The following is a 72089-nucleotide window of genomic DNA, read 5'->3' on the forward strand; positions in this document are numbered from 1 at the left end:
GTAGTATGGGTTGTGATTGATAAGCTAATGAAGTCGGCTCATTTTATCCCAGTTTGTATGGATTATTCATTTGAAAAGTTGGCCGAGTTGTATATTTTAGAGATAGTCAGACTACATGGAGTACCGTTATCGATTATCTTAGATAGAGATTTGAGATTTACTTCACGGTTTTGGAAGAAATTGTAGGAAGCTTTGGGCACAAAGTTGAGTTTTAGTACAACTTTCCATCCTTAGACTGATGGTCAGCCAGAGAGAGTTATTCAAATACTTGAGGATATGCTTAGATGTTATGTTTTAGAATTTCAAGGTAGTTGGGAGAAATATTTGCCGTTGGTAGAGTTTACCTATAATAATAGTTATCAGTCGAGTTTGAAGATGACACCTTATGAAGCTTTGTCTGGACGTAAGTGTCGTACGTCTTTATATTGGACAGAGCTTAAAGAAAATTAGATTTACGGGGTTGATCTAGTCAAAGAAACATAAGACAAAGTAAAAGCCATTAGAGATTGCTTGGAAGCAGCTTCAGATAGACAGAAATCCTATGCAATTTTGAAAAGAAAAGAGATTGAGTTTCAGGTTGGTGAAAGGGTATTTTTGAAAGTATCCCCGTTGAAGAAAGTTCTCAGATTTGGCAAGAAAGGCAAACTAAGTCCACGTTTTATTGGACCGTTGGTGACTAAAAGAGTTGGACCCTTAGCATATCGATTAGCTTTGCCGACTAAGTTAGAAAAGATTCATGATGTATTCCATGTGTCTATGTTACGTCTTTATCGTTCAGATTCGTCACATGTGATTTCTTAGATAGAGGTTGAGATTCAACCATATATGACTTACGGTGAAGAATCGGTAAAGATTCTAGCTCGAGAGACCAAGAAACTAAGGAACAAAAGTATTGCACTTGTGAAAGTATTATAGAATAGGCATGGGGTAGACGAGGCTACATGGGAGCCAGAAGAGGCTATACGAAAACAGTACCCAAATCTCTTCACAGGTAAGATTTCCCTAAACCATGAATCCGAGATAGAAAAGTTTATTGTGAATAATTTTTATGATTTACCGATTGATTGGATGCATGTGTTAGAATATCGATAAGAAATTTCAGCGTTTGCATGTCTGAATTACACATTAGGATTTAGTTGCAAAAGTGGGTAAATAAGAGTTTTAAATGATAAATAATTTAATTGAAGTGCATAATTGAAGTAGAGGTCATTAATTGGTAATTAGACCATTATATTTTCATGGACAAAAATGGGCATGCATAGATAAAAATAACTAAAGTTTTAATAAAGGGTATTTTAGTAATTTGGTAATAAAAAGAATTAAAAGGGAAAAAGATGGCAAAATGTGCTCATCTCCTTCCATAGGACCTAAAATTCCAAGACACCATAGCTAGGGTTTCTTCACTTTCTCAAGCTCATAGTAAGTGCATCCAAGCCCCGTTTTTAATTTTTTTATGTTTTTGGAGTCCTCGTACCTCGATTTAGCTTATTCTACCATTAATTCATGTTAGGGTTCATATTTGGAAATATACCCATAGGTGAAATGTGTTTATTTTGATGTTTTGTGGTAGAATATAAAGTTTGAGATTATGTTAAACAACTTTTGCTAAGCGATTTTAAGTGAAAACGAGTAAAACGACATAATCGGTAAAAATACCTAATGTTCATAAGTAAATGTTAGGGTGGGAATTTGATGTTGCCATAGAAGGGAAAGATGTTCAGCATGTCATAAAACATAAGAATAAAGGATGAAGTTTAATTTTTGAGCTTTGGGGAAAAAGTGTAAATATGCAAAAGTTTAGAGGCAAAATCATAATTTTGCCAAAGTTCGAGTCAAGGACTGTTTTAATGAATGTGAGTATTAAATTATCAGTTGTGGCTTACCGTGAGAGAGGGTACTCAGGTTGACCGGTTAACATGGGATTTCTTTAAGGTGACATTCCAAGGAAAGTATGTGGCCGCAAGTTATGTGGATGCTCGAAGAAGGGAATTTCTGAGCTTGACCTAGGGGAATAAAATTGCGGCAGGATATGAGGCAGAGTTCTTGCGACTGAGTCGCTATGCTCGTGGGATAGTGGCGACTGAATATGAACGCTGTGTGCAATTTGAGGATGGTCTCCAAACTGAGTTACGAGTCTTGATAGCTCCGCAGAGGGAGAGAGATTTTGCTGCCCTAGTAGAAAAGGCGAAATTCACCGAGGACATAAAGCGCTCTGAGCACCAAAACTATGAGAAGGATAGAGGCAAATATAAGAGGGATTCAGAGCCCTCGAGTTCTTCTAGAAGGCCTAAAAAGAAGGCCAGATTTGATGGGCCAATTTGAGCTGCGGTTCCTGTTGCAAGACCACAGCCTTTTGTTGATTGTAAGAGACATCGCCTGGGTGAGTGCTATAAGAAGATTGGGGCATGTTTCAGATGTGGGTCTATGGAGCATCAAGTCAAGAATTGTCCTCAGAGGCCTGTTCAGATGCAAGCTGCAGGTTAGGGTTATGTTCAGCCGGCGAAAGGTGGTTAGCAGCCACCGAAAGGCTGTGGGTAGGCCAAATGTGGAAATGGTGTGGGACGAGGTCGTGGAGTGCCAGACAGAGGTGCTGGTAACATTGAGGTAAGGCAGCGAGGACTGGTCTATGCTGCTAATCGTTGGGAGGATGGTGACGCTCCAGATGTTATAATCGGTACGTTCCTAATTCACAATGTACCTTACACTGCTCTGATTGATATAAGGTCTACGTATTCATACATTGCATGCACTGTGTCTGGCACCTTGGGTATCATGTGTGAGAGTACTGATAATGAGATGATTGTGTTAAGTCCACTGGGACAGTCATTAAGGGGAGACAAGTTGTTCAGAGATGTGCCCCTAGAGGTTCAAGGAGTTATATTTCCAGTGGATTTGATGGAGCTACCGTTTGGTGAATTTGACCTAATCTTAGGGATGGATTTGTTGGTTAAACACTATGCAGGTTTGTATTGTGCTGCTAAGCGTATGTTGTTAAAGACTATTGAGGATGAGGAGGTGGATGTGATTGGAGAGCGAAGGGACTTTCTGTCTAATGTGATCTCTGCATTAAGGGCTAAAAAACTGGTTCGCAAGGGTTGTGATGCGTTTTTAGCCTATATTGGTGTATCTGATTTTGAGGGTCCTTCTGTTGGAGATATCAAAATAGTTAAGGATTTTTCTGATATATTTCCTGATGAGCTCCCTCGGTTGCCTCCGAGCCGCAAAGTTGAATTTGATATTGAGCTCCTGCCTGGAGCAACTCCATTGTTCATCGTTCCTTATAGGATGGCACTGAAGGAGCTGGTGGAGTTAAAAGCTCAAATCCAAGAACTATTGGATCAAGGATTCATTCGATCTAGCGTGTCTCCATGGTGAGCACCAGTGTTGTTCGTAAAAAAGAAGGATGTGTCCATGCGCATGTGCATCCACTATCGGCAATTGAATAAACTGACTATCAAGAATAAGTATCCTTTACTGGGGATAGATGATTTATTTGATCAACTGCAAGGAGCTTCGATTTTCTCTAAAATAGATATTTGTTTTGGGTACCATCAGCTGAGTGTTAAGGAGGCTGATGTGTATAAGACTGCGTTTAAGACTCGTTATGGTCATTACGAGTTCCTAGTGATGCCGTTTGGGCTGACGAATGCACTAGCTGCCTTCATGGACCTAATGAACCGAGTATTCTAGCCCTACCTAGATTGGTTTGTGGTGGTATTTATACACGATATCTTGGTGTATTCGAGAATCGAGGATGAACATGATGCACATCTCTGAATTGTTCTGCAGATTTTAAGGGAGAAATAACTGTACGCTAAGTTCAGCATGTGTGAGTTCTGGTAGTGAGAAGTGACATTTCTGGGTCACGTGGTATCTGCCGAAGGGATTAGAGTAGATCCTCGAAAAATTGAAGTTGTACTAGATTGGAAACCACCTAAGACTGTATTTGAGATTCGAAGCTTTCTGGGTCTGGCAGGCTATTACAGACATTTTGTTAAGGGGTTTTCCTTGATTGCTGCACCTCTGACTAAGTTGCTGCGTAAAGGGGTACCATTTAACTGGACTGATAAGCAGGAAGAAAGTTTTGAGAAATTGAAGTAAGTTCTAACTGAGGCCCCTATCTTGATACAGCCAGAGTCTGGGAAGGAATTCACTGTCTACAGTGATGCATCATACATTGGTTTGGGTTGTGAATTCACACTGAAAATTTGCAGGCACTATTTATACGGTGAGAAGTGTACTATCTACATAGATCACAAGAGCCTGAAGTACCTCCTCACTCAGAAGGAGTTGAATCTTAGGCAGCGAAGATGGATAAAGCTGCTTATGGATTATGATTGCTCAATTGAGTACCACCCTGGTAAGGCTAACGTGGTAGCTAATGCAATGAGCCACAGGGCTGTATCTGATTTGAGAGCAATGTTTGCTCGTCTCAGCTTGTTTGATAATGGTAGCTTGTTGGCTGGGCTGTAGGTTAGACCGACATGGACTGAACAGATTAAGGGTAAACAATTTGATACAGCCACGCCTCAAGTCCAACCTAGCTCGAGCAAGGAGCCTTTGGAGTCGCCTCAAGGTCCAATCACCCGATCACGAGCTAAACAATTCAAGGAGGTCATTTGACCTTAGTAGATCAAGTTTGAAGCGAGACTTTGGTTGGGCGCATTGATGAAGCTTGGACAAACTCGATGAGCCTTCCTTGCACTTTGTTACGAAATGAATTAAGCTCCACTTCACTCATTAAATTGAACCACTCAAAATTAGCTCAAAATAACTTAGTCAATAATATAGTAGTGAAATAATTAATTGAGTTAGTTAAATTAGTTATTTACAAGCTTAATTAATTTTCGTTATTAAATTGGTCTTAAATCTGGTCAAACTTAATTATGCATGATATTTTAGTTATTATGACTTGTTATTAATTTTGTCTTAATTTATACTGACTTATAAATATGTTTTAAGCTTGTTTTTAATATGTTAACTTTATTACTTGTTTTAATTATGTCCTAAGGTTGCATTTAATTTAATGTGCAGCATTTTAGTGTTAATTTAATGTGTCTAAACATGAATTTGAATTATTTGATGAATGTTGCTGCAGGTACATCATCCATGAACGTTTTTGGAGCATGAAAGGTATTAAAGAGGGTACATGAAGGGACGGCACATGCATGAATGGGAGAATGAAGTTGGTCTGCTTTGAAGTCTCCTAAGTGACCATTCAATGAATTTATTACTTACACAATGTTGAATACATCATGGCTGTTCGGATCAAGGTGTTCACATTCAAAGACTCTTCAAAACTTGGTTTTCACACTCAAAGTGACTACTCAACATCTTCTTAATTGCTGGTAATTTTTCAGCAATAGTTGCCAATTAAATGAGCTCCTTTAAGCACATCAACCGAATGTAGTCACGCCATTTACTCCCTCAAGCTCCAAGTTCAATTGTCCATCTAGAAGGTGACCATTGGAGCTCCAAGTTCAAATTAATCTAGCTAGCACATTTAAGTAATTCATTTGCTTAATTTTAAGGAATTTAAGTGACCATTCGGCTAGCCTAGTGGATTATTATAAATAGCTGAATTTTCACTTTGTAAGGATTTTTTGACATTTTAATTAGCTAATTGTCGCCAAATTTGTGAGGCATTTTCTCTCAAATTTCGTTCGAGACCCGTAAGACTTATCTAAGCTTTTAGTGGTGTCTTTCCAGTCTTTTTCGAACTTATCACTCCTTAAACCCGAGTGTATGCGTTCACCTTTGATACCTTTGTTCATACTTTCCTAAGTATCGGGTCAAGGTCCTTTTCAACCATTTCCAATTCATTTAGGTCCTATAAGTTTCGGTCAACACTCTTCTTTAGTGTTGGTTCACTCTTGACCTTTTGAACCATTAACATTTCGTACCAAATCGTATTACCATTTCAACCAAATCACCTTACCAATTAAGTACCAAATCGTATTACCATTTTGAACCAAATCACATTACCATTTCGTAACAAACCCAAAACTGAACTCGACCAAATTCAAACCAATTCTTTCTCATCTAAACCAAAAACCATACCAACTTTGTTCATCCGACTTGCTTTCTTTGAACCCAATTTCTCTTTACTTTCTCTTGAATCGATTTATTCAAACGTACTTCTTCGTTTACGATCGGGAACTAAACGACTTGGATTCAACTACTAAACCGAGATCGTATCACAATTGTTGGATGAGTCACTAGTTCCTCATTTCCGATAGGTTGAGCATGGGGAAACTTTAGAATTTCGGCTAAATGGTGAAAGAGTACTGTGTTTCCGTGGGAGAGTCTGTGTACTGAGGGATTTTGATCGGAGGCAGTCTATACTGCAGGACGTGCATAGTAGTTCATATGCTATGCATCCTGGCGGAAACAAGTTATATGGAGATATTCGTGAGCTATACTGGTGGCCAGGATTGTAACGTGAAGTTACTGATTTTGTGAGTAAGTGCTTGACGTGCCAGCAAGTTAAGGCTGAGCATGAGCTGTCTTCAAGGTTATTGCAACCAGATTCCACTTTAGAAGTGGGAGAGTGTAACCATGGATTTTGTGAGTAGACTACCCTTAATGCCTACTAAGAAGGATTCGATAAGGGTTATTGTAGATCGATTGAATAAATCTGTCCATTTTATACCAGTCCGTACTGATTACTCGTTGTAGAAGCTGGCAGAGTTGTATGTGGCGGAGATTGTGAGACTACATGGGGTACCGATTTCCATCATATCCGATAGAGAGCCCTGATTCACATCTCGGTTCTGGAAGAAATTACACGAGGCTTTGGGTACTAGGTTGGACTTAAGTACTACGTTCCATCCTCCAATAGATGGTCAGTTAGAGAGGATGATACAGATACTGGAAGACATGTTAAGAAGTTGCGTAATGGATTTCCGAGGTAGCTGGGAAGACTATTTGCCACTAGCAGAGATCGCATAGAATAATAACTACCAGTTTAGTATTCAAATGGCATCGTACGAGGCGTTATATGGCCGTAGGTGTTGTACTCCTACTTGTTGGACTAAGTTGGGCGAACAACGAGTTTTGAGGCCAGAGTTAGTTTTTGATATCGAAGAGAAGGTAAAACTGATTCGAGACCTATTGAAGGAAGCATCTGATAGGCAGAAGGCTTATGTGGATCTTAAATGTTGAGAGATTGAGTATTCTATGGGTGACTTCGTATTCCTCAAGGTCTTCCCATGGAAAAAGTTATTGAGGTTTGGGCAAAAGGGTAAGCTTAGCCCTAGGTTCATTGGGCCTTACTGTATAGTAAACCATGTGGGACCGATCACCTATCAACTTGAGTTGCCTCCAGAATTGGACCGGATTCACGATGTATTCCACATCTCCATGCTAAGGCATTATCACTCGATCCCACACATATAGTACCAGTCGAGGAGATCGAGGTACGGCCAGATCTAACCTTCAAGGAGAAGCCAGTACAGATATTGGACCGTGGGGTTAAAGTACTGAGGAAGAAATCTATTCCACTAGTCAAAGTGCTTTGGTGTAATCATAGTTCAGAAGAAGCCACATGAGAACCTGAGGAGGCAATTCATCAACAATACCCTCATCTATTCTAACCAGGTAAATTTTGAGGCTGAAATTTCGCTAAAGGTGGTAGAGTTACAATGACCCAAAAATTTAAGTCTTTATTTTTTTTGCATTTTATGACACAAATATTTTTTTGCTTCAGAGCTTAAGTGATTTGCGTGTGTTTGAGAGTGTTTGAAAAGCCTGGGATCAAGTGTTGGATTCTGCAAAATTTTTAGTTTTGCTCTTAAATGAATCTAGACACTGGCATATAGGCCTTATAAATAATAGTGCTTGTTTTACGTCACAAAAAAAGCTTGTGGTCTAGTGGCAAGGTGGTGTGTTGTTTAACTATGAGGACTGAGGTTCAAGTCCTGGGTTATGCAATGGAGTATTTATTTTGCTGCTTAAGCTGTGTAGGTAATGGAGTTGGACTGAAACACAGCTAAGGGGAGTATGAATAGAATTTGAATGGGGTAGTTGGGGGAATCGAGGAGAAATTGGTGGAGTAATTCAAGGAGAGATAAGGGGAGATATACTAGGAGAAAATCAAGAAGTTCGATTCAGAGGAAGTGTTATGCCGTTTGAGGGAACTCTAGCTTTGAGAATTCAGTTGGGGAAATGTTTTCCATTTTCAGCATTGGAGAAACATTTTGGTGTTAGAATCTGTCGAATTCTCCTTTTCTTTTCTTTCATTTATCGGCTTTTGGTTCATTCGGGTTTGTATTGGTTGCTGCGCATTATTCAACGAAAGTCCCTTTCTTTTCGGTCAATAGTTGTTAGTTGGTTTTGTGAGCAACTCTTCCATTCTTTTTCTCTCTTCTTCTCTTCCTCAACCTGTGCTCTCTTTTGGCCAAATATCACCCTTTTGTGTTATCACTCTCTGTGCTGATCTTCTCTTCACTATTTTTGTTGTTCCAGTGCTGCAAGTGTTTCTGATTATCGGTAAAGTGTTTAAACTCCTCACTTTTTGATTAAACTTGTTCTCTTCTATTCTTTTTCTTAAAGCCGAATACCCTCCTTTTTATCCTTCGATTATCGACTGTTGATTCTTTCCTCACGATGTGTTACTTGTTGCGGTTCTAGGGTTTTTCTTGAGGAGTGGTGGAGTGTAAGTGGTTTTGAAGTAGTCGCAACCCTTGTTCTCAACATTCAATCTAGGTAATACGTTACCTCACTTTTGGGGTTTAGGCCGTATACTGATTATGTTCTTATAGGATATCATTTGTTGATTGAGGTCACTTATGTGGCCTACCTTGGTTAATGAGATCGGTGGTTGTGGTACAGATAATCGATAAAAGCGTGTAATCACTTTTGGTAAGCGGTCTTGGAGGATTAAAGTCACCACCATTCAAACAAGGTAAAGATGGTGTTGTTGGATTAAGTGTCAATAAGAGGGTGATCTACCCTAATGATTAAAGGACTGACATTGGGTCATGTTTGAATTTAGGTTGGTGTACGTGGAGATTTGCGCTCTTCTCGTAAATAGGTGTGTAAACACCCCAATGTAACTGTCGAACGACAAAAGCTGAAAAGTTGAAAATATGACGTTTGAGACCACATGAGCGTGCAATCGCTCGTGTGATAAGCCAAACCCACGAACCATGGGCGATAGACTGTAGAGGTCTCCATGAGCTTTTTCTTGGGCTTAGGCCATAATGGGCCACGTTGGGTCAAAATGGGTCGTGTGGGCTTAATGGGCTTGTGGGCCCACACAAATGAAATCCATGATTTGTGGCAAATACTAAATTGGGCTATGTAGATCTCATAGCCGTGGCGAAATCTGGGCTGAATGGGTCGTACGAGCGTGTGGGCCCACTTGGGCCAAGTAATGGGCCTTGGGGCCATCTACACTGTTATGACCATTTAGGTTACCTAACTCGCTCGAGGTGAATGCGAACCTTTTGAGAGGTCGATATCCACACCGGGACCCCAAAATAGGTAAAATGACCATGACCAAAATACCCTTAAAGGGTAAAATGACTGTTTTACCCGTAATTGATGGAAATAACCATTATACCCCTAGAGGTAGGTTGATTGATGTGTTCATGATTTGTATATGACTGTTACTGAGTATGAAATTCTGCATACACGTATGATTTATGACACGACATGCCGCATAGGGTTGGGATACTGTTATAGAGGAAGTATACTGTATTGGCAGCTTTATTGCGATACTATTACTTGTAGCTTTGCTGCGATACTATTACTGGCAGCTTTGCTGCGATATTGGTGTGTTGGCTGGATGTGTCAATTTTATCCCCACATGGTGTGATGGTGGTACGGAGTGGTGTGTTGGCTGGATTGGGGTGAGTTGCATTATTGTACTGTACTAATACTGTATAGGGCTAAGCCCCACGCTGTACTATTTCTGAATAGGACTTAGGCCCAGACTATTACTGTAAGTTGCATACTGACTGACTGATAGGGGTTTACTCATTGAGTTTTGGTAAACTCACCCTTTCCTTTTAACTGTGCAGGTAATCATCAGCCATAGGCGACTTGGCGCTGCGAGGGACTTGGAGGTGGCCACACAACTGCAGCTGTTCTACACTTGCTTTTATTAAAATTTAAAGTTTGATTTGGATTTTTTTATGTAATAGGCCATTTATGTTTGTTTAAAGTTTTAATTGGGCTTTTGCTTATTTTAAACTGCTAGTTTAGGAGACGACGAATTTTCAAAATATTTACTGTTTTCAAAGACATGAAATTTAAACATTAGAGTTTTCAAAAGCTTTCGCGAATTTAGATCAACTTATTATAACAATACCAGAAAACAAGGCAAATGTTTAGACTAGTTGATTTGTTAAATAATAACAAAGGGGTTTTTTAAACTTAGAAACTAAATTTTTACTAACAAGTCTAATTTTCAAAAGACAGTTCAATGTGACACGCCAGATTTGACCGTAATGTCTAGGCCGGGTTTGGGGTGTTACAAGTATTGAAAGTTTTGTGATCATATTCTTGTTTCTCGATCGAGCAAAGTTTGTTGTTTCTACTTTCCCTATCTACCACCCTTAAAACGCCACACTTCAAACCACCTTTAATTTTTATTTTAGCCTACCCTATAACCCTCTACATTATTTCCCTTGTTAACCACTTTGAAACCGACCCCAAAGTAGCAAGTAAGTCTAAAGAGATGAAATACGAAATCATGAGAGAAATATCGAGTGGTAAAAGGCAAGAGCGTGTGAGCGCATTAGAGTGCTAGTAAAAGTCGTAAAAGAGTGCAAATAGAAGTGTGAGTGCCTTCTAATTTTCTTTATGAGTGAAATAGTGAGGTTTTTGGTGAGGATTATACATTTTCTTTGACAAAAGGCATGGAACGAAGCATGAGTGGGAAAGAGGCCGAAACAACATACCACGAAGAGGAGGAATCAATGCTCATATGTGTAAGAAAGCTCCTTGTTGTCAAAAGAAGTCTAAGTATTCAAAGTCTCAAAAACGAGCAGCAACGGGAAAACATTTTCCATTCCCAGTGTCGAGTTGAAGGAAAGGTTTGTAGCTTGATTATCAATGGTGGAAGTTGTACCAACATGGCAAGTACCATCATGGTGGAGAGACTAGGCCTAACGACCACCAAACATCCGAGCCCTTACAAACTCCAATGGCTCAACGACGATGGTGAAATCAAGGTAACCAAACAAGTGTGCGTTACTTTTTCAATTGGAAAGTACGAGGATGAAGTGCTTTGTGACATAGTTCCCATGCACGCAAGACACTTGTTACTTGGAAGACCATGGCAATATGATTGAAGAGTCATCCATGATGGGTATACCAATCGGTATACATTCAAGTATTTGGGAAAGAATTTTACTTTAGCCCCGTTGATACCAAAACAAGTTTTCGATGATCAAAAGAGAATGAAGTCTTCTGTAAATCAGTCAAAAGAAAAAGAAAAGAATCAAGTTGTAAAAGAAAGAAAAGAAAATGAAAAAGAAAGAGAGAATGAAAAAGAGCAAAAAGAGATTGAGAGCGAAAAAAGAATAAAGAAAGAAAATAAAATTGAAAGAGAAAGTGAGTTTGGAGAAAGAAAAGAAAATGAGCGAGAAGTGAATGTTATCGAGTTTTCAAAAATAAAAGACACTGTGGAAAAAGAACGAGAGTTTAAAATTGAGAGTGTAAAAGAAACAAGTGACCTTGAGTTTTCAAAAATAAAAAAGATTGAAAAAGAGAGAGAATTTCAACATGAGATTAAAAAAGAAATGAGTGGACAAGACGAGAGAGAACAAGAAAATGTGAGTGTTGTTTTAACTAACACAATTGTGAGTTGTCCTTATTCTGTTTCTTCTTTTCAAATTTTTAAATATCCATGTAACGAGCTGCAACTACAATATTTTCCTAATGAGAGGCGATTCAAGTTGATCGAGAAAGGTAAGATCATAGATGACCCTAGTCCGCTGGAGGTTAAAGGTAAGCAAGGTGAGGGTTCTATGACATTTTAGTCTCCACCATCCCACTTGAATGTTTGTGATAATATAGCTAATATGGTTAACTACCATTCTTTGTTTAATGTTCATGCGCCGGTTTTAAAAGATGGCAAGACGAGTTTCTCTAACGAAAATTACCGCGTTGACAAGTGTGTTGGTGAAGTAAGTATAAATCAGCACAAATAATTTTTGAACTTGTGTGTTAAAAAGTTACCATGTAAAACTTCTAGTTTGATTGTTTGTGATGGTTTGAAGAATTTTTCTCATGATTTGTATGGTGAGACGTTTCTACTTTATTGTGTAAATTTCGCATGTTTGTGTAAGTTTGATCGAATGAAACTTGAGATATATGGCTGTTTGAATGTTGGTATGTTCACATTTTCTTTGTTTAATACAACTGGTAAAAGGTTTCGTGTAAGACGATTAATCTATCCGATTGTGTTGTTCCTAAGACATCTTTAAATTCTTGTGCGAAATTCTCATGTCTTTACATGTCAGTTCGAAAGAGAATCAAGAAGTTTGATTGCTTGAATTTGTTTTTGCCTACATCTTCTTTATTTGGCATGTGTGGCTTCTTGATGAAAAAGGAAATTCTTACCGCATTTTGGAAAGATTGATCAAAATCATGTGTTTAATCCTAGAGTTTGTTATTATGAATCGTCCATGAGAGAAAGTAAGCATCGTAAATTTTGCTTGAATGAACGTGTAAACAATTTTTGCTTATATGATTCCTTGTCTTTAAGTCTAGAAATGAGACATGTGAATCGTGTTGGCTTGCCAAGTCAAAACCAAATCTTTGATTTTAGAGGTTGTTGTATATTATTGCTTAACAAATTCAAACATGTGTTGCATGATTTTAACTTTAATATGCTTCATGTTCTTCATAAGTTACTAGCCATGAATTTTTCTAGTCAATTCGAAATGGTGAACAAAAACTTTGTATTTGATCCTTGTGAATGTTGTTCCATATCATTGTTCAAGGGATTTGGACCATGGAATTTTGATTCCTGAAACTATAACCTTCAAATACTTTAGGAATCTGATTTGTTTCCATTGAAGAAAAAGGTAAGACTCAAATCTTATTTAGCATTCACCCATCCACCATCTGTTTCTGAATCGAAAAGGATTGGTTCATCTTTAGCTAATCAATTTCTTAATCCTTTATTCTTTGATGATAATGATTTTTTTCCTTTATTCTTAGACCATTCACCACATTCGTCCAAGAAAAGCAGCATAAGAAGAAATATTTTCTAGTGAACAAACGGCTCGACTTGAGGACAAGTAGTTTTGAAGAAGGGGGAATGATATAAGCATGGCTGGGAGCTCAATGAATTCGAGCCAAGACCCCATTGAGCTTCCGAAAGGCCTAATGACTCGAGCTCGAACTAAGCAATTCCAAGAAGTTGTTTCAGTCTAATCACTCAATTTTGGGAAGAGAACAAGCTCGATGTCAATGGAGAAGTTTGGGCTAGCTCCTTAAAGACCCCTTGCACGTTAGTGCAAGCTGAACTAAGCTTATTTCTAGCTTCTTGAGCTCCACTCAACTTGAATAAGCTTACTTGAGCTTATTTCAGCTCGTTTGACCTCAATTTAGTTTCATTCAGCTCATTTCTTTTATCATTATAATAAACTAAGTATTAGTTTTATTTTATTTAATTTGATACAGCTCAAGACGAAATTCCCTAGCTCAAATCAGTTCATTAATTGTTTTCACATGTTTGAGCTAGCCGAACTTAATATACTAGCTAGTCCATAATTAATTGTTCTTAATTTATCTTAGTATGTTAATTAATTTGTCTTGATATTATATGAATTAGGTTAAGCCAAATGTGAAGATGTATTTAATACAAGATTCATGTACGACTTGGTGTAAAGTATGGAAGGGTGCATGCACAATTGAGGTTCAATGATGATGTGATCCGAACCTCGTTGATGAATCCGAGTCGTTGTTGTGCCCGATCGTGAATTGGAGTAATTTGAAAGCTCTTATGGATGCTTGGGGAGCTCAAAGGCCAACTTGGGGAAGAGAAATGGGCTGCCAAATAAATGTGAGGAGTCATAGCTTTTTTAATCTCCACGAAGAGGCACATTCCTCACATGGACGGCACATTTATGGCATTTGAGAAGAACAAAAATGGCTCATGGAAAAGAGGAATCAGCAACTCTTCATGGGTCCTTTGCTGTGCACGAAAAAAATAAATCAGCAGCTCATTAAGTGGACGTTCCTTGCATGTGGAACATCTCATTTAATTCATGGCTTTGCTGCACATTAAATCAGCAAGCAGCTTCTTTAATTTCGTCCATTAAATGGCCACATGAAAAAGCACAAGCAGCTCCTTAAATGCTTCCAGCATCCATTGAATGGCCGTCCATAATTGCTTTTGCTGCACATTAATTCCAGCAATTTTAATTTCGGCAACAACCACTTCTTTTAATGCTGTCCTTGACTTGTACCTGCATGAATTGAATCAACAAATTAATTCCATTGTGAACTCATTAAATTCGGCAGCAAGAATTTAATTCCTGCAAATTAAGTGCTCTTTAAATTTCGGCTGGACAAAAATTCAAGAACAAGACACATTAAAATTCTGCAGCAGTTTAGGACACATTAAGTTAAAGAAGTAAAACACATTAATTAACATTTAGACACATTTATTTAAGTTAAGACACAATTAATTCAGCTAGACAAATTAAATAGCAGCTAATTAAACCAATGTCTAATTTCGGCTGGACATATTAAATATCAGTAGCTAATAAATTTGTCCAAGACTTAACATATTAAAATTAGCTAATAACTATGTATGAACTAAGACACATTTAAACTCAATTAATATGTCCAGAATTTGACTTATTAAAATGCAAGTTAATTTATGTTGAGCTGAACTTAATTAAATTAACTAACTTATTTAATTTATTTTAGCAAATGAAAATTTAAGAATTAAAATAAACTCAAATTGAGCAAAATGATCCCATTGAGCTGGAAACAAGCTAAATGAAGCTCAGCGAGATGCAATTGAGCTAATTTAGCTCGCATGGGTGTGCAAGAAATACTTATGGAGCTAATCGAAAAATGTGCTCGAGGCGTGGTCGTATCATCCCCTCCCTCTTTAAGGTGATTTGTCCTAAAATCGGGCCACTTGCTCGAGAAAGAATTTTCAAGATCTCGAACCCTTTTGTTCATGATCCGAATAGAATCATTTCCAAAACTTTGAAAATCACAAATGGTTCGATAAGAAATTGAATTATTTCCACGCCCTCCCTCTTTAAGAGGGAAACAATTTAGAGTGTCACCTACACGAGAATGAAAGGAATTAGAGACACTAAAAATTATAAACACAAATGATCTTTTTAGATGCTTATTCAAAATTGGGATGCTTAACCCAATGCCAGGATCAAAAATGAAATTCGGTCTTACCTTTCCAAAATGAATCAAAAAGTTCATGGATAGAAACAAATCCGAACCACAAAACAGTCGAAAGGCATAATCTCGAAAGTAAAAATTGAAAAATCCAAACCCTTTTAACAAGAACAAAAAATAATAATCTCCGGGGTCAAAACGAAGCTTCCTCTTGCTTGGCTTGACGTTAACTTAGGAATATATATCCGGGTTTAAAACGCGATTTTCATTGGTCGTTTCAAGAACGCAACAAAAATTTCTTCTTCACCAAGACTTCACACATGTCAAGCAAATAGGAGTTAGGCATACATACATTCGAGCAATCAAACCCTTCAAATTTCATTCGCTTTGCGTAAAAAGAAAAGTTCACACCACAATTTAGATAATTCACATGATCATCACAAGCAAACAGATTAGATGTCAACTTTTCATCACACAATCCTAAATTTTGTTTGGGCTTACCTGGACTTACTTCTTGATCAATCTTGACAATGATAGGCTCATGAGCAGAAAGATATTTCACATTACTATGTAAAACACATTTATCAACAATCAAATTATGATTTCCAATCAGATCAAGATGAAAAACTTTCTCACAAACTAAGTCTTTGCTAATCTCGTCATCAAGAATCAAGTAAGATTGAGAAGACTCAAATACAGTAAATCCCTTACATGGCTTACCTTTAAGCACTTGTGGACTAGGGTCATCTACGATCTTACCTTTCTCGACTAATCGAAATCGTTTCTCCTTAGAAAAGTATTGAAGTTGAAATTGATCGATGGGATTTGAGAAACCGAAAAGTAGAAACAAAACAAGGAAAATTCATAGGATGGTTAGTAACAACACTCCTTTCTTGTTCACTTTCATCCTTTTCGTTTATTTCTTTTTCCAACTCATTTTCAAATCCTCTTTCTTTTACCATATCACTCATTTCTTTTGCACTCTCGTTTCTTCCTTCAATCTCACTCTCTTTTTCGGTTTCCTTTTCTTTTTCGCACTCGTTTTGATTCTCAATCTCATTTTCAATTTTCTTTTCTATCTCCCACTCATCTTCTTTTTCTTTCATTTCTTTTTCATGTTCATTTTCTCGCTCGCGCTCTTTTTCTTTTTCTTTTTAACATGCTATTTCAATTCCATTACAAAAGTAGAAATCATTAAAATGAGAAGCCTTTCGTTGAGAATAAGAAAAGGATTCTTCATACAAATGGCAATATTCTCTTTGTGATAGATCTTCCGTAGCCAAGTACTTTGACACTCTTGAAACGCGTTCGCCTCTTCGTAAATAATCCTTTGTAGATGAATAAATTGATGCACTTGTAGAGACACGTTTACATTTTCGTTTATCATCTCGGAAGGATTCAAACTCGGAGTTTGCTTCTCTTGGTCTCGAACGCCTTGTTGAATAGAAGTCTTGATAAGAGTCTCTTGTCGAGTAGTGTCGTCGTGATGATCTTTTCTTCGTCTCTTGACTTGAAAAAATTCGCTCCCGTTGGAATCGTTCATCCAACTTCTTCAATCGTTCTTTAATTGGTTCCAATTTTCTTTGAAGCATTTGACCCACCTCGTGAATAATCGTTTGATATGTTGGGTCGATCAAAACATCGTCATATTCTTCATCATCAATCCCTTCAAAACTTCTTGACATCTTTTTTTTTTAATCACACAACAAAACTCACACTTCTCTCACAAAAAAAAATTCACACTATTTGGCTTTTACTTCTCTCGAATGGTCTCACCAATCGCTCTTGCCTTTTTCCACTCAATTTTCGCCTCTCGAAGTTCTCCGCAAACTAGATAGACGAATCAATACCGTTTAGGGTCGGCTTACAAAATTGATGTGGCTTTGGTGGGTAATGATGTCGGGATTAAAGGTAGGCTATCAAACAAAATAGAAAGGTTAAGTGTGGCTGGAAATGAATTTTTAGTACTTCGGCAGCAAACAAATCTTTACAAACTCAAAACGAATTTCAATCACTTTTTTTTTTAATTCCAAAACTTTTTTTTTTCGAATTTCCTCTTTTTTTTTAATACCGAATACAAAAGAAGACAAGGAAAAAAAATTGAATACAAATTTTATTTTTTTCGATTTTTTTTAAATTTTTTTGAATTTTTTTTGAATTTTTTTTTGAATTCTTTTCCCTTTTTTTACAATACCGAAATGCTGATAACTTTGATTCTTACTCCAATTCAGCTAGCTCTGATACCAAATGATGTGATCTGAACCTCGTTGATGAATCCGAGTCGTTGTTGTGCCCGATCGTGAATTGGAGTAATTTGAAAGCTCTTATGGATGCTTGGGGAGCTCAAAGGCCAACTTGGGGAAGAGAAATGGGCTGCCAAATAAATGTGAGGAGTCATAGCTTTTTTAATCTCCATGAAGAGTCACATTCCCTCACATGGACGGCACATTTATGGCATTTGAGAAGAACAAAAATGGCTCATGGAAAAGAGGAATCAGCAACTCTTCATGGGTCCTTTCTCAGCACTAAAAAATAAATCAAGACTCATTAAGTGGACGTTCCTTGCATGTGGAACATCTCATTTAATTCATGGCTTTGTTGCACATTAAATCGACAAGCGACTTCTTTAATTTCGTCCATTAAATGGCCACATGAAAAAGCACAAGCGACTCCTTAAATGCTTCCAAGATCCATTGAATGGCAGTCCATAATTGCTTTTCTTTGCACATTAATTCCAAAGAATTTTAATTTCGACAACAACCACTTCTTTTAATGTCTTGTCCTTGACTTGTACCGCATGAATTGAATCAACAAATTAATTCCATTGTGAACTCATTAAATTGGCAAGAAGAATTTAATTCACGCAAATTAAGTGCTCTTTAAATTTCTTTGGACAAAATTCAAGAACAAGACACATTAAAATTCGGAGCGATTTAGGACGCATTAAATTAAAGAAGTAAAACACATTAATTAACATTTAGACACATTTATTTAAGTTAAGACACAATTAATTCACTAGACAAATTAAATAGCGACTAATTAAACCAATGTCTAATTTAATTTGGACATATTAAATATCGTTAGCTAATAAATTTGTCCAATACTTAACATATTAAAATTAGCTAATAACTATGTATGAACTAAGACACATTTAAACTCAATTAATATGTCTAGAATTTGACTTATTAAAATGCAAGTTAATTTATGTTGAGCTGAACTTAATTAAATTAACTAACTTATTTAATTTATTTTAGCAAATGAAAATTTAAGAATTAAAATAAACTCAAATTGAGCAAAATGATCCCATTGAGCTGGAAACAAGCTAAACGAAGCTCAGCGAGATGCAATTGAGCTAATTTAGCTCGCATGGGTGTGCAAGAAATACTTATGGAGCTGATCGAAAAATGTGCCCGAGGCGTGGTCGTATTAAATGAATGGCATTTAAAGGAGCACATGTATTTGGGACGTTCATGCAAGAGGGATCTACTGAATGTTCATGCATTTGAAGATTCCTGGATCATATTTGTGGAGGAACATGCATTGGGATGTTTTCATGCATGCTTCTTGCATATCCAAATGATCATCAAGTATTAAAGGCACATTAAAGCTTCATTCGGCCAAGGGAGATGTAAGAGCATTAAAAGGGTGCACATTCATGGAATTATGGCTATTCTTCAAGGCTAAGTATGCATGAATGCATCAATTGAAACAACATGATGGTTTAGCCAATTCATGCACCATTTTCAAACATGAACCGAATTTTAATGTTTTAGTGTGAACATTTTTATTATTGTGTGAGCACAAAGATGCCAAATTTGAGTAGTCATCTTTGTTAATTTGTTAAATGAAACTTTGTTTCTATGAGGTTAACTTCCTCTCCAATTTCGTACGAGTCTCGAGTGACTTATCTAGTGTGCTAGTAGCGTCATCCCGAACTTGTTTCTGAACTTATCACCAATCATTGGTGTGGCGTTCTCCTATCCATCTACCAACCATATTCCACCTTAAGCCATATAATATTTGGGGTGATACTCGTTATAATATCAAATCTTTCTTGACGCTTAAGTTCTATCATTCATCTCCATCACTTACCTTATCTATCTTACTTCCTTGTTAAACCGAGCCTATCCAAATTTATCCCATCTAAAATCCATCTATCTTTTAGCCACCTCGAACCTATTTCAACTTTTATTTCCATACTTAACCAAATTCCTCCATTTTCAAAATCGAACGATACTTCTTCGACGATGATTGGGCAAATTAGATCAACTCAACAATTAACGTCGGGTCAGATCACATCACTTTTCCGGAGATAGTGGTAAACCCGATACGAAGTCCATCGTAACTCACTCCCATTTCCATTTCAGTATCATCATTGGCTGTAATAAACCAGAAGGTACCTGATGTTCAGCTTTAACTTACTGACATACTAAACATCTTGACACGAAATCATAAAACTCTCATTTCATTCCCAGCCACCAATACATATGTTTCAAATCTCTGTACATCTTAATACTTCTCGAATGAACGGACAAGCTACCACTATAAGCTTCTTGTAAAATCTTCCAAATTAGATTTAGATTCTTTGGTACACAAATCCTACCTCTGAAAAATAAACAATCATTGGATCCAATATGGAATTCTGAATTAGGAGTTAACTCACTCTATGTTCGTTTAGCTAGCAACTCGTCATCACATGTTTGAGCCTCGCAAATTTGCTGTAAAAACATCAGTCTAGCTTTCAACTCAGCTAAAATTGAACCATCATTAGAAAACATCAGCCGTGTATTCATCGCTTGCAAAGCAAATAAAGACTTTGTACTCAGAGAATCAACAGCTACATTCGCTTTACCCGGATGGTAATCAATAATCAAATCATAGACTTTTAATAGCTCAAGCCACCAACACCGTACAAATGGTGTCTCCAAATCTTCAACACGAACACCATAGTTGCCAATTCTAAATCATGAGTCAGATACTTCTTTTCGCGCAGCTTTAACTGTCTAAAAGCATAAGCTATCACTTTACCTTCATGCATCAAAACACAACCTAAACCATTCAAAGATGCATCGCTGAAAACCACAAATTCTTTACCTGATTGATCGGCTGTTTAACATCACAGCAATAATGTGCAAGTGTACGCTATCGATGCAAGTATAGTAGACAGGTGTGAGCCTGTCGGATATTGATCCCACAGGGATGGGTGTCTTTTGTCTATTAATGTCAGTTCAATAACTTGATAATAATGAGATAAATTGTGAGGATAGTTGTCGGTGCAATAATTTGAGAAAAATAAAATAAAATATGATAATGATAAACTGGGATCCCCAACATGAATTTTCAACAGAATACTAAGTGCTCACAAGGTATAAAAGTATAGGTAATTGTTGATGCAATAAAATTCAATGTATATCTTACTAAGCGTTACTCATCTGTTTAATGTCAGACTTAACCATGCATATCAACCTCACCTTTCGATGATGGCACTATTAAGAACAAGTGGACTAAATTCCTCTAATCCTCACTCAACTTCCATTGTAATGCTTGTTGGCTCAAACTGTCACTGCACTTTCCAGTGTCAGTTACTGCAATAACACTTTCGTGTTAAAAACATTCAAACCCTAAGATTAAATAATAAAAGCAAGATTAGATAAGATAACAATTCACAAAGAATTCATCAGTACTTCTATACAATTAGAAATCAAAGAGTAATCACCAGCATTTAGAAAGAATGGAATAGAGAATACTATCCCTAGATAACTTGACTAAATCTCTCTATTCCCTCTTGTCGCACACTTAGGTCTCCTCGTCAGGAGCTAGTCTGCATCTAGTTTTCACGTTGGCTCACTTGTGAGAAGTTTAAGCTGCCATGGCCGCAAGCTCCAATGTCAATGATGAAGATAATGATGGGGAGAAAAACACTCAAAAAGGCTCTATTTTCTTCTCATGTCCACCTTTTATGCCCTCCTCTATAGCATGGGTGTCCTTTCCCTAAAATCATTCTACCATTATTTGTACAGGTTGATTATAATAGACTGGATAGCTGTCAGGTGCGACGACAATTCTAAACACTATCTGAAATTAACTCATGCAGCGACATTAATGCAATAAGATAGCAAAATTAAGGATAAAATAGGCTAGGATTCACTGAGTTATAAAATGCAATTTACTAAACTGAAAATGCTAAAATGTATGCTAAGGATAACTAGATGGGAACAATTTAACCAATAAGTAGCGGGAAATCCTATGTTCTTTCTAGTGCTATGACACCCCCAAACTTGATTTTTACTTGTCCTTAAGTAAAACAGAAACTAGCAAGGCTACAAAACAATTTACTAAGGCAAATGATCATTTTAGCAACTTGAACCCTCTAAATTCCCAATGGATGAATCACATTCAGGTGAAAGAATATTGCATCAACAATTCAAAAGCATGAATGAATAAGGTTGCAACTTCATTAATGCTAGCACCATGCTTCAAACCCTAAGTTCTATCTACCATTACATCATTTATTGTATAATACTAAGTATATATATATTTTTTGGAATAAGGGATATTGTTGCATTACTGTACCCTTGTTCCTGAGAAGTAACGATGGGGTGTAACAAACCCCTAGGGAGTACGTAATTGCAGTGACACACACTCATGCAGTGACAGCCATTGGCCAAATTGATTTTTCTAACGCTTGTATTGGAGTGTTCCCTTTTTAACATTCCGTACTACACCCACTTTGGACTGTCTGTACTTTATAACTATATATACATATATACGCAGCTGTACAAAGTAGATTCATTCAAGTTTTAAAGAATGATAGTAGTCATCCATTATAAATGCAACCTAATCCATTCATCAAAGAATTGAAGCTACAACCTTCTGTCAAATTATCCAACTCATTTATTGCTAATTTACATTATTCAAGAATTAAGCATCAAATGTAACAAAAATTTTGAAAAATTTTCAGTAACTATAATTAAACCTTGCATGCTTCATTTCCGAAAACAAAAATTTTGAAATGTGGGTGCATTTCCAAGCTCCATGTGCATTCCCCCAAACTTAAAGTATGCATTGTCCCCAATGCACTAACACTAAAATGTAATGCCAATGAAAATGTAGTGATAATGAATACTTATCAAAATAAAATCTACAGCTACATGCAATGCATGAATACTATAACTAAAGCTTAAAACAAACTAACTCAGTTATCCGCAGCCATCAATGTGGCTACATGATGTTTCTTTCTCTTCCTTCCTTCGTTTTTTATCCTTGGAGCACTTCCTTTTATTTTCTTTAGGCTTTTTGTAGTCGTCGGATTACTCCTTAGTTCTTGGCTCAGTCTCGACATCATCTACCATTATTTGTGTAGGAGAGGCCACTTGGAGTGGTCCAGTGTAAACCATTATTGCCCATGAATTGCATTGCTCCTCATTGGTGACCTCAGCAACTTTCGCTGGTCTCACTCCAGTTCTCTCCAAATTATCAATATTTTCAGCAACTTTCTCTTCTTCAACAACAACTTCCTCTTCTGCAACAACTTCTTCTTCTGCAGCATCAACTTCCTTCTCAACAACAGTGTCTTCTTATCAGCAAAAATACCATCCTCAAACAAGCTATCAATCTTTCGCAAGCATTCTTCAATGCCCCTGGATTCCTCTTCTGTCTCATTATCAGAGACCTATACAATAGGTGGGGATGCCACCAGTCTATCTCGGTGTCTTCTAAGTCGTCATCTGAGGAAGACATGTCATAATTGTGAATGATTGGTGGAAACATAGGGAATTTCGGTAGTGGGATGGGCTCAGTTGGCCGAATGTGGCTACAATAGAATTGTTCTAGGCTCTAGTTTAAGCATAAAATAAATTCTGGGATCTCTCCATATCTTCTACTATAGCGACAAGCTTGATCTGCCTGTTGTTGATGGAATTTACCATTTTTTTGACATCCTTCAGTTTACGCCATAAAGATGTCTTTGCATTCAGGTTAGGTCTTTTGTTGTTGGCTTTGGCTTTACTTTTTCTTGTCTTGCTGATCTCTGCCTCCTTCAGTATTGTCGTGTCCTTGCCTCAAGTTATTCTTTCTACAGAGGCTTCATTGATTGGGCCTTATTTTCCAAGATTTCCTCACCAGCACGGGGTACGATTCCTCTTTGCTAGCACAATAACATCACCAGTGATGGGAAAAATAAAATCCCAATCTACCTTGCGGCACAGTCAGCTATTTTTTCGTGAAGTATTGCACCCACATCAATTTTTCGGCCCTTAATGATAAAATGTATCAGAAACATTCTGTCTAGGGTGTCTGTGGTGTTGTGAGTGGAGGGTTTTAGTCTACAGTTGACAAAGTGAAACCAAATTTTACCTTGCAACATGAAGAAGCGACAGTGCATTGTATAGTTTTTTTTATGGGAACCCGTCCAAACTGCTCCCTCGACACACAAGTCTCTCCCCAACAGGTATTGTTTTTCATCTATGATGTCATCTATGAACTTAGAGGGTTCATCGACATTAACCTTGGTGTTGTACAACTCGTTGATGTTTGCAGCGTCCCATGGTATTAAACCTTCTCGAACAAAAATAAACTCTAACTCATGACCGTAGAGATCGGCATAGAACTCACGTACCAGTGAAGGCCAGTAGCTTATAGGATGGTTGTAAAAAGTTTCCTACTTTAATTTTGAGATGGTTTTGGAGACTTGTTTACCCAAATCTTATTTGGCAAAAAATAAATGCCCTGCTCGAGATGAAAGTTGGAATTCAATATGTTTTTGTGAAATCATTCTTTTTCCGCTTTATTCAAAAAGACTACTTGCTCATTTGTTTGCACTGGCCTAGAGGATTCCGATTCATGGACTATGGTAGCAAAGGATGCATGTTACCCAGTAGATTTGGTGGCTTTCTTTATTGAGCCTCTTGTTTTTGCTATCTTTTATTGGGGGAAAATTATTTAAAGGTAAAAAGATAGGATTTTTATAAGATAAAAGAAATAAAAATGGTTGATTGAATGCATTATAGTCAGTACAATGAGGGAGAATTTATAGTGAGTGAAAGAGGAAGATGGAGAGGCGTGTTGTTTTGTGGAGAGATAAAGAGCTGGCGAGAAGAGTTGTGTCCAATAGAAATTGTGCCCGCTTATAAGGATCCAATGGCTGAATGAGTTTCGATCCAACGGTGGAATCTGACTTTTTCTAAATTCTGAAGAGCTATAAATGGTAGTTCAGACGTATGGAATGCGTTGACAGTAAGACTTCAATGCGTTGAAAATGGTACCTAATTATTCTGCAAAAAAAGAAGGAAAAGAAACTTTAACAAAACATAAATAAAATAAAATAAAATAAAATCACAGAGTACTGATTAACAATTAAAACTTTTCGACCAATTTAATGGTCTCTGTCTACTTTTGATCATTGTTGCCAAAATAATGTTTCAGCCTCTGTCCATTTACTTTGAACTTGTGTCCATCACGTAAATTTTGAATTATGACTACACCATGAGTAAATACGGTGACAACTTCAAAAGGTCCAGACCAATATGAACGCAATTTGCCTGGGTGCAATTTGAGTCGAGAATTGAATAATAAAACCTATTTACCCGCGATAAATTGTCGCTGTAAAATAATCTTGTCATGTCATCGTTTGGTCTTTTCCTTGTAAATTGCAACATTTTCATAAGCATTTCTCCTAATATCCTCTAGTTTGGTGATATCCAACAATCTTTTCTTTCTAGCCGATTCATAATCCATGTTCACTTGTTTAATTGCCCACATTGATTTATGTTCCAGTTCGACTGAAAAGGGACATGCTTTCTGATGCAACCTTAGCCCGGGAAATTACTACCGAATCCATTGAGCTGCCACGAGGACCAATAACTCGATCACGAGCTAAGAGATTTCGAAATGTAATAGCAAGCTATGTGGAACGAGCTTGGGAAGAGGGAGTGGCCGAATTTGATAGTCGTGCTTCAAACCGTTCAAAAGGCGTTACTTGCAATTTATTGCAAGCTGAATTTGTTTCTTTTAATTAACTTGTTTTAGTTTAATAAATAAGTTACTGATCAATTAATTTAACTTATCTTAAAGTTTTAATACATGAGTTAGTTATTGAACTTTATTAAATAAGATGCTTCTTAATTGATCTAGTTCTTAGGATTATTTATTGATGCATAAATTAAGTTATTTAAATTATGCTTCTTTAATTAAACTAGTTGTTTGGAATAATTATTGCATATATGTTTTAGTTCATTTATTTAAGTAAGTTTAATATGTGTTATGATTAATAAGTGTTTTAATGTGTTTAATAAACTCATTTTAATGTGTTTATTGCGGTGACTTTTAGCTTATAGTGGTTACAATTCAAGGTCATTACACATTTAATAAGTGGTCGTTCAAGTTCTTTTGAGTTACAATTAAAGGGCTGTTAAAAAATGAGCTTAAAGATCATTAAAGGAGTTTTAAAGAGCATTTTATGCCCTTTAAAATTCAGCAACAACTCTTCCACTTCCAAATTGCTTTTGGAGCTTTCAAGAGAAATTAATCAAACCTTTGAATGTCATTAAGGAGCAGGTTAAAAGATGGTGTCTATTCAGCTAGCCAATGACAACTCAAGAGACATTTTTAAGACATTAAAGACATTCAAATCAGCTGAATTGAAATGATTTTATGGAAGGAGTTATTTGGTTCAAAGCATAAGAAAAGACATCAGTTTTTATGGCACATTAAGTGGATGTTTTTTTTGACCACTTGGTTACCTTGTTCTAGCATTATAAATAGTTGTAATCAACCTTAGAGAGGAAACTTTTGCTGAATATAGATGAAATATTTGAATTGTGAGCTATCCAATTCTCTTTGTTCTTTCGGAATTGATTTGACTTATCAAGCATTGCTTGTGGCGTCCATCTATTCTTTGTTGCTGAACTTATCACCTTTGGTGTGGCGTTCAATATACCTTTGGTTCCTATCATAGTTGATAGTGGGTCAAGGTTCCTTTCCTGTTTCCTTTAACCGAAAAACAACTAAAGACCATTTTGAGATTCGGGTCAACAATTCGTTATTGTTGGTTCATTTTCGGTCTTAGCCAATTAATTTGTTATTGTTTCCTCTTTATTTTGTTTATTACCTTTTTTTGAAGCCATTATCTCTATTTTGTTTCATTTTAAAACCGAAACGAATCCATCCTTACTCAATTCACGATTGGGCAACACATACGACTCAAAACATCACGAGACGAGTTCGTATCAAATTGGTTTCAGAGCTAGCAAATTTGGAGTAAGAATCGACGTTGTCGGCATTACGGTATAGTAGTTTCTCAAAAAAAAACTCGAAAAAAAATTCAAAAAAAAAATTTCGTGAAAAAAAGAAGAAGAAGCTAGTTTTGAAATTTTGTTGTTGTTTGCTGCCCAAATTATAGTTATTACTACCTTCTACTATTTCGCCACATCCAACCTTTTCATTTCTTGTTTCAAGCCTACTTTCCTTTGTCCTACAATATTCTTACCAAGCCCAAACATCAAGGTTGTAAGCCGACCCACAACAACTGCTTTTGAAGTTTAAATAATTCCTAAGAACTTAGAGAGGAGGAGTGAGTGGAAAGAGGCAAGAGAGTGGTGAGTTTATTTGAGAGTATAAAAGCCAAGGAAGTGAGATTTCTTTGCGAGTGGATAGTGAGATTCTTTGTTGTGAGTTCATTTAAAAAAAATATGTCACGAAGTCCGGAAAGAAATCAAAATGTGGAAGGAGGGTTACGTCCCGTAAGAAATGTTGGAAAAGGAGTGCCAGATCTTACCCTTCAAGCAATTATGCGAGAGATGGAGCAATTATTTGATAGAAAACTTGAACTGATTGAAGATCGATTATATCGAGTCGAGACACGAGAACCACGTGAGATGACTCCGGAAGGTGCAACATGAGAGCGAGAACGTCCAATCCAAGATCCTTATGAAGCAAGTGAACAAGAAAGTGATCATTTATCTGCCCGAAGTGTACGACGTCGAGGCCGTCAACGACAACGAGGTCCTAGAGATCGTGATCAACCCGATAACAATCTTAAGAATATCAAGATGACAATTCCACCATTCCAAGGTAAGAATGACCCTGAAGCTTATTTGGAGTGGGAAAAGAAGATTGAGCTTGTTTTTTATTGCCACAACTATTCAGAGAGTAAAAAGGTAAAACTCGCGGCAATTGAGTTTTCTGATTATGCCATAGTGTGGTGGGACCAGCTTGTAACAAGTCGACGACGAAATGGTGAAAGACCTATCTCTACTTGGGGAGAAATGAAATCAGTCATGCGGAAAAGATTTATTCCATCATACTACCATCGAGATCTTTATCAACGACTTCAAAACCTTACTCAAGGAAATAGAAGTGTTGAAGATTATTATAAAGAGATGGAGATAGCGATGATTCGAGCTGATATCGAGGAGGATCGAGAGGCAACCATGGCTAGGTTCCTTGCGGGTTTAAATCGTGACATTGCCAACATAGTTGAACTACAACACTATGTTGAAGTGATGGACATGGTTCACATGGTGATTAAGGTTGAAAAGCAACTTAAGCGAAAAGGAGTTAGTAGACCCTATGCCAATTCTTCAACCAACAAATGGAATCAAGGAGTCAACAAAACCCCAGTTAGAACAAAGGAGCCGACTGTAGTAGTTAAATCAAATCAACCTGTTGGAGAGACAAGTCGAAATAAAAATGAGCAAGCGCCAAATCGCACGAGAGACATAAGATGTTTCAAGTGTCAAGGCCGTGGGCACATAGCTAGTCAATGTCCCAATCGACGTATTATGGTGATAAGAGCTGATGGAGAAGTTGAGTCAGAGGAAGAGGATGAAAATAAACCTGAAATGCCATCCGATGATGAAGATTTAGAGTTACCCGTTGAAGGAGAAATTCTTGTGGTGAAGCGTAGCCTCAGTATTCAAAGTGTTGAAACTGATCAACAAAGGGAGAATATTTTTCACACTCGATGCCACATTCAAGGCAAGGTATGTAGTATGATCATTGATGGTGGTAGCTGTACTAATGTAGCTAGTATTATGTTGGTGGAAAAGCTAGGTTTGGCTACAACTAAACATCCAACTCCATACAAGTTGCAATGGCTAAATGATGGAGGTGAGCTGAAAGTAACAAAACAAGCTGTGGTGGCATTTTCTATTGGAAAGTACCAAGATGAAGTGGTGTGCGATGTAGTTCCTATGCATGCGGGACATCTACTTTTGGGACGTCCATGGCAGTTTGATAGGCACGTGATCTATGATGGTTATACAAATCGCTATACATTCAAGCATCGAGGCAAGAATGTAACTTTAGCGCCATTGACTCCAAAGCAAGTATACCAAGATCAATTGAAGTTGAAGGAAAAGATTGAAAAAGAGAGAGACAAGAAAAATGAAAAAAAGAAAGAAAAAATTGAGGGAGTGGAGGTAAAAGTACGAGAGGAACAAGAAAGTCAAAAAGAAATTGAGAGTGGTAAAATGAGCGTATTTGCGAGAGAAAAAGAGATAAGAAAATCATTGTTGTTGCATCAACCCGTACTTGTACTTATGTACAAGCAATGCTTATTTGATGCTAACGAACTTGATAATTCTTTACCTTTGTCTATTGTTTCATTGCTTCAGGAATTCAAAGACGTTTTCCCGGAAGATGTGCCAAGTGGATTGCCTCCTTTTCGAGGTATTGAACACCAAATAGACTTTATTCCCGGAGCTACAATTCCAAATCGACCAGCTTATCGAAGCAACCCAGAGGAAACTAAAGAGTTGCAACGACAAGTAGCGGAATTAATGGAAAAAGGCTATATACGGGAGAGTTTAAGTCCATGTGCGGTTCCCGTTCTGTTGGTGCCTAAAAAAGATGGTTCATGGAGGATGTGCGTAGATTGCCGAGCTATCAACAAAATTACCGTCAAATACCGACATCCCATTCCTAGACTTGATGATATGTTGGACGAGCTTAGTGGTGCAAAATTGTTCTCCAAGATTGATCTGAAAAGTGGCTATCATCAAATTCGTATGCGGGAGGGGAACGAGTGGAAGACTGCATTTAAGACTAAATACGGTTTGTATGAGTGGTTAGTGATGCCTTTTGGCCTCACCAATGCACTGAGTACTTTCATGAGGTTGATGAACCACGTTTTGAGGTCTTTCATTGGTCGATTTTGCGTAGTTTATTTTGACGATATTTTAATTTACAGCAAATCATTAACTGAACATCTTGAACATTTGCATGCTATTTTGAAGGTTTTTACGAAAGGAAGTATTATATGCAAACCTTAAGAAATGTAACTTTTGTACTGACAAAGTTGTTTTTCTAGGTTTTGTTGTAAGTACGAATGGACTAGAGGTGGACCAAGAGAAGATTAAAGCAATACAAAAATGGCCATGACCGAATAACATCAGCCAAGTTAGAAGTTTTCATGGCCTTGCAAGCTTCTATAGGAGGTTTGTACCGAATTTTAGCACTCTTGTTGCCCCATTAACCGGTATTATAAAAAAAAATTCACCTTTTATTTGTCTGATGAACAAGAATCTGCTTTTGTTAAAATCAAAGATTGCTTGACTAATGCTCCACTTTTATGTTTGCCGAATTTTAACAAAATTTTCGAGGTAGAATGTGATGCTTCTGGAATAGGAATAGGTGCGGTTTTAACGCAAGATGGGCGACCGGTGGCTTATTTTAGCGAGAAACTTAATGGAGCTACGCTCAATTATCCCACCTATGACAAAGAAATGTACGCATTGATACGTGCATTAGAAACATGGCAGCATTACCTTTGGCCTAAGGAGTTCGTTATACACACGGACCATGAGGCTTTGAAGCATTTGAGAGGGCAAACTAAGCTTAACAAACGACATGCAAAATGGGTAGAATTCTTAGAATCCTTTCCATATGTGATTAAGTATAAGCAAGGTAAGGAAAATATCGTTGCAGATGCTTTATCGCGAAGGTATGCTCTTTTAAATTATTTGGATGTTAAGTTACTTGGTTTTGCTTATTTAAAGGAATTATATGCTGATGATTCTGATTTTGGAGAAGTTTACAAGTTATGTGTGCAAGGTGCGTATGACAGGTACTATCAGCAAGATGGATTCCTATTTCGAGAAAATAAGTTGTGCATACCCCAAGGATCAACTAGAAATTTGCTGGTTCATGAAGCACATAGTGGGGGTTTAATAGGACATTTTGGTATTGCCAAAACTTTGGCCGTTCTTCAAGAACACTTTTATTGGCCAAAGTTGAAACGAGATGTGGCTAAAGTGTGCAATCGCTGTATTGTTTGCAAGAAGGCGAAATCAAGGGTCCAGCCACATGGACTCTATACTCCATTACCGATCCCAGAAATTCCATGGATGGATATTTCTATGGACTTTGTTTTGGGTCTTCCTAGAACAAAGAATGGCAAAGATTCTGTGTTTGTTGTAGTTGATCAGTTTTCAAAAATGGCTCATTTCATTGCATGTAACAAAACTGATGATGCTTTAAATGTTGCCAATCTATTTTTTAGGGAGATTGTACGGTTGCATGGAATTCCAAGAACCATTGTTTCGGATCGAGACACTAAATTTCTCAGCCACTTTTGGAGGACTTTATGGGGAAAGATTGGAACTAAGCTATTATTTTCCACAACAAGTCATCCCCAAACTGATGGCCAAACAGAGGTCGTTAATAGAGTTTTGTCAACACTACTGCGGGCCATTATACGTAAGAATTTAAAAACTTGGGAGGAGTGTCTACCTCACATTGAATTTGCATACAATCGATCGGTACATTCAACTACCAAGTTTTCACCATTTGAGGTAGTGTATGGATTTAATCCCTTAACTCCATTGGATTTATTGCCTTTACCTTTTGATAAATTGGTGCATGTAGATGGAAAGAAAAAGGCAGATTTTGTGAAACAATTACATCAGCGAGTTAGGGATAATATTGAACGAAGAACGGAGCAATATGCACATCAAGTTAACAAGGGCCGTAAACGAGTAATATTTGAACCTGGTGATTGGGTTTGGATTCACATGCACAAGGAGAGATTTCCCGTTCAAAGACGATCCAAACTATTACCACGAGGAGATGGACCTTTTCAAGTCTTGGAGAGAATTAATGATAACTTTTATAAGTTAGATTTACCTGGTGAGTATGGGGTTAGTGCTACTTTTAATGTTGCTGATTTATCTCTTTTTGATGTAGGTGACGATTTGGGAGCAAATCGCCTCGAAGAGGGGAGGAATGATGCAACCTTAGCCCGGGAAATTACTACTGAATCCATTGAGCTGCCACGAGGACCAATAACTCGATCACGAGCTAAGAGATTTTGAAATGTAATAGCAAGCTATGTGGAATGAGCTTGGGAAGAGGGAGTGGCCGAATTTGATAGTCGTGCTTCAAACCGAATTTGATAGCAAGCTATGTAATAGCAAGCTATGTGGAATGAGCTAGCCAATGACAACTCAAGAGACATTTTTAAGACATTAAAGACATTCAAATCAGCTGAATTGAAATGATTTTATGGAAGGAGTTATTTGGTTCAAAGCATAAGAAAAGACATCAGTTTTTATGGCACATTAAGTAGATGTTTTTTTTGACCATTCAGTTACCTTGTTCTAGCATTATAAATAGTTGTAATCAGCCTTAGAGAGGAAACTTTTGCTGAATATAGATGAATTATTTGAATTGTGAGCTATCCAATTCTCTTTGTTCTTTCGGAATTGATTTGACTTATCAAGCATAGCTTGTGGCGTCCATCTATTCTTTGTTGCTGAACTTATCACCTTTGGTGTGGCGTTCAATATACCTTGGTTCCTATCATAGTTGATAGTGGGTCAAGGTTCCTTTCCTGTTTCCTTTAACCGAAAAACACCTAAAGACCATTTTGAGATTCGGGTCAACAATTCGTTATTGTTGGTTCATTTTCGGTCTTAGCCAATTAATTTGTTATTGTTTCCTCTTTATTTTGTTTATTACCTTTGTTTGAAGCCATTATCTCTATTTTGTTTCATTTTAAAATCAAAACGAATCAATCCTTACTCAATTCACGATTGGGCAACACATACGACTCAAAACATCACGAGACGAGTTCGTATCACTTTCCCAAAAACCAATTGATACGGTTGTAAGAGTATGCCCAAAGATCAATCATGAGATGGTTGTAATAACATACTTGATTGATCATGTTTATTAATATAATGCATTACCATTATTATTTCATTTTCTTTTCTGTGTGTATAAATAAACTATTTTTATAATAATGTCCTAAGAATAATATGATTATTCTTAAAAGGTCCTTAGTCAAGTATTATTGTTGGCTAGGACAACAATAATGCATTAGGGCTAACATGTAGTCTATTGATGATAAAGAGTTGTCATTGATATGTAGTGTCAAAATCAATGCATGAATATGTGTGTTAGAGAACAACATATTGGACTGACCTGCTATGAGTATGTTTCTTGGATTATTATGTAATTGTCACAACACTACTCATAGTGATTAATATGTATATGATCCTCGGACTTGAGATCATCATTATCCCAACATCATGAGTTGCATATTTTGATACAGTAAAACGTACATTGTAACTGGTTGTTCTATAAAGGCTGATGTTGGATATACCACAATCTATGTAGAGGGATATGGTTGATCAATATAAAATAAGTCCCTCCTACATAATGAAAGTAATATCTTAGCCCACTTGATTGAGTGAGACTAGAAATGCATGGCCATGCTCTAATAAGTTGATATGAGATGTCATACTTATTTGTATATCATAGTCTACTCAAGATATCATGGAACATGGAATGGACTATGCAAGTGTGACTATTCCATGACTTGTGTCCATTCCAGAGATAAAAGGACTTAAGGATTAATGCATGAAAGGTTAATCACAAAAGGTTATGTTGAATCAGGACTTCTTGTACTTAGGTAGCAATGATGCATTGCTAGATGCCACTCATTGTTTGTAACATTAGAATCGTTCTAGTATTACTACTAACATTACAAGAACTTACAGGGTCATACCCTATGGTTGAAATGAACGGAATAAAACATAGTTGGTATTGCGTTTGGTTGTCACATGAATTAAATTAATTATAGAATTAATTTAATTGGGCAATCAAATATCGAACATATTATATGTGCAAGAATGTTGTACACATAATGAGAACGCAGTTCTATTAATATATATGAATTTGGTTTGTATATAAATTTAAATAAATATAGTTTACCGAAATCTTTGTAATAATTAATGTAGTTATAATTTTAGGTTAAAAAACATTATTATATTTATTTTAATTATGATTAGTATGTTCGAATAAATATATATATACCAATTAAAAAACCCTAAAAAAGAGATTTCGTATTTTTGCTTATGAGGTCTAGCAGCTGTCGAGCAAAGTTTTCTCCAAAATAGGTTTGAAGATTTTCTTCCGTTCATTGTCAAACTGGGTGGATTACATAGAGATCGAAATCATAAAAGGTTACAGCTTGGTTCGATAGTAGATCAGAGTTCTCATTGCCAAGGCGTTGTTGTCTACTCAGATTGAAATTACGGTAATTTTGAAACCATTATTTCACCCCGATTCGTTTTTCGCACATGGATCCATGGGTTGCATCACCGAAATTATTTTTTTGTTATTAATTTTCGCTGCGCCATGGGGGTACCAGCTTTCCAATAGTGGTATCAGAGCCACTTGTGTGATATGGACTCGAGTTTAAATACTTGGGTGATGCAATTGTATAAGATGCATGCTTTAATTTTATTATGTTTTCGTTTGTTTAAATCGTTTAATCATAACCTGATAACCGTTCCTTTCGATAATTGATTAGAAGTTAATCATGATGTTGTGGCCTATTCGGTTTTAAGTTATTACTGTTAAGTGTTAACAAATTTGTAATGATGCAACGGTGGTATTTACAATTTCCAATAAGAATTAACTGGTTAGTGGAACAAGGGTTGTTCCGGTATAAAACCTCAAGGATTAAAATCCTGAAAACACGATTCTGTTGATAAAAGTTATCAAATCGTGAGGTTTCAGCTTGATCTGGGTATGCGCTTGCATCATGGCCTCCGCCTGCACTCCTCTGGTCTATACTGCGAGGGTAGAGCACTTACCACGGGGGCTCAGCCCGCTTCCTCTGACCGCCTCAGACCCCATCTTCTTATAGTATGTTTTATAATAAGACTTGGTGGGCCATAAAAGGTAGAAACGGTATTTTATAATTCACCTTAGCAAAACATTGAATTATGTATGTTATTTTTGACATGTACGGTGTTTGAATGCATAGTTATAGCCCGATGACCCATTTGATAAAAGGTTGTAATTTTTATAAATACGGCCTACGTGTCGTGCCTTACTACTATTCTCTTGTATTTCTCTTCTCATCTTACTCCCTCGTATGAAAAATGAGTTTCTACATATTGTAATTTGCAAGAGTTACTGTGGGCTATAGGAGAAGGAAGATGGGCCAAATAGTGTGGATTGATAGCTTGTGAAACGGCTTACACCTTAAGGTTTCCTTTTGGTTCTCCCATTGGCTTGGGTTGAACCACCTTAGTTTATGGGCTATAACTATTGCATTTATTTATTACTTTATTTATTCATGTATGAGATGCTATAGATGTCTAAAGCATGCCCAATATTAAATATATTATAATATTATAATAATCAACCCCATTAATTGATGAGATTAATTAAAAGACTAAATGGACTCAAGTAGACCATAATTGGTGAGATGCAACAACCTTAATAAAATCCCTCTATTAAAATATTGAGTCAATATAGCCTTCCAATTTTGCCCTCGTTAAGGCCTCGATCAATACTGTGTAGGTTTTGCCAAAGCGAAGTACTAGTATTTATCTTGGTTAAACGCGAAGAATAAACAACTAATATTCACTAGTTAAAAATTGGTTAATGACTTAACTAGGTTACTCTAATAGGATTAGAAACATAGAGGCAAATAATTTGGATAAATCATAAGATGATTAGAACAAGAGTTGTTCACCAAACATTAGGAATTACATATGATGTAATTAGCACGTGTTTCTTACCTAAATAGCCATAATCTTGAGAGTAAAGCCAAAGCTGACTTAAGAGGAGGTGAAATATGGACCCATAACCCACTAGAAATACTTTCGAGAAAGTCTTTCCAAAACTAATATATGAGGGTTATTAATTTTGAAATAAAATAGTGGGAACATCATTTAATAAATCCCATTTAATGATTGATATAAACTTGGTAAATTTACACACGCATATTTTATTGTTGTAGATATATTATGGTTGCAATACACTACCGTTGCGATCGGTCCTTGAGAAGGACAAATTGAATGGTTTGAACTTTCTTTTCTGGTTTCGTAACTTGAGGATTGTCCTCAAACAAGAACGAAAATTATATGTCGTTGAAACCACTTCCTAATGAACCACCCGCTAATGCCTCGAGGGATGATAAAGATGCTTACAGGAAGCATCTCAATGACATAGTAGATGTTGGATGTCTTATACTTGCCACTATGAATCTTGAGCTTCAGAAGCAACATGAGGACATGGCTGCTTATGATATGATCGAGCACCTGAAAGAACTTTATCAGGAGTAAGCACAGCAAGAGAGGTTTGATACCTCTAAGGCCTTATTCTAATGTAAGCTGGCTGAAGGAAGCCCAGTAGGGCCTCATGTCCTTAAGATGATTGGTTATATTGAAAGCCTATCTAAGCTTGGGTTTCCATTGAGGCAAGAGTTGGCCATTGATGTTAATCTGCAATCGTTCCCGGATAGCTACAGCCAGTTTGTCCTCAATTTCAATATGAATGAAATTGATAAGACTCTGCCACAGTTGCCCAGTATGTTACGAAATGCTAAAGGCAACATGGAAAAGGTTGGACCCAAGTCCATACTGATGGTCCGTAACAACAAGGGCAAGGGAAAGGCCAAAAGTTCAGACAAAGCCCAAGGGCAAAGGTAGGCCCAAGCCTGGAAAAGGAAATGCTGCACCGAAACTTAAAGGTAGGGTGTCTAAGGAAGGAAACTGCTTTCATTATGGTGTGACTGGACATTGGAAGCGAAACTGCCCTATCTATCTTGAGGAAGTCAAGAAGGCCAAAACAAGAAGAACGTCTGCTTCGGGTATTTATGTTATTGATATTAATTTATCAACTACTACTTCTTGGGTATTAGATACTAGTTGTGGTTCTCATATTTGTACTAGATGTGGACCTGCGAGTTGGAAATGGAGCAAAAGTTGCTGCACTAGCTGTGGGACATATACTTTATCTTTGCCTAGTAGATATGATTTATGTTTAGAAGATTGTTATTTTGTCCCAGTTTGACTAAAAACATTAATTCAATTTCTTGTTTAGACAAAATTGGTTTTGAGATAATTATTAAGAATAATTGTTGTTCCTTTTATCTCAATAATGTTTTCTATGGTTTGGCATAATTGATTAATGGTCTCTATATTTTAGATCAAATGAATCCCATTTACAACATAAATACTAAAAGATCTAAAATAAATTACTCAAATCAAACTTATCTATGGCATTGTCGTTTGGGCGACATAAGTGAGAAACACATATCCAAACTCTGTAAAGATGGTCTCTTGGATTCATTTGTTTTTGAACAATTTGAAGTATGTGAATCTTGCTTATTGAGAAAAATGACTAAATCTCCTTTTACTGGTAAAAGTGAATGAGCTACTGATTTATTGGGCCTAATACATTCTGATGCATGTGGACCAATAAATACACAGGCTAGAGGTGGATTTCACTACTTCATTACTTTCATTGATGATTTCAGTAGATATGGGTATGTTTATCTCATGCGTCATAAGTCTGAGTCCCTTGAAAAGTTCAAGGAATTCAAAAATGAAGTACAAAATCAATTAGGCAAAACTATCAAGACACTTCGATCTGATCGAGGTGGAGAGTATTTGAGCCTACAGTTGGATGATTTTTTGAAGGAATGTGGTATTGTCTCACAACTTACTCCTTCTGGTACTCCTCAATAGAATGGAGTTTCTGAGTGAAGAAATCAAACTCTGTTAGGCATGGTTCGATCTATGATGAGTCATGCTGATCTACCAACTTCTTTTTCGAGACATGAACTTGAGATAGCTGCTTTCACACTAAATCGTGTTCCATCTAAATCGGTTCAAAAGACGCCATATGAGATACGGACTGGGAAATGTCCCAGTATGTCTTTCATGAAAATTTTGGGTTGCAAAGCTTATGTTAAACGTTAGACGTCAACTAAGCATGACCCAAATCTGAAAGGTGTATTTTTGTGGGGTATCCAAAAGAAACCAAAGGATATTACTTATTTAATCCCACTGAGAACTAAACATTTGTTGCTCGAATTGGTGTCTTCCTATAGAGAGAATTTGTTTCTAGAAAAGGAAGTGGGAGAAAGATTGAACTTGAAGAAATTCGAGAATCACAAGATACCACTGAACCAGAGATAGAACAACAACAAATTCCATAATAAATTGAGGAACAAGTAACTGCTGTAGAAACACAACCACCGCGCAAATCTTTAAGAGAACACCATGCACCTGAGAGATATGGATTTATCATTACAACGTATGGTGATGTTCTTCTTATAGAACAAGATGAGCCTAGGACTTATCAAGAAGTAGTGATGAGCCTAGACTCTGAGAAATGGCTTGAGGCCATGAGATTTGAGATGGATTCCATGTATGAAAACCAAGTATGGACTTTGATTGACCCACCCGAAGGGGTTAAACCTATAGGGTGCAAATGGGTTTTCAAAAATAAAATCGACATTGATGGTAATGTACAAACATACAAGGGGATTAGTCGCTAAAGGTTTTCGTCAAATTCATGGTGTTGATTATGATGAAACTTTTTCTCCTGTAGCTATGTTTAAATCCATCAGGATCTTGTTCGCCGTAGCTGCATTTCATGATTATGAAATCTGGTAGATGGACGTCAAAACAACTTTCCTTAATGGGAAACTTGAACAGGATGTGTACATGACAAAACCTGAAGGTTTTGTCAATCCAAAGGATGCTAGAAAGATATGTAAGCTACAAAGGTCCATTTATGGATTAAGGAAAGCTTCTCGAAGTTAGAATCTTTGTTTTAACGATGCAATCAAAGAGTTTGGTTTTATCAAAAATGAAGATGAGCCATGTGTTTACAAGAAAGTTAGTGGGAGCACTATCACATTCTTGGTTCTGTATGTGGATGACATACTTATCATGGGAAATGACATACCTACCTTGCAGTCTATTAAGACTTGGTTAGGAAGTTGTTTTTCTATGAAGGACTTGGGCGAAGCCACTTACATCTTAGGAGTCAAGATCTATAGAGATAAATCAAGAAGACTACTAGGTCTAAGCCAAAGTACATACATAAATAAAGTACTGAAAATGTCCAGTATGGAAGAATCTAAGAGAGGATTCCTACCTATGTGACATGGTATTTCACTCTCGAAGGAAATGTGTCCTTCAACTCCACAAGAGAGAGAACGCATGAGTAAGATTCCATATGCTTCCTCTATTGGATCTATCATGTATGCCATGTTATGTACCTGTGTAGATGTCTCATATGCCTTAAGTATGACAAGCAGGTACCAAGTAGAGCCCGGTGAAGGTCACTGGACCACAGTCAAGAATATCCTTAAGTACTTAAGAAGAACTAAGGATAAGTTCCTAATATATGGAGGTGAGGAAGAGTTAAGTGTAAAAGGTTACACTGATGCCAGCTTCCAAACCGACAAGGACGATTCTCAATCACAATCAGGTTTTGTGTTTTGCCTTACTAGTGGTGCTGTGAGCTGGAAGAGTCAAAGCAAAGTATAGTAGCCGATTCTACAATAGAGGCTGAGTATATTGCAGCCAGTGAGGCAGCAAAGGAAGCAGTTTGGATCAAGAAGTTCATTACTAAACTAGGGGTTGTGCCTTCCATATCAGATGCTATAGAACTCCAATGTGATAACAATAGAGCCATTGCACAAGCTAAAGAACCTAGATCTCACCAGCGATCCAAACATATACTTAGGCACTACCATCTTATTCAAGAGATTATCGATCGAGGGGATGTAGAGATATGCAGAGTACCTACAGATGATAACATTGTTGATCCCTTGAACAAGCTGCTAACACAGCAGAAGCATGATCGTCACACTAAGTCACTTGGTATTAGATATATGAGTGATTGGTCTTAGTGCTAGTGGGAGATTGTAAGAGTATGCCCAAAGATCAATCATGAGATAGTTGTAATAACATACTTGATTTATCATGTTTATTAATATAAGGTGTTACCATTATTATTTCATTTTCTTTTCTGTGTGTATAAATAAACTATTTTTATAATAATGTCCTAAGAATAATATGATTATTCTTAAAAGGTCCTTAGTCAAGTATTATTGTTGGCCAGGACAACAATAATGCATTAAGGCTAACATGTAGTTGATTGATGATAAAGAGTTGTCATTGATATGGAGTGTCAAAATCAATGCATGAATATGTGTGTTAGAGAACAACATATTAGACTGACCCGCTATGAGTATGTTTCTTGTATTATTATGTAATTGTCACAACATTACTTATAGTGATTAATATGTATATGATCCTCAAACTTGAGATCATTATTATCCCAACATCGTGAGTTGCATATCTTGATACAGTCAAACGTACACTGTAACTAGTTGTTCTATAAAGGCTAATGTTGGATATACCACAATCTATGTAGAGGGATATGGTTGATCAATCTAGGATAAGTCCCTCCTGCATAATGAGAGTAATATCTTTGGCCACTTGATTGAGTGAGACTAAACATGCATGGCCAAGCTTAAATAAGTTGATAAGAGATGTCATACTTATTTGTATATCATAGTCTACTCAAGATATAAAGTAACATGGGATGAACTATGCAAGTGTCACTATTCCATGACTTGTGTCCATTCCAGAGATAAAAGGACTTAAGGATTAATGCATGAAAGGTTAATCACAAAAGGTTATGTCGAATCAGGACTTCTTGTAACTTAGGTAGAAATGATGCACTGCTAGATGCCACTCATTGTTTGTAACATTAGAATCGTTCTAATATTATTGCTAACGTTACAAGAACCTACAGGGTCACACCCTATGGTTGAAATGAACGGATTAAAACATAATTGGTATTGTGTTTGGTTGTCACATGAATTACATTAATTATAGAATTAATTTAATTGGGAAATCAGATATCGAACATATTATATGTACAAGAATGTTGTACACATAATGAAAACACAACCCCATTAATATATATATGAATTTGGTTCGTATATAAATTTAAATAAATATAGTTTACCAAAATCTTTGTTATAATTAATGTTGTTATAATTTTCAGTTAAAAAATTTATTATATTTATTTATTTTAATTATGATTATTATGTTCGGATAAAAATATTTATACCAATTAAAAAAACCCTAAAAAGGAGATTACATATTTTTGCTTATGAGGTCTAGTAGCCGTCAAGCAAAGTTTTCTCCAAAATAGTTTTGGAGATTTTCTTCCGTTCATTGTCAAATTGGATGGATTACGTAAAGGTCAGGATCATAAAAGGTTGTAGCTTGGTTCGATAATAGATCAAAGTTCTCATGGCAGAGGCGTCGCTGTCTAGTCAGATTGAAATTAGGGTAATTTCGAAACCATTATTTTACCTCGATTCATTTCTCGCTCATGGATTCATGGGTTGGATCGCCGAAATTATTTTTTATTATTAATTTTCACTATGCCATGGGGGTACCAGCGTTTCAGCAACGATGACATCCCTAAAGGAGTTTTTTATGCTGTCCACAATGCCCATAAAGTGTCATCCAATCAGCAAGACCAATCTTTCCTCAAAGGGTTTACAACCTTCTCAAGAATGTTCTTAATTTTTCGATTCGATACTTTGGCTTGTCTATAGGTTTGCAGATGATAATTAGTAGCCATTCTATGATTAACTCTATATGTTTTCAGTGCGGTCGCCACTTGGTTGTAATGAAAGTGTGTACCCTAATCACTAATCAATGCCTTTGGTGTCCAAAATCAGGTGAGTATATGCTTGTGAAAAAATAAAAAATGTGTGAGTGGTGGAGGTAATGATCCAAGTCTCATTCCTGCAAGCAAATTTTAGAACTAAAGGCTATGTATTCCAATTCCTACCCCACATGTATCACAACAAAAGATACCTCACGCAATTCCAACATTCATAATAATTTAATTACTTGGATTTATAAGTCCATGGGTTATGAAACCCAATCAACATATCATCAATAATCACCTAAGTTCAAGTGTTAATGAACCTAAGCTCTCATACCACCAAGTGTAACACCCTATACCTAGACCGGTCATTGAGCCTGAATATTAGGACGCTACACCACTGTCTCGCATCATGTTCATCTCAAATTTTCATGTTATTACGCATGCATCTTTTTTATATTTATTAACATAGCATTCACCTAAATTATAATTCATACATTTACTTTTTTCGATAGTACATGTCAAGCATTCATTAAATAAACATAAAATAAGTACTAAACTTACATTAGGGACACATAGCAAAATTTCCCAAAACTGTTATGTAAGTGTCGATACTGAAAAGGAGGTATCGATAATTCTCTCATGTGGTATCGATACCGCTTGGAAAATCAATACCAAACTAGCTTATTATTTCTCATTTTAAAAACCCAACAATCGAATAATATCAGTACTATAAAAATGGTATTGATAATTTCATCTCGATTATCGATACTCGTGATAAAATATCGATACCATCTAGCAAAATTGACTTCCTGCACTTCAAAAATTTTAGAGGTATCATTTTCCAAACCCGAATATTGATACCTCTATTACAACCCTATAAAAGACCTATTGATTTTGATAATTATGCCAACTACATTAGTGGAGAGGAATTGCTAAGTTCAACATATGAGGACCATTAATTAAATCTTGTGATATTTATATCTAATTGATAAGGAAGCTTTGATTGAATGATGAATGTTATGTATAACCTTGAAGAGCATGCACTCTATGACTTATGTTAGCATTTTCCCTCACTTAGTATAAAATTATGAAATAATGTTTGCATGTGAGCGACCTATCAACAAAAAGATTTCTGTGAGCATTACATTGTTGATGTATGTTTATGTCCAAAAGTTTATTCTAGTTAGGGATTCTATTTAAGCTTATTGCGAGATTGCTTTAACTAAAAATTTTCTATGCATTACTTGAGACGAGCAATGTGTTAAGTTTTGGAGTGTGTAAACTCTAAATTATATAGTTTTTTTGTAGTTTATGACACATTTATACTTAAAAATATTATTAATTCAGAGTATTTAATAATTAATTGGGTGAATTTTGTTCAAATTAAGATAATAGGCATGATTTCATAAAGAATGCAATTTTGTGTTATTTTTCATTAAATTTGTGCATAATTTAATTATTTTATGCTACATACTAATCTTGATTTATTTTTTGTAGTTGGACCAAAGACTTGTGCATAGCTTATTTATTAAAATTATATGGACATGAGCCAATTTCACCCTACATGGACGAAAAAGGCAAGGAAAATTGGGTCATAAAGAAATTAACTTGACCCAATTGAAGTTGGTGTAATTGATGAACAAGTCTAACAAGCATTTGGGTCATCAACGTATCCAAATAAGGGAGAATGAAGCCTAATTCGATAAGGACATTTGGGCTGCTCAAAATTCACTTTTGGGAGATTTAATAGAGGTCCCTAAATTTGCAAATAAACTAGAAATTAGCACACAAACGTTACCTTTGAAACCGTCCACCACCTTGCTTGATTCAAGCATGATTCCATGCATAAATCAAGCAACTAAATAACCCCCTATCTCCAAAAATTATAGCCGGCCATGAGAGTGAGAAACCTAAGGGATTTTAAGTTATTTTTAGCAAACATACTAGCCATCCATCCACTATAAATACTACCATCTACACCCCTCAACAATCATCCTTAAATCATTCTTCATTTCATCCTTTAACACACATTCATCCATCCTTTCATTTGTCTCTAACTTTCACTCTTTTCCACCCATCCTATTTCCCTATTTAGCTAACTAATTTCTGGAGAAAAAACTTTCTCTTAGTCGGCCACCTTGAGGAGCAATTTGTTGAGAAGCAACTGTGAGAATTCGAGGAAGCCTCCACGATTAGTGGTCACACTATCAAAGAGTTTTTTCTTCATTTTTTCTGTTTCTTAATTATTCATTATGTTTGCAAGTTTCTTTGTTGTTTTTTCATTAATGATGATAGCATAATTTTGTTTAGCTAGAATTATTACATGAATTAAATAAAGTTCATTTAAAATTGTGTTTATGATGTTCTGTGCCTCAATCGTTCATGTTTTTAATTAAACTCAAGTATGTATCTCATTCATGCATGATTGACTGCATTAGAATTAGTTGAGCGATCCTAACCAGACGATAACTAATGGACGTAATAATTGAAAAGTGCATGCTTCATTTAGATCCTAACCCGACTAAATTGAAGGTTCATAATAACTTGAAAGATCTCTATTATCTTGTATAATTTTTAGGTTTATGTGATTAAATTATTTCAAACCTAACTCATCACTATTACTTCACATGAATTCTAAGAAACCCTTAGTTGAATATGATTAGTAAAATGCATATTTTTCTAAGTAAAAGATTTTGAAAGGACTTAATTTTGGTTTCAAACTCATGAAAGATCAAGTTGCCTTGGATTATTTTTCCAGAACATTGTAAGCATGATAAAAAATGAACCAAGTTAAATAATGTAATTATTCTAGCCTATGCATGTTATCATTGTTGAAATCTTGTGAATTCTGCTACTAAATCCATCTCATTTATTTAATTTTCATTTAGATTAAATTTCATTAGGGATCACTTTGCATCTAGTCATTTATTTTTTCCAACACACAAAATTATTGCTTTTCTTACCAAATTGTTAGTATTAATATTACAATTGACTGGTTAACACACATAGTCTCTGTGGAGATGATAACTCTTTTATTTACTTATTACTTGAAGCGACAGTGTACACTTGTACAAATCACGCGTTACAATTATGCATGTCGAGACCACATTATTGATTTGATATACTGAGATGATAGAGACACTTAGGATTTAACCCATTTAACATAAAAAAGCTTACCTATTAAATTAAACCCTTTGATCCTAACACATTTTTTCTCTAGCACATTAATGTTAACCCATAACCCATATGTATTTTGTAAAATTATCTTTATTATTGATTGCCTTTTTGTCGAGATTTGATTTGGTTAGTTTCCTAACTATGTTTCATTTTTTTTAATTTCTGAATTTTATTTTTGTTCTAAACAAAAGAGAGAAAAATTTTAAAAAATGAAAAATACTAATAAATATTATTTGATTGAGGTTGAATCCTTAGTTGCATATTCTGTCAAAAAGCTCGTTTCTTTTCCTGATTAGTCTTGTTGATGTAAATTATGTTAATTCCGCAACTGATTATTTTTCTAGGTTGGTAACTTATCAACTCAATCTCGATTATAACCGACTTTTCTGACCTTTTCCATACCTTTAACCTAAGTTCTATTACAACCTTTTAAAGACATCTTGATTGGTGTGTCATCTCATTTTATAGTGGTGGAGATTTGATTTTGAAGCAATCCTATGGTAATGACATTTCTTTTTCGACTATTGGGTGCATATTACATGAGCCGTAAACACTTTGACTGATTTAAGGGAATCTTTAGTAAGGATGCCAATTCTTGTTTATTTTTAATTTAAGGTAATTATTTAAATAAGGGGAGACACCTACGGTTTTGCACTTTAAAAATTTCGACTTAGACTGCTTTATTCTTCAGTGTCCTTTTGGTTGAGTTTCCAATGCATGATTGTTTGTGAATTATCTTGAAACATTATTGATGAAAACGAAAAATTAAGAAAAGTTAACTTGAATGTGGGTTGAAGATTTTGCTTGAGGACAAGCAAATGCTTAAGTGTGGGGATATTTGATAAATGCCAAAAGTACCATGTTTTAGCCTCATTCTTAATGTATTTTTGGATGATTATTCGATTTAAAATGGTGAATTTTATGCTTCTAATCCTTTAAATTCATATTTCTATACTTAGGAGAGCACTTGGGTATGAAAAATAAATAATCATCGGAAAAAAAAGGAACAAGTTTCAGGAGCCATTCCACACAGGCTGAGCCATTCCACATGGGCTGGACACATAACCGTGTGGAAATTACAAATCGCACTCCAAACCTACGAGAAAGTGTGGTTTTTAGGTTTTTCAAGCATTCTAAGACCTACATATGACAAATATAAGAAGAGGGGAGTAAGTCATCATAAAATACTCAAGAAAACAACTCGGAAAACAGCATTGAAGCCGACTCTGAAGCAAATTTCCATCAAGATTGAAGATCTCCTCTTGATTCATTTGAAGTTTATTATGGGTTACTTTGTTTCTTATGGTTATACTATCTTTTGAATGTTTTTATTTACGATTATGAACTAATTTTTCAAATACCCAAGGAGATGAACCCTAGGATGGAATATGTTATTTGATTTCTATTTTTACGCAATAAATACTTGGATATTGTTCTCAATTATGTGTGCTTAATTTTTGGTTTAATATTTCTACACTATTAATCCATGTTTGATATGCTTGAATCAAATGAGGAATAGACCTTGTTTAAGAGTAGATTTAGCATATCCCCTCAAACCGGGCCTAGACGTTACGGCCCAATCCAAGAGATTATGTGGGCCATAGTAATGGTGAAAACTTGGAGTTGAAATAAATGGATATAGTCTTTGAAAACGCATTCTAATATTCCATTTTTTATATGTTGTAAAACATTACGTCGAAAGAAAACTTACTTATTATTTGTAAAAAGTTGGTTTGATCATAAAAAATTCACGTCCGATAAATTGAATTTACAGAAAATGGATTTAATTAAGAAATCGCCAAAATGTTTAATTCAATCAAAGTTCATGCAAAAAGTCCAATGTCCATAGTTTTTAAAACGAAAAACACCATGCCATGCTTCAATAATTTACTACATGATAAAATCTAAAATATAATCAGAAAGTCCATAAAAGTCATAAATTATCTTAAAAATCCACAACCAAGAAACCATTATTCCGGGAGCCCCTTCGATGATCGAATCCAAGTCCTAACCATTAGAATTATCTGAAACACACAAGTAATGTGTGTGAGCTTTAAAAGGTTTAGTGTGAGATCATTACATAATATTTATAACATGCATTTGACACAATTAAACACATCCATTTCAACATATATATCATTTTAACGAAAATCTCATATCATCACCAACACACATACATGTGTATATTGAGACATGCTTATGTAACAATGTTCATCTTGAAGAATTTTCCTACTAATCTCCACTACACACTAATATCGAGCTCCCCGGAACCCATCCATCCAATAACACACAATTTATGGACAAACCACCACATAAATGTTGATAAAAGACCACATAACACATTGTGGACAAGCCACCACATAATTACCAATAACAACCACATAATCCCAGATAAACTGCTACATAACTTCCACCTTTCACAAGACCCACCCCATGCATCTGATATGGCCATTTTCAAATTTAACACATTCAATCACTTTTCGCATGTAGTCATGCTCATAGCCTCACTTAACACATATTTCTTAATTTTACACATTTGCATGTAAACATGCTCACATATTATTCCCTTTAGCATGCTTTAATTTATTTTAATATTAAATCATGGATCTCATCACACACATGTATATATAACACATATTTAAATCATAACATATCAATTAAGCCATGTATCACATAACATAGAGATGAGATTGCACACGTCATCATCACATACATCAACACATCACAAATCACAGATTTCATGAACTAATATTCTTAGGAACACTTACTTAGAATTTCCCTTTTGATGAGTTTTTCAATTCCTCTTTAAGTACTTAGTGTACTCTTAAATAATTATTTAATATATTTTTATTTAATAATAAAATAATGACAGATTATACTTAAATTAATTATTTAGATCCCATACCTTAAATCATAGATCCAATGGCCACAATCCTACTAGAAGAGGTTTCGCTTGGATCTAAGCTGGTAGATGAACCTATTGCACCAAACACGTTCTTTAGTTATAAATCTATCAGATTTGTTTTAATACTTAAAGTTTTAATCATTCAAAATAGTTCTCACCATCAGTTACCCTTAAATCGAGACTTGCTTTTTATGTGCTCGTCAACTCATTGAGGATTTCTTAGGTTGGCATCGTTTGGTCCTTCAAATTGATACAAAATCACATTAGTACATGATAATGAAATGTTTTGACAACAATAAAACACTATACCATTCGACCAACCATGGTATTTCTAAATGAAGGATTTATGAATCGAACAACCTTATTTACACTTGATTTAATATGAGATGATCGAAGGATCGAGAATGGAATGAGATCGATGATTTTGAGTGATCTAAAAATAATCAATAAAGTGATAGAAACTATGAGTTTTATTCACTAAAGAATCAAAAAAAGAAAGAGGAAGAAAAAAGGAAAAATATGATCACTGGCGGCTGCGGTCCGGCAACGGTTAAGTGGCAATTCGACAGTGGTGAGAAAAATATAAAAGGGAGGAGGGTTTGATCACCAAAGTTTAGAAGAAAAAAGGAGAGATGAGACAATAAATAGGTGAAGGAGGAGAAGATCCAGGATGGTTGAAAATGCAACAAGGACAATTAAACCAAGTTAATCAACCAATCGGCACAAATAAAAGAAATAAATAAAGAAGAACAAACAGCAAGAAAGATAAAGAAAGTCCTAAGAAGCATTGAAATCAAGAACGATTTCACAACTCCCTTCAAACGACTCGAATCTACCGTCCAATGTAAAAACACGGCAAGAAGAAGGTTGAAGATGGCTCCCACAATCAAAAAGATTGTTGACTATCAAGGGAATTTCATTCAAGGCCTTTAAATGGGCCTCTTGGACTGAATTTTTACATAGAAATTTATTCATAAGGTCTAAAAATTAAAAGTAAGTATTTAAAGAATTAAAATTTAACAAATTGGGCCACTTTGACAATTTGGCCTGATTTTCAACTAAGTCTAATTTAAACTTCTTAGTTGGGCTTGGAACATCTTATTGGGTCGTATCTTCAAGAACTTGGGCTTGTAATCTGTATCTCCCGAAATTGGTTCGTTGATGCTCATAACTGAGATCCAATGCGCCTTAACTGCAAGATTCGGTTTCTTGGACCAAGATTTCCAAGATTTGAAATCTTGATTTTCTTGATTCTTGAAATCGCTCAAAACAGCAAAATTGGACCAAGATTCGGTTTCTTGATTTTCTTGAAAACAAGAAAGTGGATCTTGATTTTCTTTTTCCTTTGTATATGCGTCTAAGGCTTTGCTAATGAAGTCTTAAAGAGTTCCATTTAGTTTCATACGCATTTGCCTGGCCTGTGACCTCGTTATTAGGCTTTGTGGTAATTTGAGCCCATCACGTTCTTGAGCTTGAGTTGGGCCTTTGTGACTCGTATCAGAGAGGGTGACGTTTAGGGTGGCTAGGAGGTCATTTGATGGTGGTGGAAGGGTTGGTTGTGGTGGTTGTGGTGGTTGTGGTGGTTGAGGAAAAAAATTAAAGGAAGTTGGCGGTGGCTCTTTTTCAATTTGATAGAGAAAGAAGATGAAGTAAAATGAAAAAAAATGAAAGAATATGGTGAAAATGAGGGTAGGGGACGACAAGGGTGTGTGTAGCTTGGTCAACCATGATCAGGTTCATTGTATCACAACATTTTTGCAATGGAGTGGGACAAGGAGTGAAAAGGGGGATGTGTCTCACAACTTATGGCAAGTTTGACTTGCTAAAGAAGGAAGAGAATCACACCATTTAGGGCAACTATAGGGGTGGACGGCAAGGCTTAAATGAACATGTTAAATATGTGCAAAAAATTTAATTAAAAATGTATGAGAATAAGGGGATTTTAACTAGGGATCTCTAGGATAGCTAAGGAGCTTCTTACCACTAAGTCAAAACACTTTCTTGTTTTCATTCATGTGCATAAATTAATAAATTATGGGATGTGACAAGTTGCATGCAATTCTAGAAATAGGACGACATAAGTCTACCGGATTAGAATCAAATCTAATAAGGGGATCCATAGATCAAGTTAATGTGATAACAGGGGTTTTAATTAGAAAGAAATTTTAGTTAATCAACCTAGAGTCAGTTACTCTTACTCTTAAAAGAGATATTAGCATAATCTAGGGATTTCTATCGATCAAGATACTAAGTGAATAAATTGTTTAATTCAGATTGATAATATAGATGAAATCTAGGTGGATTCTTTCCTCGGTATTATTTCGCTTCTTGGTTGTTAATCGTTTATTTTCCTGATTTGTTCTTTGTTGTGTTCTTTAGTTAATTTTAGTTTTAATCAATCTCTCTAATTTGTCAGTTAAATAATAGAAAGAAAGTAATTATTAGTACTTTTAGTTCTCGTGGGAACAATATCTTTACTCACCGTATCTATACTATTAATTGATAAGTGCACTTTTCTTTGTCAAATTTTTAGTTGGCTTTGTGGACATCAGTTTGCCAAATGGGGCAATAGACATAATTTTATACTTCGCCAAGACAAACATTTTACATATTTATATCTATTATTATTTTACCAACTATACGCCAAACAATAACCAAATATAGAGACTTCACTAGGCGGGCTATTACATTATCAATGTCGCTTGGAAAGTACATTTAAATGTTGTTAAATTATGCCATTAATTTGTGCAAATGTGATTTAAAGTGTGCAAATGAGGTTGGCTCGTACAGTCCTAACTTCAGTTATGTTGTGCCATAAATTTTATGATTGGTTTAAGATGATTTGAGTTGAAAATTTTGCATATTAAATGTATGTTTATAGATTATGATTATATTAAAAATTGTTTTGTATATAAATGATAAATCATGTGTGACGTGAACTTGCTTACGAGTTTGGAACTTGATGCACAATTTGAATTCCCCGTCGTCTAAACGGGTACTTTATTAAGAAAAAGGGAAATTTATGTTAAGGACTTGGAATTGTATAAAGGTAATGAAATAAAATGATAGAAAGGATATAACTTATAAAATGAAACTCGACCCAGAAATGAACCAACATTATATAACAGTGTGACCTGATTTCTACAAAGACAAGTTAAGTTTAACAAGTTTGGGTTTTAAAGAAGATCGTGACCTGCTACCTATATGAAGATAAGAACCAACGATGGAAGGTTTGATCACCACACTTCAGAGAGGGATGAGAAGGGAAGTGATAAGATCAAAATCATTGAATGCCACAAGAATTGCAAGTTCTTGATAAGCTTGGTTAAGTTTTGAAAAGAACAAAGAGTATAAACTCATCAAATAAAAAAATGTTCATTAACTCTTAGAACACAAATGACCGAAATATTTATAAAGTCCTAGGTAAGCTAATGGCCACATTCGGCCATAATTGAAATACATCAAATAAATGCATCTCTAATGGCCTTAGCCATCCATGTACCTTCAGAATGGAAATGGTGGTTGCCATTAATGTAATGAAGGAGTGTACATGGATGTTTAAGCATTCTTCAAAGGCCATCAACTCCTTTGTTGGATGATGACACTTAATGTCCATGGGAATGGCCAAAAGTCAGCTCCTAGAATACTTCTCAAGGGCCTCATTCAACTCCCAACTTGGACGGTGCATGTAACCCCTCAAGCCGGACCTAAACGTTATGACCCAATCTAAACAATTACATGGGCCATAAATATGGTGAAAACTTGAGTTGAAGTATGTTCATTTAATCTTTGAAAAACATGTGCTAGTATTTCTCTTAAATACGATGTTTTTAATAATTTTTTGAAAAAAGTCTTGTTTAATATTTGTAAAACAACTTGATGATCTTTAGATTCAAATTAAATAACTTGAGTTTGCGGAAAACAATTTTATGAAGAAAATACCAAAATATTAAATCTATAATGAAAGTCCATGCAAATTGTCCGATGTACAAAGTTTTAAAAAAATCCCATGCCACAGTTCAATAGTCTATCCCAAAATAAAATCCCAGTAAACAATAGTCATAAAGTCCATTAAAGTCCAAAACATATGAAAAATCCACAACCGTAAAAGAAACATTTCTGAGAGCATCACAAACAATTGAATCTGAGTCCTAACCACGAGGATTCTCTAAAACACATAAGTAATGTGGGTGAGCTTTGAAAGGCCCAGTGTGAAATCAACCAAATTATATATCACATCATCCTCTAAGGGGAAACAGAAAGCTAAGGGAAAGAAGAAATTGAATAATTCTTTGGTTACATCTCATGTGCATTGGAAGGAGGCTAAGAAGTCAAAAGATCTTAAAAAGATCAAATGTTTCTTCTATAATAGGAAATTGGGTTTCAAATCAAATTGCAAGGAGTATTTGGATTACCGAGCTGAAAAGGGAAAAGGTATGGAACTATTTCTGGTTGAAGCTTGCTTAATGGAAAAATCAATTCACAACTGGGTTATTGATTCTTGAGCCACTAACTATGTGTGTGTTTCTTTACAGGGGTTCAACGAAATGATAAGTTTGCGTGATAGGAGCCTTTCATTGCGGACTTGGGATGGGAGCTATGTTTCAGTCGAATAGTGGGAGAAGTTATTTTACACTTAGATAATTTTCGGAAGATTGTTTTAAAGAATGTGTTTTATGTACCTCATTTTAAGAGGAATTTAATTTCTGTAGCATGTTTATTTTATGACGGTTATATCGTGACATTCAATAAAGGGATTGTTAGTCATAGAAATCATTCTTTAATCTGTAATGGGTGGATGGAAAACAACCTCTACTTTATCAAACCAAATAACGACTCAATGCTTCAAACTGAAATAGTGAATAAAAAGCTTAAAACTTCTCACTCGAATGAGGGGTACCTATGGTGTAACACCCCTAACCGGTATCCGTCACCGAAATAGGGTTACGGAGCATTACCAAAATTACATTTCAAAACAATCAAAAATTTAAATCATATATTTCACAACATCAATCATATATTACACGACCTAACCGGTATCCGTCCTTTTGAAATGGCCTCACACGCCCGCGTGTCATATTGTATGCTAGGTCGTGTAACTACCTGACTTGCAACCCTTAGAGAGCTAGAAGGGGCACACGACCGTGTCGCCTAGCTGTGTGTCACACAAGGCTGAGACACACGCCCGTGTCTCTGGCCGTATGGGCAAAAATAGGCCATTTCGAAGCCATTTTTCTCACCAATTCATGCACATACCTACAATCAATTTTCCACATATAAACAAGTCTTCAAGTTCTACTTAAAACATGCATAACCAAGTTAAATTAAGAAGACATATATTCATACAACCAATATGCCCAAAGGGCATCTCAATCACAATAACTAACATGTACTTTATAGATGCAAAATTTAGGCACAAAACAACTAACTTGTAATCAATTTCATGCCAACATTTATCTCAATGTTCACATATTATAGACACACTCATTTTAAAAATTTTGCCATTCAATGTTCATTAACAATCGTTAGCACAAATAGCCATGAATGTTAACTACATTACCGATACCAAATAACCAAATTCAAACATATCAAAGGAAAACTCAGAACATAAATTTTAAATACCATTTCAACTTTCATCATTTAAGCATCATAAAGACTAAAAAATCAACCATCACAAGACCACATACATATATCAACCTAACAACCATTTCAATCACTCAAAATACCATAATTACAAGCCAAAACATAATGGTTATAATATCAACCAAAACACCTATACATGTGCATATTTAAACAATTATCACTTAACTTGGTTTCAGGCCAAAACATTACATAATTGATACATAATAACCATACCATTTTGGCCATTTAAAGATACAAATCTACCCACATCCAGATGGTTCCAACAATCAACGTGTATAGAAACCATATTTCAATCATGCACATCTATTCAAAACATTTCCAAAGCATACCATATCTTGACCATGTTGAGGTCAATTCATCATATATCACTTTGGCCATTCAAACATGCTCTAACACATTATCAAATTAACACATATTAATAAGGCACCAAATGTACCAAGGCTACATCACCCTAAATGATATATACATGCCAAACTCATCAACTAACATTCAACCAATCATTAACCATAAATCCAGCTATACATGCCATTATAACCTTAGCCAAGACATCAAAATCTACCGATATAATCGGTGGATAGTGTGATAGATCTTCGATGAGCTTCCAACCCGATCAAGCTTCCGTTAATCTAAAAAGTAAAGAAAAAACAACTACATAAGCAATGAATGCTTAGTAAGCTCGTATAAAATTTAATCAGATCAATCCACTTCAAGTATGAAATTTATACATATCAAGAATAATCCTATACTAATACCCAAGATTCATGAAACCATATTCAATAACTCAGAGAGTGAATAAAAACCATATTCAATAACTCAGAGAGTGAATAAATCCGCAGTATCACATATATATACCATCCCTAGCATAGTAGGATTTTATAAAACTTTAAACCTTTTCAAATTTTCTTACTTTCATTTGTATTTCATTATTTTCCATCTTATTTACTTTCTTTACCTTAAATAATAATATCAATTCAACTCATCAATTCCATTTCATCATTTTACACTTCAAGTATGAACTTACTATTTCATTACCATTCCACACTCGTTTCAGATGCTTAACGCACAAGACATAAGCATATCATCAACCATATCCACAAGGTAGTGCATTTAAGCATAATTCTTTTGAAATTAACCACATGATAAACCATTTCATAAGAAATTACATAATTTAAAACTTTCCACTCTTTCATGAACACAAGCATATTTCCATTTAGGGAATTAACCATTTCAATGCATAACTTATAACTTAGCATAATACAATCCATCGAATAGCTTGCCCAAAGCCTAATCATTCACACCAAACATGTTAGCAATATAAGCATAAGACATAAGCTATTTACTCATGGATGATCACAACATTTAAACATGTAACATATGAATATATCATCCATATCAACTTACATTTATCCATGTATCACCAATTTAATGCAATTTATATGTGAACATGTCTTAGTTCGTATTGAACTCTTACCATTTCTTTTCAAATCATGCACGTTGAACCGTTTAGAATACTGTTGGATACCCGAGATAGCTCACAGATAGTGTGCTAACTCATATAACTGTAACCCATCAATTCCTATACATGTATGCTCACACAAGCTGTGAGAATGGGCCTGCTCACACGAGCTGTGGGTCAGAATGTAGCTACAGGATGCTGCTCGCATGAGGTGTGGAGTATTCGCAATACACGTCGAACCTCACTAATCAATAAGACGTTCAAGACCAACACTCGAATCATGTAAACCCTATTGACATGTTATTTGTATCTTACGAATTCCTATGGTTCAAACAGGGCTCAGTAGTCGTTGAAACATCGTTAGATTTCCATCGTTTCATTACGAGGTAAATTGCATACAAACACATATATTGATTTAATCACAATATAATCACATATTAACATTCAATTTAATCAAAATTATACAGAATATAGTTCATACGAACTTACCTAGCTAAATTGCAGAAATGTCAAAGTATAGAGGCATTTTGGTAACTTTCCATTCTCCTCTATTTTCCACTCGATCTTGATTTAAATTAATAAATCCATTCAATTCATTAATTTAGATAGTAAAAAAATTTATTTTATTCAATTTTAGTCATTTTTGAAAATTTTAAAAAATTACTCCTAAAGTTTTACTTTTATTCGATTTAGTCCCTAAGCCTAAATCATGAAAATTAACAATTTTTACCCAAAATTGAGCCTAGTTGAATACTCATGGAGTCCAAAACAACCAATTATTGCAACAATTTTACATCAAATCCTTGTATTTTTACTACTCCCATACACACCCAAATCACTTAGCCATTAAGGCAAACAAGTAATTTGTGTCAATTCATGCAAAAATTAAAGACTTAGATTTTTGGGGCGTTACAACTTTACTCCATTTAACAAAATTTCAGCCTCGAAATTTACCTAGTCAGAAAAGATTAGGGTATTATTGTCGCATCGCCTCTTCGTGTTCCCACGTGGCCCTTCTGAACTGTGATTACGCCAAAGCACTTTAACTAGAGGAATATATTTCTTCCTTAGTACCTTAACCTCACGGTCCAATATCTGCACTGGCTCCTCCTCGAAGGTCAGATCTGGCCTAACCTCGATCTCTTCGAGTGGTACTATGTATGTGGGATTAGAGCGATAACGCCTCAGCATGGAGACGTGGAACACATCGTGAATCCGAACTAATTCTGGAGGCAACTCAAGCTGATATGTGATCGGTCCCACACGCTTCGGTATACGGTAAGGCCCAATAAACCTAGGGCTGAGCTTACCCTTCGGACCAAACCTCAGCATTTTTTTCCATGGAGAGACCTTGAGAAAAACAAAGTCGCCCATAGAAAACTCAACCTCTCAGTGCTTAAGATACGCGTAGGACTTTTGCCTATTAGATGCTTCCTTCAATCGGTCTCAAATCAGTTTTACCTTCTCTTCGGTATCAGAAACTAACTCTGGCCCTAGAACTCGCCGCTCGACTAACGTAGTCCAACAAGTAGGAGTACGACACCTAGAACCATATAACACCTCATACAGTGCCATTTGAATACTATTGGTAGCTATTATTATATGAAAAATCTGCTAGCGGCAAATACTCTTCGCAGTTGCCTAAAAAATCCATTACAAAATCCATTACACAACACCTTAACATATCCTCCAATATTTGAATCACCCTCTCAGACTGACCATCTGTCTGGGGATGAAACGCAGTACTAAAGTCCAATCTAGAACCCAAAGCCTTGTGTAATTTCTTCCAAAAATGAGACGTAAAGCGAGGATCTCTATCTGATATTATAGAAACCGGTACCCCATGCAGTCTTACAATCTCAGCCATATACAGTTTAGCCAACTTCTGCAAATAGTAATCAGTACGAACTGGTATGAAGTGAGCAGATTTAGTCAATCGATCTACAATAACCCATACCAAATCTTTCTTAGTAGGCGTTAAGGGTAGCCCACTCACAAAATCCATGGTTACTCTCTCCCACTTCCAAAGTGGAATTTTAATCAGCTGTAGTAACCCTGAAGGTAACTTGATACGACCCTAGCCAAGGACGCCCTTGATTTCAGCTTGAATTCAGCTCCTCAAGCTCCATTTAGCTTGGTTCAGCTCACCGAATTTTATTTTAGCTCACATGAGCTTAATTCAGCTCGTTTGAGCTTGGTTTAAATTCAATTCAGCTCATTATTAGCTCTTTAGCTAAATTAATTTTATTTGTTGGAATAAATTAATTATTTAAGTTAATTAGTTAATTTAGTTACTGACTCTTAATTACTTGTCGACTTATTACATGTTATAATTATGTTGTGTTAGCCGAATTTAATTAGGTGGTTGGATTATATTTAATTTGTCTTAATACCATTTAGTTCAGCCAAATATACATTTGCACTTAATTTAGTTCATGTTTTTCTTGTAGGATGGTGAATGCATGAAGGAGCATTAAAGTCCAAGTGCATGAATGGTTCAATACAACGTATGGGAGTATACATGAATGGCTAAATACATGAATGGTTGGATTCATGGATATGACTCATTTTATGATAATTCAAGGTGTTTATTCAGCCAAGAAGAGCAACTAAATTTATTCTCCAAAAGTCGGCGATGCACTTCCCAAAACAGCACCTATGGGTTCACATTTGGAGTTCACACCAAGGACCATTTGGTGATCATTGTTCACACTTCCAAAGACTTTTCCAACTCCTTTTTCACACCTTCAAGGCTGTTCACGTTCACCTTTAATGCTGGTCTCTTTTCACCAAGAATTACATTTTAATGAGCTCATTTAAGCTCAATTGGTTGAACCTAGTCAGCGCCATTTCTCTAAGTGCATTTGCTCTTCTAGAAATCGTCCCTTGAGCTTCAAATTTAGCTGAATTTAGCTCCAGCAATTTAGTTTTTATTTCCAAAATTTTCTAGCATTTTCTAGCCTAATTAATTACTTAGACATTAAGTCTTTGTTTTGGCCATTCAGCTACCTAGCTGAACACTATAAATAGTTGTTCATTTTCATTGTAAAAGGACTTTTGGACTTTTGACTTTTGATCATTTGAATGAACTTTGTTCAAAGAGTGAGTTTTTCTCCTCTCTAAATTCGTACGAGTTTCGATCTGACTTATCTAGCGTGCTAGTGGTGTCTATCGTTCTCTTTTGAACTTATCACCTTGCGTTGGTGTGGCGTTCAACCCTTCTACAATTTCGCAAATCCACCTTAACCAAATAGAAATCAGGGTGACACTCTTTAGTGTTGAATCGTTTCTGGTGTTTAAGTTCACTTATCCATCCCCACCGAATATCTTATATTTTATCTTTATTATTTTATCCTTAAACCGAGAAAAACAAATTAGCTATCTTTCTCCATTCCCTTGTTGTCAAAACTATCCATATCCTACTTACCCCTTTGTGAACCTATATCCATCACTTTACTACATATTTTTAGCCGATTACAAACAAACAATCCTTTTGGTACGAAACTCCTCGTCGACGATCGGGTAACTACGTAAAACGACTCGATTAACCCGGGCCGGATCGCATCATAATTGATGTTCAGCCTTTAGTTGCTAACAAGTTAAACACTTACCCACAAAATCAGTAACTTCACGCTTAAGACCAGGTTATCAATCTAACTCACGAAGGTCATGGTACATTTCATTCCTACCAGGATGCATAGCATAAGGACTACTATGCGCCTCACGCAGTATAGACTGCCTCAAATCGACATCCCTCGGTACACAAACTCTCTCACGGAAACACAATTTTCCTTCACTATTCAACCCAAAATCTGATGTTTCCCCACTCTTTACCTGTCAGAAACGAGGAACCAGTGACTCATCCAACAACTGTTTACCCTTAATCTGCTCAGTCTACGTCGGTCTAACTTGCAGCTCAGCCAAAAAGCTACCATCATCAAACAAGCTCAGACGAGCAAACATCGCTCTCAAATCGAAAATAGCCCTACAACTCAGTGTGTCAGCTACCACGTTAGCCTTACCAGGGTGATACTTAATTGAGCAATCATAATCCTTAAGCAGCTCTATACATCTTCGCTGTCTAAGATTCAACTTCTTCCGAGTGAGGAGATACTTAAGGCTTTTGTGATCTGTGTAGATAGTACACTTCTCACCATATAAATGGTGCCTCCAAATTTTTAGTGCGAAGACCACAGCGGCTAATTCTAAGTCGTGAGTAGGATAATTCGCCTCGTGAGGCTTAAGCTAGCGAGATTCATAAGCAACCACCTTACCTTCCTGCATCAGCACACAACCCAAACTAATTGTGACGCATCACTGTATACAGTGAATTCTTTCCCAAACTCTGGCTGTATTAAGACAGGGGCCTCAGTCAGAACTTTCTTCAATTTCTCAAAACTATCTTGCTGCTTATCAGTCCAGTTAAACGATACCCCTTTTCGCAACAACTTAGTTAGAGGTGCAGCAATCAAGGAAAACCCCTCAACAAAACGTCTGTAATACCCTGCCAGACCCAGAGATACGGTCTTAAGTGGTTTTAATTCTAGTACAGCTTCAATTTTTCGAGGATCAACCCTAATCCCCTTGTTAGACAACACGTGACCCAGAAATGTCACTTCTCCCAGCCAAAACTCACACTTACTGAACTTAGCGTATAGTTGCTTCTCCCTTAAAATTTGCAGAACAATTCGGAGATGAGCATCATGGTCATCCTCGGTTCTCGAATACAGCAAGATATCATCTATAAACACCACCACAAATCGATTTGGGTACGGTCGAAATACTCGGTTCATCAAGTCTATGAAGGCTGTTGGTGCATTCGTCAACCGAAACGGCATCACTAGGAACTTGTAATGACCATAACGAGTCATAAATCCAGTCACAAACACGTTAGCCTCCTTAACTCTCAGCTGATGATACCTAGAATGAAGATCTATTTTGGAGAAAATTGAAGCTCGTCGTAGCTGATCAAATAAATCATCAATCCTCGAAAAAGGATACTTATTCTTGGTAGTCAATTTATTCAATTACCGATAGTCAATGCACATGCGCATGGTCCCATCCTTCTTCTTTACAAATAACACCAGTGCTCCCCACGGAGACATACTAGGTCGAATGAGTCCTCGATCCAACAGTTCCTGGATTTGAGCTTTTAATTCCACGAACTCTTTTGGTGCCATCCTATAAGGGCAGATGGACACTGGAGCCATTTCTGGCAGGAGCTCAATTCCAAATTCAACTTCGCAGCTCGGAGGCAACCCATGGAGCTCATCAGGAAAAACATCAGAAAAATCCTTAATAATCCTGATATCTCCAACAGAAGGACCCTTAGAGTCATATACACCAACACAGGCTAGAAACGCCTCACAACCTTTGCGAACTAGTTTTTCGGCCCTTAATGCAGAGATCACATTAGACTGAAAGTCCTTTTGCTCCCCAATCATAGCCACCTCCTCATACCATACGCTTAACAACACAATCCAAATTTGCACGATGTTTAACCAACCAATCCATCCCCAATATTAGGCCGAATTCACCAAACGGTAGCTCCATTAAATCCACTAGAAATATAACTTGTGTACCCTTACTGATTGTCCCGGTGGACTTAAGATAGTCATCTCATTAACGGTGCTCTCACACATGATACCCAAAGTTCCAGACAAAGTGCATGCAATGTATGAATGTGTAGACCCTATATCAATTAAAGCAGTGTAAGGTACATTGTGAATTAGGAACGTACCTGATACGCCCGGCCTCGTTGATGATTTCGAGTCATTTTTGTTGCCCGATCGTTCTAACGATGAAGTTTCGTTCGACTTGATTCAAAAGGTTATGTTTGTCCAACAAAGATGTTAATGGTTCAATCAAGGTTAAAATGGCAATGGTATATAAGGTACTTCAGCTAAAAATGAAAGAAAATGTTTATTAAAAGGTTTGGAGTTTCGTTTTAAGGTAGAATGGATGGAAAGCTTAAAAACAAGAGTGAACCAACTTTAAGGGTTTAAGTTGACCCGATTCTTATATGTCTTTAAGGTGGATTAAGAATGATGTAAATAGGACCTCGACCCACTATCTAACGAAGATAGGAACCTCGGTATAGTTGAACGCCACACTTGGTTAAAAGTGATAAGTTCGGGTTGCAAAGGACAAAGGTTGACGCCACTAACTAGTAGATAAGCCAACTAAGTCTTTGGACGAAATTGAGAGAAGAATTCCTCACAAAATACTTAATTCAATATTCAAAATGGCAAAAGTCCTTTTACAAATTAACAAGCAAATATTTATAGTGTTGCATAAGCTAGCCGAATAGTCATGCTTAATAGCTAAGAAAAATCAAGAAAGATCCAAAATTAAGTCCCTAGAAAGATTCGGCTGAATGGGAGCTCCAATGGGCGACTTAGGCATTAAGCAAATGGACCTTGTAGAGATGAATGCACCAAGAGTCAAATGGCCATGTCTAGATTCGCCAGCCTTTAATTGAATCCTTAAATTGGCACTTGTTGGTGAAAAGATAGGAACATTGAAGAGGGTTGATGGACGACCACCAAGTGTGAAAAGTCGGTTTGAAGAGTCAAATGTGTGAACATCAACAATTGAATAGTCCCTCATGTGAACACTTAAAATGAGTGCATGTAGATGTTTAAAATGGAACATTCTTTGAACATTCATTTGGGTTGCCATGCATGAATCGGCCAAATGCAATGAATCTAAGATGCATGCACCTTTGCCGTCCAAGGTAAATTCTCGCACCAAATTAAAATAGCAAATTAATCATGTATAAAACAAATTAAATTAAAGACAAATACTTGTAAAAATCGCACATTTAATCATGTATTAGTTTAGGACATATTTAAAACACTTGAACTAATTAGGACATAATTAAAACACCTAAACTAATTAGGACATATTTAATAATATCTAATTATTATTTGACCGAATTAATAACTTAAATACTTGGACTTATGACAAATTAAATAACTATTCCAAGAAAATAAATATAAAGTCAAATAAGTCTAAGATGAGACGAATGAACTAAAACAAGCTCATTGAGCTTGGAGAGCTTTAAGTAGAGTGCACGATTTGCTCATCTTGCTGGTCCATGAGCCCTCAAGTAGACCGGCCACGGATTCACCCCAAATCCGATCAACCAAAGCTGAAATTCTGTCTTTGAACTTCTTAGCCCTAGCTTGGGTAATAGGTCCTTTAGGCAGCTCGAGGGAGACATCGTTTGCACTTGATAGCTCATGGGGCTCGATTGCATCATTCCCTCCCTCTTCGAGACGATTTGTCCCCAAATCGCTACCTACATCAAAGGGAGATAAATCAGCCACGTTAAAGCTTGCGCTAATATTGTAATCCCCTGGGAGATCAAACTTGTAAGAGTTCTCATTAATTCGTTCCAACACTTGAAAGGGACCGTCTCCTCTTGGCAACAGCTTTGACCTTCGTTGGGCCGGAAACCTTTCCTTCCTCATGTGAACCCAAACCCAATCTCCGGGTTCAAACACTATTTGCTTCCTTCCTTTATTGGCAGCTCGCATATATTGTTCGGTTCGAGCTTCAATGTTGGTTCTCACCTTTTGGTGAAGTTGCTTCACATAATCGGCCTTTCGCTTTGCATCGGTATGTACAAGCTGATCATTGGGCAAAGGAAGCAAATCTAATGGAGTTAAAGGATTGAATCCATACAAAACCTCAAATGGTGAATGTTTAGTAGCAGAATGGATGGATCTATTGTAAGCGAATTCCACATGCGGTAGACATTCCTCCCACGCTTTGAGGTTATTTCGGATAATTGCTCGCAATAAGGTTGATAGCACACGATTGACGACTTCCGTTTGGGGATGACATGTTGTTGAAAACAACAATTTCGTTCCTAGCTTTCCCCACAGAGATCTCCAAAAATGACTTAGGAACTTTGCGTCTCGATCGGATACTATAGTTTTCGGAATTTCGTGAAGTCGTACAACCTCCCTAAAGAACAAATTAGCAATATGGACAGCATCGTCAGTTTTAGAACAAGCTATAAAATGTGACATTTTGGAAAATCTATCTACAACAACAAAGATAGAGTTCTTCCCCATTTTAGTCGTTGGAAGTCCTAAGATAAAATCCATAGAAAGATCAACCCATGGTGCGTCAGATATGGGCAATGGTTTGTAGAGTCCATGCGGATTGATTTTGGACTTGGCCTTCTTGCAAGTTATGCATTGGCTACAAATTCGTTCGACTTCTTTTCTCATTCCAGGCCAAAAGAAATGTTCTTGGAGAGTTGACAACGTCTTGGCCACCCCAAAATGGCCCATGAGTCCACCACCATGTGCCTCGATCACCAACAATTTTCGTATTGAGCTTTGTGGAATACAAAGCTTGCCTTCGTGGAAAAGAAATCCATCAAACCTGAAAAACTTATCAATAGCTTTGTTTTCACAAGATTTATAAATATCACCAAAATCAATATCACCATCATACAAATCCTTCAAAAAGGCAAATCCAAGCAATTTTGAATCCAAATATGATAGCAAAGTATATCGTCGAGATAACGCGTCAGCCACAACATTTTCCTTACCTTTCTTATATTTAATAATATAAGGAAATGATTCTAAAAACTCTACCCACTTGGCATGTCGTTTGTTCAACTTTGCTTGGCCCTTGATATGTTTCAACGCCTCATGATCCGAGTGTATGACAAACTCTTTTGGCCATAAGTAGTGCTGCCATGTCTCGAGAGCTCGAATTAGAGCGTACATTTCCTTGTCATAAGTCGGATAGTTGAGAATGACTCCACTTAACTTCTCACTAAAGTATGCTACAGGCCTTCCATCTTGTGTTAAAACGGCTCCAATTCTGACACCTGATGCATCACATTCAACTTCAAACATTTTAGCAAAATCAGGCAACACAAGCAATGGGGCATTAGTTAAACAAGATTTAATAGCATTAAAAGAATTTTCTTGCTCCTCATTCCAATAGAAAGCTGAAGATTTCTTAATCACACTAGTTAAAGGTCTTTAACGTGCTAAAGTTTGGAACAAATCGACGATAGAAGCTTGCCAACCCGTGGAAGCTCCTCACTTGGCTGATGCTCGTAGGCCTTGGCCATTCTCGAATCGCTTTCACCTTGTCTTGGTCAACCTCCAATCCCTCCGAGCTGACCACAAAACCTAAGAAAATAACCTTGTTAGTGCAAAATGTGCATTTCTTAAGATTAGCATACAAGGATTCTTTTCTAAGCACACCCAAAACAGATTTTAAATGCAGTAAATGTTCATCTAAAGACTTGCTATAGATGAGTATATCATCAAAGTAGACAACGAAAAGTTTTCCGATAAAAGAATGTAAGACATGATTCATTAACCGTATGAAGGTGCTGGGCGTATTGGTAAGCCCAAACGGCATGACCAGCCACTCGTATAGTCAATGCTTTGTTTTGAAAGCGGTTTTCCACTCGTCCCCTTCACGCATTCGAATTTGGTGGTATCCGCTCTTTAGATCAATTTTGGAAAACAATTGAGCACCACTTAATTCATCTAACATGTCATCTAGTCGCGGTATCGAATGTCGATACTTAATAGTAATCTTATTCACCGCGTGACAGTCCACCCACATACGCCATGTTCCGTCCTTCTTTGGCACCAATAATACGGTACAGCACATGGGCTAAGGCTTTCTCGTATATATCCCTTCTCCATAAGTTCATTAACTTGTTTTTGCAACTCTTTGGTCTCTTCGGGATTAGTACGATAAGCTGGATGATTGGGAATAAAGGCTCCGGGAATGAAATCAATTTGATGTTCTATTCCTCGAATGGGCGGCAACCCATTAGGAATGTCTTCCGGAAACACGTCCTCGAATTCCTGCAAAAGAGAAACAATCGAAGAGGGCAAATTTGGATCCAACTCGTTAGTATTCAAAAGAGTTTCCTTGTACATAACTACAAGAACCGATTGTTGCATCAAATAAGATTTCCTAAAATCACTCTCTCTCGCATAAACACTCATTTTCTTTTGCTCTTTTTCTTCTCTCTTTTTTTGTTCGATCGATTTATTGTTTTCTCTCACACTTTTCAAAGGTTTTTCTTTTTTCTTCTCAATGTGTTTTTCGCTCTCTTTTTCATTCTTTTCTTTTTGTACATTCTCTCGAAATTTTTCAAAAGACTCTCTTAACTTCAATTGATCTTCATAAACACGCCTTGGCGTCATTGGAACTAAGGTTACATTCTTCCCTTCAAACTTGAAAGTGTAGCGGTTTGTAAAACCATCATGAATAGCTTTGATCAATTGCCATGGATGACCCAATAACATATGACCAGCGTGCATAGGTACCACGTCGTATAAAACCTCGTCGAATATTTTCCAATAGTAAACGGCACCAAAACTTGCTTAGTTACCTTCAACTCCCCTCCATCATTAAGCCATTGAAGCTTGTAAGGTTGAGGGTGCTTAGTTGTTGGCAAGCCGAGTTTTTCAACCATTAAGGTGCTAGCCACATTTGTACAACTCCCGCCATCCATGATCAAGCTACACACCTTGCCTTGGACATGGCAACGTGTATGGAAAATGTTCTCCCTTTGTTGTTCGTTTTCAACACTTTGAAGACTAAGACTTCGTTTAATGACGAGGATTTCGCCATCAACAGCATATTCAAGTTCGTCTTCTTCTTTGGCGACTTCATTAGGTTCTTCATCATCATCTTCCTCCGATTCGATTTCCCCATTAGCCTGCATGATCATGTTACTTCGGTTAGGGCATTGACTTGCAATATGGCCCCTCCTTAAGCACTTGAAGCACTTTATTTCTCTCGATCGATTCGGAATGGCAACTTCTTTGCCTTGCTAGTTTCGCCAACGGGTTTGTTCATCTTAGAAGACAAACATTGATCCTTATTACGATTAGAAAAGTCTTTCTCACCCATGCCTTGGTTCCACCTTTGAGGATTGTTGGTGCTAGGAAAGGTTCGGCTAGAACTTTTTCTTTTCAATTGCTTTTCAACTTTGATAGCAACATGCACCATATCAACAATATCAACGTAGTGTTGAAGCTCCACCACATTGGCTATGTCACGATTAAGTCCGGCCAAAAATCGAGCCATGGTTGCTTCGTGATCTTCATCCACGTTCACACGTATCATGGCAATCTCCATTTCTTTAAAATAGTCCTCCACGCTTCGATTTCCTTGCGTAAGATTCTGTAACTTTTGATAAAGTTCACGATAATAATAAGAAGGTATAAATCTCCTACGCATTACGGCTTTCATTTCGGTCCAAGTTGAGATTGGCCGCTCCCCGTTCCTTCTTCAACTTGTAGTAAGTTGATCCCACCATATCATTGCGTAATCGGAGAATTCGATTGCCGCCAATTTCACCTTTTTGCCCTCCAAGTAGTTGTGACACTCGAAGACCAACTCAATTTTCCTCTCCCATTCTAAGTAAGCTTCTGGATCGGACTTCCCTTGAAATGGGGGAATAGATAGCTTAATACTTTTCAAATCATCATCCACTTGATCTCGTTCTCTAGGACCCCTATTCCTTTGACCCCGTCGCCTCTCACTTTGATTCGACGCTTGGTCACTTTCCACCTCGCTCGGTTCGTAGGGATTATTCTCAAAAGGTCTTGTTCGTCCTCGCCCCCGTCTCGGTCCTTGAGGGGTTCCTTCTCGTGTTGGTCCACCTTCCACTCGATCGAGTCTCTCATTAATAGATTCAAGTTCAGTTCGAAGCATTCGTTGGAATTCCCTTAAAAGGGCTTGTTGACCTAAATCGGGAACTCCTCCTCCGACATTTCTTATCGGTTGTCTTTTAGTCCTTTCCGTCGCGTTTTGCTCGGGATTTTGAGACATAATAAAGATTCCTCACCACAAAGACTCACGTTCACTCAGAAAAGAAAGAAAGAACGACACTCACGCTCGTGTTTACACTCTTTTAGCTTTTACCTCCTCTCGAATATGCTCACACACTCGTGCCTTTTTCCTGTCGTTTCTTCTCTTATAATTTCGTATAAGACTTGGTAGGGCTTGATCTTTAGTTTAGAGGGTCGGCTTAAAAGGGTTTGCAAAGGAAAGTCGTATGGTTTAGGGTAGGCTAGAAAGAAAGAAAGGTTTAAAGATGTGGCGTATAAAATGGTTTCACTAATTGGAGAAGAAGAATAATTTTTTTTAATAGCGTGAAATTTCACTAAGAGGGATATAAAAGAGTGTAGAATGTGATTTTAAAAAAAATTTTGTTGAAGTGTCTCCAGACTCTTTTTTTTTACGGATCTTTCACGTTCTTTTCGTCCGCACCTAGACCGTATACAATTTTTTTCTTTTTTTCAATTTTTTTTTATTTTTTTTCACGAGTCTACTTACTCCGGCTCTTCTCGAACGTCCGTTCTTCTCATTTTAACCAGCTCTGATACCAAATGATACGCCCCGGCCTCGTGGATGATTTCGAGTCGTTTTTGTTGCCCGATCGTTCTAACGATGAAGTTTCGTTCGACTTGATTCAAAAGGTTATGTTTGTCCAACAAAGATGTTAATGGTTCAATCAAGGTTAAAATGGCAATGGTATATAAGGTACTTCGGCTAAAAATGAAAGAAAATATTTATTAAAAGGTTTGGAGTTTCGTTTTAAGGTAGAATGGATGGAAAGCTTAAAAACAAGAGTGAACCAACTTTAAGGGTTTAAGTTGACCCGATTCTTATATGTCTTTAAGGTGGATTAAGAATGATGTAAATAGGACCTCGACCCACTATCTAACAAAGATAGGAACCTCGATATAGTTGAGCATACACTTGGTTAAAAGTGATAGGTTAGGGTTGCAAAGGACAAAGGTTGACGCCACTAACTAGTAGATAAGCCAACTAAGTCTTTGGACGAAATTGAGAGAAGAATTCCTCACAAAATACTTAATTCAATATTCGAAATGGCAAAAGTCCTTTTACAAATTAACAAGCAAATATTTATAGTGTTGCATAAGCTAGCGAATAGTCATGCTTAATAGCTAAGAAAAATCAAGAAAGATCCAAAATTAAGTCCCTAGAAAGATTCTACTGAATGGGAGCTCAATGGGCGACTTAGGCATTAAGCAAATGGACCTTGTAGAGATGAATGCACCGGTAGTCAAATGGCCATGTCTAGATTCGCTAGGCCTTTAATTGAATCCTTAAATTGGCACTTGTTGGTGAAAAGATAGGAACATTGAAGAGGGTTGATGGACACCACCAAGTGTGAAAAGTCGGTTTGAAGAGTCAAATGTGTGTGAACATCAACAATGAATAGTCCCTCATGTGAACACTTAAAATGAGCTGCATGTAGATGTTTAAAATGGAACATTAATTTGAACATTCATTTGGGTTGCCATGCATGAATCACCAAATGCAATGAATCTAAGATGCATGCACCTTTGCAGTCAAGGTAAATTCCTACACCAAATTAAAACGACAAATTAATCATGTATAAAACAAATTAAATTCGATAGCAAATACTTGTAAAATCTACACATTTAATCATGTATTAGTTTAGGACATATTTAAAACACTTGAACTAATTAGGACATAATTAAAACACCTAAACTAATTAGGACATATTTAATAATATCTAATTATTATTTGACGAATTAATAACTTAAATACTTGGACTTATGACAAATTAAATAACTATTCCAAAAAATAAATATAAAGTCAAATAAGTCTAAGATGAGACGAATGAACTAAAACAAGCTCATTGAGCTTGAAGAGCTTTAAGTAGAGTGCACGATTTGTTCATCTTGCTGGTCCATGAGCCCTCAAGTAGACCAGCCACGGATTCACCCCAAATCCGATCAACCAAAGGTGAAATTCCGTCTTTGAACTTCTTAGCCCTAGCTCGAGTAATAGGTCCTTTAGGCAGCTCGAGGGAGACATCATTTGGACTTGATAGCTCATGGAGCTCGATTGTATCAGTACCAGTTGTAACATTTGGAGCGTCTCCGTCCTCACAACGACGTGCAGCATAGACTAGTGCTAGCTGCCTCACCTCACTGTTACCAATACCTCTGCCTAACATTCCACGACCTCGTCCCACACCATTTCCACCTCTAACCTGCCCATGGCCCCGCGGTGGCTGTTGACCACCTTTCGCTGGCTGAACAAAACCTGCAGCTTGCATCTGAACACGCCTCTGAGGACAATTCTTAAGTTGATGCTCCATAGACGCACATCTAAAACATGCCCCAATCATCTTCCAGCACTCACCCTGATGATGTCTCCCACAATCAGCACAAGAATGTAGTCTTGCCATAGGAACCCCAACTCAGACTGGCCCATCAAACCTGGCCTTCTTTTTAGGCCTTTCAAAAAACTTGAGGGGTCAGAATCCCTCTTATATCTGCCCCTATCCTTCTCACAGTTCTAGCGCTCAGAGTGCTTCACATCCTCGGTGATTTTTGCCTTTTAAACTAGGGCAGCAAAATCTCACTCCCTCTGAAAAGCTATCAAAACTCGTAACTCATCCCAGAGGCCGTCCTCAAATCGCACACAATGTTCGTATTCAGTCGCCACTATCCCACGAGCATAATGACTCAGTCCCAGCTACTCTGCTTCATATTCTACCACAGTTTTATTCCCTGGGATCAAACTCAAAAATTCCTTTCTTCAGGCATCCACATAACTTGCGCCCACATACTTTCCTTGAAATGCTGACTTAAAGAAATCCTACGTTAATCGGTCAACCTGAGTACCTTCTCTCACAGTAAGCCACCACCGATAGGCTTCATCTCGCAGTAAAGACACTGCACCTTTTAACTTTTGCTCAGAAATGCAGTCGAGATCATCCGTTATTCTCTCTGTGGCTTCCAACCAGTATTCAGCCACATTAGGGGCTACTCCAGAAATACCCCTAAAAATTTCTACTCCATTCGACTAGAGTCATTCCGAAATCGACCCATAGCCCACAACACCCGTAATGGTCCCTGTGACCCTTTCCAAAATGTGGAGCATAGCTTAAGATAGTGCATCTTCCCCAGCCGCTCGATCGAATTATCCCGTCTCATTTATCGGTGAAGGTGGTGCTTCCCTAGCCCCAACATTAGGCATGTGGCTTGATGCCGAAGACCCAGCCCTAGCACTTCCTCGGCCTCTACCATGGCCTCGTGTACCCCTTCTACGAGTACCTTTAGCGGTCATATCAAATAAAATATAATCTGATTATGAAATTTTATGCATTATTTATCAATTCCAGTAATTATTAACAATTGTCTTATGAAAAGCAATAATCAGAGTTTGTTTTCGTAATTTGAGAGTCTCCCTACAGTTTCCAATTTTCCTACAGTCTTAGTTTTCTCTAATTTAAGAGTTTAAATACAGTCTATCTATAGTAATATCTCAATGAATTTCAGTTCAAGCAGTCTACAGTATAAAGAAACTTACAGATTCGACATTGGAGACTCGGTGTGCCACACTTGTAAACCTTTCTAGAATACTTCAAAAATAGTTTTCCAAAAATTCCAACATTTTCAAAAACTCATTCCATAGTCGAGTTTTGAAACCTGGCTCTGATGCCACTAAATGTAACACCCCAAACCCAGCCTAGACGTTATGGTCGAATCTGGTGTGTCACATTGAAGTGTCTTTCGAAAATCGAACTCGTTGGTAAAAATTTTTGCTTCTAAGTTTAAGATGAACCCCTTTCAGTATTAACTAACAAATCAACTAGTCGAAACATTTGTCTTGTTATTAGATATTATTTTAATAAGTTGGTCTAAAATCGCGAAAGGTTTTTAAATTCTATTGTTTAAAACTCGTGACTTTGAAAACAGTAATTTTTTATAAAAAAAACTCGTCTTCTCCTATCTAGCAGTTTAAAATATGTAAGTAAAAGCCCAATTAAAAATTTAAACCAACTTAAAGGCCTTATTACAAAAAGATAACCCCACTTATAATTTAAACTAAAATAGAAGAAAATGTGAACAACAGCCATTGTTTGGCCACCTCCGAGTCCTTCACAGCACCGAATTGCCTGCACAGTTAAAAGGAGAGGGTGAGTTTACGAAACTCAGTGTGTAATCTCCTATCAATCAATCAATATACGACATGCAGTAACAGTCTGGGCCTGAGCCCTAAGCAGTATTAGTGTGGGCCTTAGCCCAATAAAGTAGCAGTGTGAGCCTTAGTCCAACACAGTAGCAGTGTGGGTCTTAAACCAATACAGTAACAGTGCAGTGCAGTAATGAAACTTATCCCAATCCATCCAACACACCACTCCGTACCACAAACACACTATGTGGGGATAAAATCGACCCACCCATCCAACACACCAATATCGCAGCAAAGCTGCCAGTAATAGTATATGTGACAAAGCCACCAATACAGTATACTTCCCCCATATCAGTATCCCAACCCTATGCAGTATGTCATGTCATAAATCATACGTGAATGCAGAACGTCATACTTAGTAACAGTCATATATATATATATCATAGAACAAATTAGTCATACATATCATAAGGCTATAATGGTAATTTCATCTCCTAGGGGTATATTTTACCCAATGAGGTATTTTAGTCATTTTACCCTTTGGGGGTATTTCGATCATTTTACCCTTCGAGGGTATTTTGATTATTTTACCCTCTGGGGCTATTTCGGTCATTTTACCCTTCAAGGGTATTTTGGTCATTTTACTCTTCAGGGGTATTTCGATCATTTTACCCTTCGGGGGTATTTCGGTCATTTTACCCTTCGAGGGTATTTCGGTCATTTTAACCTTTGAGGGTAATTTTATCCTTAGAGCGTATTTCGATCAGTTGCCCACAAATCGCATGTTGTGCTTACCACTTGAGCAATCGCACACCCGTGTGGTCTCAAACACCATGTTTACAGCTTTTCAGCTTTTCGTCGATCTACGGTTGTAGTGGGTAATTACACACCTGTTTACTAGAAGAGCACAAATCTCCACGAACGCCCACCTAGAATCAAACATGACCCAAAGTTAGTTCATTACTTCTAGGGTAAAACGCCCTCTTAAAAGTACTTAATCCAAAACACCCTCCTTACCTTGATTCAACGTTGAGGCCAAAGATTGACTATTTCAAATAACTTGCAAACCACCACTCCTCGAAGGAAACCCTAAAACCGGAACAAGTAACACCATATGTGGAAGAAAACAACCAAAGGCAATCAAGGGATAAGGAAGAAGAGTACTCGGTTTTGAAAAAGAAAAGAAGAGAAAAAATATACTCAAGTGAGAAGTATAACCACTTATCAAAAGTCAAAAACCTGCAGCACAGGAACGACAAGAAGTAGTCGAGAAGAACAATGTAGAGAACGATACAATGAATGGGTAATATCGGCTAGAAGATAAGAAAGGAGAAAACCTGATAGGGACAAACCGATGATAACAAAGAGATTATTCGGCCAAAGAAGAAAAAGAGAAGAGAAGGAAGGTTCGGCCAGTAGAAAAAAGAAAAGGGAAAGAGAGAAAATGGAGGATTCGACAAAGAGGGAAAAAGAGAGGAAAAGAGCAGAAAAGAAAAGTGAACAAAACCCGAGAGGTACTTCCCAAAACTAGGCTAATTTCGGTACCAAAAGCTAATAGGAGAACACGAAACTGACCCCAAAATAAAAAATCTTTAGTACCTAAAGACCGAATTCGACAAATGCTACCCC

This window comes from Gossypium raimondii, chromosome 7 (assembly GCF_025698545.1).
Source record: "Gossypium raimondii isolate GPD5lz chromosome 7, ASM2569854v1, whole genome shotgun sequence".
NCBI lineage: Eukaryota > Viridiplantae > Streptophyta > Magnoliopsida > Malvales > Malvaceae > Gossypium > Gossypium raimondii.